The sequence below is a fragment of the Nicotiana sylvestris genome, chromosome 11 (genome assembly GCF_000393655.2).
Source record: "Nicotiana sylvestris chromosome 11, ASM39365v2, whole genome shotgun sequence".
Taxonomy (NCBI): domain Eukaryota; kingdom Viridiplantae; phylum Streptophyta; class Magnoliopsida; order Solanales; family Solanaceae; genus Nicotiana; species Nicotiana sylvestris.
This window is the reverse complement of record NC_091067.1, coordinates 115,561,462-115,613,512: the sequence shown is the minus strand read 5'-3', so window position 1 is coordinate 115,613,512 and position 52,051 is coordinate 115,561,462. Positions and strand designations below refer to the sequence as shown.

General features: G+C 40.4%; 2 protein-coding genes across 2 annotated transcripts; one reads left to right on the top strand and one right to left on the bottom strand.

Moving 5' to 3' along the window:
• The first annotated feature begins 33,817 nt into the window (after positions 1–33,817).
• Positions 33,818–40,349, top strand: LOC104217819 (outer envelope protein 39, chloroplastic). The gene is made up of 11 exons (XM_009768151.2): positions 33,818–33,980; positions 34,306–34,372; positions 34,473–34,508; positions 34,655–34,799; positions 35,320–35,478; positions 35,595–35,665; positions 35,748–35,826; positions 35,941–36,056; positions 37,392–37,539; positions 38,379–38,448; positions 39,772–40,349. The coding sequence occupies exons 1-11, from the start codon at positions 33,947–33,949 to the stop codon at positions 39,927–39,929; spliced, it is 1,083 nt and encodes a 360-aa protein (XP_009766453.1). The 5' UTR covers positions 33,818–33,946; the 3' UTR covers positions 39,930–40,349.
• A 430-nt stretch (positions 40,350–40,779) lies between these two features.
• Positions 40,780–47,653, bottom strand: LOC104217818 (uncharacterized). The gene is made up of 4 exons (XM_009768150.2): positions 47,006–47,653; positions 45,759–46,689; positions 42,208–42,771; positions 40,780–41,591 (listed from the first exon to the last, which is right to left on the bottom strand). The coding sequence occupies exons 1-4, from the start codon at positions 47,405–47,407 to the stop codon at positions 40,990–40,992; spliced, it is 2,499 nt and encodes an 832-aa protein (XP_009766452.1). The 5' UTR covers positions 47,408–47,653; the 3' UTR covers positions 40,780–40,989.
• Positions 47,654–52,051: the final 4,398 nt, after the last annotated feature.

The window sequence follows — 52,051 nt, the reverse complement described above, 5'->3', positions numbered from 1 at the left end:
AGTAATGTTCGCTTCCACATCTGCATCATTCTATAAATAACTCCAGCAATAAAAGTAATTTTTGTGTGTCTAATACCTCCTTAACTACAAAGAACTTCCTTGATCTCTTGTGGTATAACAAATTTGGACATGTACCTTTTGTCAAAATAAAATAAATTTCTTCTATATCTATTACTTTTGCACCTAAACAACAACCTTTCTTTTACCCTATTTGTCCAAGGGCAAGACAAACCAAATTTCATTTCCCAGAAAGAACAACATTAACCACTAAGATCTTTGAGGTGTTACACATTAACCTATGTGGTCCCTATCATGTTACAACACATGACAAATATAAATACTTCATCACACTTGTGGATGATTACAGCAGGTCCATATAGACTCATTTGCTAATCTGTAAAAGTATGCATACTATGAAGGCCTTTTCTGCCACGATAGAGAACCAATTCAACACTAGTATCAAAACTATAAGAACAAACAATGGGCTTGAATACACCAGTTTTGAAGCCACCTCATTTTTTCAATCAAAAGGCATCATACATCAGAAAACATGCTCATATACACCACAACAAAATGGTGTAATGGAAAGAAAACAAAAATATCTGCTAGTAATCGCCAGGGCACTTTTGTATCAATCTAAATTGCCCATACAATATTGGGGACATTGCATCTTGACCTCTACCTATTTGATAAACAGATTACCATCATCATCACTTAAGACTAAATACCCATTTGAACTGTTGTACCTGAAGAAACTAAATTATTCTCATCTTAGAAGCTTTTGAGTGACTATATTTTCCAACTACCCTAAAAACCCACAAGGATAAATTTGAACCAAGATCCACTCCACATGTTTTTGTGGGATATCCCTTTGGGACAAAAGATTATAAGGTACTAAATCTGGTCACAAAGAAAATAAGTGTTTTAAGAGATGTAATATCTATGAGAATGTGTTCCCATTTGCCTTGTCTACTAGTCCTAGTAAATTATTCCCTTTATTTCCTCAAATGAGATCACATCTATTAGATGAGCTCTTCCCTGCCAATGATATAAGAATCACTCCACATTCAGTAACTGAAAATCACCATGAAGTGTCATTAAGAACTTTGTCTAGTAATGAGCAACTGTCTGAATCAGACCCAATCTCACCTCAACCCCTTTCTTTTGATAATAACTCTACATTTTCTCAATCACCTTTGGACAGTCAGATATCAGGAACTTTTCCTATTTCTGATAGTCCAACTATCTCAAATCAAGACCAAAATATTTTAGTTTCAGATTAGAGTAAACTTTCCAGAACTCTAAAAATTCCTACTTACCTTAAAGATTATGAGTACACAATTCTTAAATTGCAACCTGCTCACCATGACCACTCTCCATCTTCCAGTGATAACCAAAGCACATCATCCTTTTCTTTTACTACTTCTACACCCAGACTTCATTACAGTTCCCTTAATGCTTAAGTTCTAACAGTCAGCAATTGATGGAAACTGCCTCACATGAATGTGAACCTAGTTCATATGAGGAAGTTTTTGTGAAGCATGCTTGGCAAGTAATAATGAATCAGGAATTCCACGTATTATATGCAAATAAGACCTAGAATTTAGTTCATCTTCCAGCGGAAAGAAGGCAATAGGGTGTAAGTGAGTGTACAAAATCAAACATAAAGCAGATGGTAGCATAGAAAGGTTTAAGGAAAGATTGGTAGTGAAGAGTTACACACAACAGGTTGGGATAGATTATACATAGACCTTCTCACCAGTAGTAAAGATGACTACTGTGAGAGCTTTGATTGCAATAACAGTCAAGAAAGGATGAAAAGTTTTATAATTGGATGTCAATAATGTATTCTTCCATGGAGATCTCCATGAAGAGGTGTACATGGAGGTGCCACCAGGGCTAGTTGTAGAGAGGCCAGGCTTGGTGTGCAAATTAAACAAGTCCTTGTATGGACTCAAACAAGCAAGTAGATAGTGGTATGAGAAACTAACTGAAGCATTATGTTCTGGGGGGGATACACTCATTCAATGCTTGACTACTCCTTGTTTTATAAGAAAGCTGAAGGATCAGTAGTGTTTGTGGCTGTATATGTAGATGATGTTCTTGTCACATGTACTCACTTACAAGATATTGAGTCCCTAAAAGACTTTCTGCACAATACATTCAAGAAAAAAGATCTGGGGAGGCTTCACTACTTCCTAGGCTTAGAGGTCCAATACACAGACAAAAGAGTGTTGATTTCAAAGAAGTTCACTGTGGATCTTTTGAAAGAATTTGGTTGTATAGATTGTCATCCTATAACTTCTCCTCTGGATTCATCTGTGAAGCTGAAAGCTAATGAAGGAGCCTTGCTAACAGACCCTTCCTACTATAGGAAGTTGATTAGGAAGCTCAACTTCCTCACCAACACTAGGTTGGACATTTCTTATAGTGTACAACATCTCAGTCAATTCATGCAAAGTCCCAGGGAGCCATATTTGAAGGCTGCATATCATGTTCTAAGGTACTTGAAAAGTGTCATGACCCAAACCCGGACCCTGTCGTGATGGCACCTCTCGTGAAGACAAGGCCAGGCGACACTTTCCCTTTTTCAATTATTAATAGTTAAGCATTAAGAAATATTTGAAACAGGATAAAATAATCAAAAGTAGCAGATAATGTCATAAATATGTGGAAGAACAACTCAACACAGCCCGATACCGGGGTGTTACTAGTCATGGACATCTATAAGTCCTACTACAAATTTGATAAGTCTATAAACTCTTACAATTGTCTGATCAGAAATAAAAATGATAAAGAGGGAGAAACACAGGTCTGCGGATGTCAAACAGCTACCTCGTAAACTCCGAATGTCCGCCAGGAGCTCTCAACTCGCACTGGCAGGATCAACAACGCTTGAATCTTCACATAGGGGTACAGAGAGTAAAGTAAGTACTCCAACTCAGTGAGTAACAAATGTAAATAAAGACTGAAAGTAAGAAATCACGTAAGGCACAAAGCATTCTATAATGAATCAGAAAAATTATTTAAAATCAGTAAATCAGTAAAAGATAGGTAAAATTCTTTAAGTAAAATATAGTTTCATGAAAAGCCTTTTTCAATGATTAAGCAGGTAATTGACAGTCAATTATGAAAAGTAAACACATAAAGGCTCGCCCCTCGGGCCTAGTATCAATAAATTCGCCTCTCGGGCAACATCTCAGAATAGTACCAGCCCCTCGGGCAGTAACATAGAACAATACCAGCCCCTCGGGCTCATTCTCATATCTGATGGGTACCTGCGCTCACTGGGGGTGTACAGACTCCTAGAGGGGCCCCTTACGGCCCAAGCGCAATATCAAGCCACGTCGTGGCACCATTACTAGGCCCTCGGCCTCATATCAATCAAGCCACCTTGTGGCGTACATATTTGAGGCGGTTGGCCTCATAATCATTATCAAATGTTTTCTCACAATATAGGCCCTCAGCCTTACTCAGTCAAAATCCTCACAAGGCACTCGGACAATAGTAAAAGATGATTATCAGCCCAAAAATGTCATTTAAAAGATCATGTAAGTGTAAAAACAGAGTAAACATAGTTGAGTACGAAAACCGTAAAATATAACATGACTGAGTTCAAGTATAAAGTCAAAACAGTGAGGAAATACCAATAACAATCCCTGAAGGGTTCAAATAGTTGGCCCAAGACCCAAATATGACATTCAGCCCAAATAATGATGATAACAGATAGATTTCAGTCAAATACGCGGTAAAATCATCAATCGGGATGGACCAAGTCACAATCCCCAATAGTGCACGACCCCACGCTCGTCATCAAGCGTATGTCTCACCTCAATATAGCACTACGATGTGAAATTAGGGGTTTCAAACCCTCATAACATCATTTACAATCATTACTCACCTCGAACCAGTCAAATCTCTAGCTCGTGATGCCTTTGCCCCTCGAATCGGCCTCCACTCGCGTCGAATCTATCCAAAATCAGAACGAGGATGTCAAAATATGCTAAGGAAACGAAGCCCAAGCGAAAATAATCAAAATATGACACAAATCCCGAAATTACCAAAACCCGACCCTCGGGCCCACATCTTGAAATTCAATAATTTTTACATCAATAGATTCCTTATCTCTCCACGAGTTCATACATATCTAAAGTTCAGAAATCCGACCCCAAATGGTCCTTCAAATCCTCAATTAAAGGCCTAAGTTCCCAAGCCCTAGTTTCCCCAATTTTCACCCTTAATTTCCATGATTTCTAGCTCTAGTCTAAGAAATTATAACATAGGAACGAGTTTTAGGTCCAAATTTCTTACCTCAATGAAGTTCCCTTGAAATCCCTCTTTCAATTCGTCCAAAAAGCTCCAAAGCCGAGATAAAAATGGTGAAATAGCTCAAAATTCGCGAAGGCCACAATTTGTACTTTCTGCCCAGAACTTTCCGTATCTGCGGCTATATTTCTGCTTTTGCGGTACCGCATATGCGGTTCTTCTTCCGCTTCTGTGGAAATCACTTAATGGACCATACCCGTTTCTGCGATCAATCTTTTGCACCTGTGCCTCCACAGGTGCGGTCTATCAATCGCATCTGTGGTCACTGCCTTTCCAGACATTTCCGCTTCTGTGATCCTTTGTCCGCTTCTGTGGCGCCGCACATGCGGTCCCCAATCCGCAGGTGCGAAAATACCATAAGCAGCAACTTCAGCAGTTGCAACATGGTCCAAACTTCTCTGTTAACCATCCAAAATCACCCCGAGGCCCCTGGGACCTCAACCAAAAGCACAAACATATCCTAATACCTTATTTGAACTTGTACCAATCTTCAAAACACCTCAAACAACATCAAATCAACCAAAACACATCGGATTCAAGCCAAATTTTCTAAAATCTTTCGAATTCTGCTTTTGATAAAAAAACCAACCAAACCACGTCCGAATGACTTGAAATTTTGCACACACATCCCAAATGACACAGTGGAACTACTGACCCCTATATCAAAATCTCCCCTACCAACCGAAAATCATCAAAATATCAACTTCGCCAATTCAAGCCTAAATCTACTACGAACCTCCAAAATTCATTCCGATCACACTCCTAAGTCACAAATCACCTTCCGAAGCTAACCAAACCATTAGAACTCACATCCGAGCCCTCAAACACATAAGTCAACATTCGGTTGACTTTTTCAACTTAAACTCACTCTAAAGAGACTAAGTGTCTCAAACTTTACCAAATCCTTTCCGAACTCAATCCAACCAACCCGATAGCACATAACATGGACAAACAAAGCATAACGAAGCATAAATAGGAAAAATGGAGCGGTAACTCAGGAGACGACTGGCCATGTCGTCACAAAAAGTGACCAACCTTGGGAATTTTTCTTACTAATAATGCAGACTACACAATCAAAGCTTTTTGCAATTCGATTAGGCAGCCTGTCCCCATTTAGAAAACCAGTTAGTGGATATATTGTACTACTTGGGGATAACCCTATTAGTTGGAAATCAAAGAAACTATCCATTATCTCTTTATCTTCTACAGAAGCTGAGTAGAGGTCAGTTAGGATGGTTGTTAGAGAGCTTGTTTGGCTTGCTAGGCTTCTCAATGAACTAAATGTTCCTCTATCCTTGCCTATTCTTATATTTTGTGACAGCCAAGCTACCCTACACATATCAAGGAATTCTATGTTTCACGAGTGTATGAAATACGTTGAAGTGGACGACCACTTTTTACAAGACCAATTGTAGGAAGGATTGATTTCTCTACACCATATTTCCACTAATAACCAGTTAGCCGACATTTTTACCAATTCCTTGACAAGGATCAAGCATTCCACACTCCTTGGCAAGTTGGCAGTGATCCCTTTACCTCCAACTTGGGGGGGGGGGGGGTGAGATAGCTTATTGTATTTATTCTTCCATTCATTCCTTGTAAAATAGTTAGTGAATGTAGTTAGTGGAATAGTTAGTGAGCTGTCATTAGTTAGTTGGTTAGTCTAGTTATTAGTACATGTTGTATAAGTAGGAAGACTTATAAGTAGGAACTCACATCCGAGCCATCTAACACATAAGTCAACATCCGGTTGACTTTTCCAACTTAAACTCACTCTAAAGAGACTAAGTGTCTCAAACCTTACCAAATCCTTTCCGAACTCGATCCGACCAACCCGATACCACATAACACGGATAAACAAAGCATTACGGAGAAGAAATAGGGAAAACAGAGCGGTAACTCAGAAGACGACTGGTCGGGTCGTCACATCCTCCCCAACTTAAACAAACGTTCATCCGCGAACGAATCAAGAAACATATCTGAAGCCTCAAATAGGTAAGGATATCGGCTTCACATCTCCCGCTCGGTCTCTTAGGTAGCCTCCTCCACGGGCCGACCTCTCCACTACACTTTCATTGAAGCTATATCCTTTGACCTCAACTTTCAAACCTAACGACCCAAAATAGCTACTGGCTCCACATCATAAGTCAAATCATCATCCAACTGAACAGTGTTGAAATCCAGAACATGAGACAGATCCCCAATATACTTTCGGAGCATAGAAACATGAAATACCGGATGCACACTCGATAAGCTTGGTGGCAAAGCAAGCTCATAAGCCACCTCCCCAATCCTCCGAAGCACCTCAAAAGGCACAATGAACCGAGGACTCAATTTCCCTTTCTTCCCAAATCTCATAACACCCTTCATGGGCGAAACCTTCAACAGAACCTTCTCGCCAACCATGTAGGACACATCTTGAACCTTTCTATCAGCATAACTCTTTTGTCTCGACTGTGCTGTACGAAGCCTCTCCTGAATTACCTTCACCTTTTCTAAGGCATCCTGCACCAAGTCTGTCCCCAATAGCCTAGCCTCACCGGGCTCGAACCAACCAACTAGAGATCTACACCGCCTCCCATACAAAGCCTCATATGGAGATATCTGAATACTCGACTGGTAGCTGTTGTTATAAGCAAACTCTACAATCGGTAGAAACTGATCCCATGACCCTCCAAAATCAATGACACAAGCACGCAACATGTCCTCCAATATCTGAATAGTTCGCTCGGACTGCCCGTCCATCTGAGGGTGAAAAGTTGTGCTCAACTCAACCTGAGTACCCAACTCTCGCTGCACAGACCTCCAAAACTGCGATGTAAACTCAGTGCCCCTATCTAAAATGATGGAAACTGGGACACCATGCAAACGAACAATCTCCCGGATATAAATCTTTGCCAATCGCTCTGAATAGGCAGTACACACAGGAATGAAGTGCGCGGACTTGGTCAGCCAATCCACAATCACCCAAATAGCATCGAACTTCCTCAAAGTCCGTGGAAGTCCAACTACAAAGTCCATAGTGATCCTCTCCCACTCTTGAATATCTATCTGCTGTAGCAAGCCACCCAGTCTCTGATGCTCATATTTCACCTGCTGACAATTGAGACACCGAGCTACAAATCCCACAATATATTTCTTCATTCTCTGCCACCAATAGTGCTGCCTCAAATCCTGATACATCTTCGTGGCACCCGGATGAATGGAATACCACGAGCTATTGGCCTTCTCCAGAATCAACTCCTAAAGCCCATCCACATTGGGCACACAAATCCGCCCCTGCATCCTCAACACCCCATCATCACCAATGGTCATATCTCTGGCATCATCATGCTGAACTCTGTCCTTAAGGACAAGCAAATACAAATCATCATACTGGCGCTCTCTGATGTGACCATATAAGGAAGACCGAGAAATCACACAAGCCAATACCCGACTAGGCTCTGAAATATCCAACCTCATGAACCGATTAGCCAAGACCTAAATATAAAATGCAAGAGGTCTCTCCCTAACTGGAATATATGCCAAACTCCCCATACTCGCTGCCTTTCGGCTTAAAGCATCATCCACCAATTGGCCTTTCCCGGATGGTACAATATAGTGATATCATAATCCTTAAGCAACTCTAACCATATCCGCTGCCTCAAATTGAGATCCTTATGTTTAAACAAGTGCTGGAGGCTACGATGATCAGTAAACACCTCACAAGACACACCATACAAGTAATGCCTTCAAATCTTCAATGCGTGAACTATGTCAGCCAACTCCAAATCATGAACGGGGTAGTTCTTCTCATGGGGCTTCAACTGAAGCATAAGAAATAACTCTACCCTTCTGTATCAATACACAACCAATCCCAACTCTTGAAGCATCATAATACACGGTATATGAACATGAAGCTGATGGCAAAACCAATACTAAAGTTGCGGTCAAGGCTGTCTTGAACTTCTGAAAGCTCTCTTCACACTCTCTGACCATACAAATGAAGCACCCTTCTGAGTCAATTTGGTCAAGGGCGATGCGATAGATGAGAATCCCTGAACAAAACGGCGACAATAGCCCGCCAAACCAAGAAAGCTGCGAATCTCTATGGCTGAGGACGATATGGGCCAACTCTGAACCGCCTCTATCTTCTTCGTATCAGCCTAAATACCCTCGCTGGACACCACGTGCCCCAAGAAAGCCACTGAACTGAGCCAAAACTCACACTTGGAGAATTTTGCATAAAGCTTCTCCTCTCTCAATCTCTGCAACACAACTCTCAAATGCTCCGCGTGCTCCTCCTGACTACGCGAATATACCAGAATATCATCAATATAGACTATGACAAATGAGTCAAGATTAAGGTTGGAACATACTGTTCATCAAATGTATAAACGCTGCTAGGGCATTGGTTAGCCTAAAAGACATCACCAAGAACTCATAATGACCATATCGAGTCCTGAAAGCTGTCTTAAGAATATCCGAGTCCCTGATCTTCAACTGGTGATAACCTGAACGGAGATCAATCTTGGAGAACACTCTCGCTCCCTGAAGCTGGTCGAATAAATCACTAATTCAAGGCAAATGATACTTGTTCTTAATTGTTACTTTGTTCAATTGCCTGTAATCAATGCACATTCTCATAGTGCCATCCTTCTTCTTCACAAATAGAACTAGCACACCCCAAGGTGACACACTTGGCCGAATGAACCCTTCATCAAGGAGTTCTTGAAGCTACTCCTTTAATTCCTTCAACTCCGCTGGTGCCATATGATATGGCGGAATAGAAATGGGCTGAGTGCCTGGCACCAAGTCAGTACCAAAATCAATATCCCTATCTGATGGCATCCCGACAAGTTTGCGAGAAACACATCAGGAAAATACCTCACAACTGGAACAGAATCAATACTGAGAGTCTCAGCACCGACCTCCCTCACGAATGCTAGATACGAAAGACAACTCTTCGCAACCATACGCTAGGCTTTTAAGAATGAGATCACTCTACTGGGAACATAATCAGTCACGCCTCATCACTCGATCCGCGGCACACCCGGTATAGCCAACCTGACTGTCTTAGCATGAGAGTCCAGAATAGCACGACATGGAGATAGCCAATCCATGCCCAAAATGACATCGAAATCCATCATACATAATAATAAAAGATCCACACGGGTCTCCAAACCCCCAATAGTCACCACACACGATCAGTACACACGGTCTACAACAACAATATTGGCCACCGGGGTAGATACATGAACAGGTAAAGCAAGAAACTCACGGGGCGTACCCAAATAATGAGAAAAGTATGATAACACATAAGAAAAGGTGGAACCATGATCAAATAATACAGAGGCATCTCTATGGAAGACTGAAACAATACCTGTAATAACAACATCTGAAGCAATAGCATCAGGTCTGCTTGGAAATGCATAGAAACGGGCCTAACAGTCACCTGATCGACCTCCCCCTCTGGGGAGACCCCTAGCTAACTGACCTCCACCCCTAGATGGATGGGTGGGTGGTGGTGAAGTAACTGGCGCTGAAGCTGATGACTGACTCCTCTGCTAAGATGAACTTGCAAGACGATGAGGGCATTGCCTCCACATATGACCCATCTCACCAGACAAATAACAACTCTCAGGTGCTGGAGAAGGGGACTGAAGGGAACCTCTCGCACCGGAGTGACTAGCAGATGCACTCGGCATAGAAGAGCCCTGGACTGATGGAGCACATGATGAACTCTGAGCTAGAAGGGTACTAAGTGATGATTGGCCCTGATGAGAACTGCGAGAAGCATGACCCGATGATGCCCCACGATAACCTTGGCGAGCTGGTGATAAGTAGGGATTTTAACGAGTTTCATGCTCCTTCTTGCTTATGCTTTGATTATAAATCGTTACAAAATAGTCCGAAAGGTTCATAAGTTATGCTTGATTGTAGGTTTGATCGAAAAAGTGACGAAATGTCAAAGATCGGCTCAAAAAGAGTGAAACCTGCTGAAGTATCAAAGGCAAAGTAAACTGAGGGCAAACAAGCTTAGTGCGGACCGCACAAAATGGAATGCGACCGCACTAGGTGATTCAGAGAGATGGCAAGATCAGGCTTAGAGCAACGCGGCCGCAGTCCACACTGCGCGGCCCGTGGTGAAGGTTCCGCGACCGCACTGCCTTTTTGTGCAATCCGCGAAAGAGAGATTCAGAGAGATGACAAAAACTAGGCTTAGGCAATGCGGCCGCATTACACATTGTGCGGCCCGCAGTGAAGGTTCTACGGCCGCACTACATTTTTGTGTGATCCGCGGAAGAGATATTCAGAGAGAGGCAAAATGCCAATGCGGTTCGCGGTCATGGTTGTGTGGACCGCGACAACTGCCTCCGCGGCCGCGGTCCATTCTGCGCGGTCCGCGGAGCCCAAGTCAGAGAGCCCAGAATCGAAGTCCAAGAGCCTAGCGTGGCCGCGATCCATTTTATGCGGCCCGCGCTGACCCCGTAGGGGTATATTTGTCCAGTTTTTCTATCCTAGTATAAATAGAATATTTTACCATTTTTAGGTCATGAGATATATCCAGAACTTAGCTGCACTCGTGGGAACTTGGTCTGTAGCCATTTCTTGCCATTTTAGCTTCAAATTAACGATAGATTCTTGTATCTTAATTTAGCATTTAATTAATATGTCTTGTTCTTCATTTATTTTTCTATTTTCTCTTTCAAACATGAGTAGCTAAACACATTAGCTGGGGTTGTGGCTCAACCCTAGTGTGGGTAATTGATGGGTGTTGTCATCTATTGTTAGATTGACTATGGGTGTTTGTTATTTGGATCAATTTTATGATTTAATCTATGAATTGGTGGTTGCAAACACTGATTTGTGCTAAGTTGACTTGGCTCTTCTTGAGAAAGAGAGCCTAAGTCTCCAAAATTGGCCCAACAAGGAATTGGGATAGACTCAAGAGAATTGATAGTCCTAATTAAAGGGTTAAACCTTGAGAGAGTAATTACCCAACTTGAACCCTAGTTACTTGAGCTAATTTACCTACCCATTTGGTCTCGAGAGAGTCAATTGGGCAAAATCACTCTCTTTATCGAGAGGTGTGAGAGTGGGTAAAATTGTGCAACGGTTATAGCATAAGCCCCAAGTATGTCAATCGAACCTTAGTAACATCTACCCATCAATTAGCCACCTAGGTAATGTCACGACCCTAGTTCCCTTCTTCCCATTAGATACAACTTAGCAATTATCTTGTAGCATAATCTAGTTTCAATTAATAGTTTGATAATAATAGTTTATAATCTAAAACCCAAAAATGTATGGAAGTGACATTTGGAACAAATACACACTTCTAGCCTAGATAGATACTCGAGTCCATTCCTAGCTCCCTGTGGAAATCGATCCCGACCCTCATATCGGGTAAAAGCTATTGCGACCCTCTCTTCCTACCTTTTAGTAGTGTGGAGTTAGAAGCGATCACTTTTTGTGTCATTACTCAGGTACCAACATGGATTTAAACAACGCTAATGATCCTCTTGGAAACGTGATAGCGGGGGAGGAGGTAGATGATCTTGAGCAAGATGAGGTTCCTCTTGCACCTAAAGGTCAACGGAGAGGCCGGAATGCCAATGCTAATCCAAATGACAATATTCCAGACCCTCCCCCGGTTCCTCCAAGAGTGGCTCCCAGAGTATTACCGAACCAGGGCTATGCAAGTGCTATTGTCCCACCCCAAATCCGAGCAGGCAACTTTCCGATAACCAATGTGATGTTGACCTTACTTGAGCAGCGTGGGTACTTCACGGGCACTGCAAATCAAAATGCCTACAAACATCTCAAGGGGTTCATAGATACATGATGGGGGAGCAAACAGATGAATGTGTCCGAGGATGCGTTGAGATTGAGACTTTTCCCGTTCTCACATCGGGGAAAGGCATTGGATTGGCTCGAGAGACTCCCCAACTATTCCATCACAACTTGGGATGAGTTGGCGGATAAGTTTATTGCCAAATTCTTTTCTCCTAGTCATATGGCGGAGCTTCGAGATGAAATATTAGCCTTCAAGCAAGAGCCAATGGAATCTTTGCATGAGTTTTGGGAGCGGTATAGAACGATGGTGAAGGAGTGCCCAAATAATGATATGACCAAGGCCATGATCCAACAAACCTTCTACCGGGTCATAAATACTACAAATCAATGCATTGTTAACCAATTGGACAGGGGCAATTTTATGAAACTTTCTTATGAGGAGGCATGTGATGTACTTGATGAAATGGCAGACACTTCTTCAGCATGGCAGAGTAGAGCAAATGTGCCTCAAGGTGACCATACGGTTATCTATTTGCACAAGAAATTACATGATCACGGGCAAGCGATAGCTAAGTTTACCACCATGATGAATCAATTGGCTAAGGCGCAGTTGCAACAAGTTTAGAATCCTCGCCAAGTGAATGCCATGGAGGGTGTTAGTATGCTTGTCAACAAGAGAAGGCAAATGAGGCAACAAAATCAAGGAAATTCTGAGCAATTTGCTTATGAATATGATGGGTGTAAAAATGATGGTTATGATGACCAAAGTGAAGAGATACAATATGTCAACAACTATCAAGGCAATAGAGGAAACTCTTCAAACCAACAATGGTGACCCCAAGGAAATTGGGGCAATCAACAACAAGTGGTGGCAATTGGAACAACAACCAAAACAACAATTGGGGTAATCAGAACAATAATCAAGGCAACTGGAATGGAAATAACAACAATTGGGGCAACAACAACAATCAAGGCGGGTGGAACAATAATGGAAACCAAGGCAACATGGGGCAAGGCTTTCAAAGGCCCCCAATGTACCAACAACCGAACAATCCACCCCTTTCTCTTCTCAGGGTCCTAGTTCTTCTCATAATGATATGGGTAGAATTGAAATGATGTTCGAGCAGATGATGAATAGGAATGCAGATTCGGATGCACAGTTAGCTTCTCACAATACCTCTATCCGAAACTTGGAGGTACAATTAGGCCAAATCTCTCAGTCATTGAATACTCGCCCGAAGGGTGCTCTACCAAGTGATACGGTAGTGAACCCGAAGGGTGGAAATAACAATCATGTGATGGGGGTTACAACAAGAAGTGGGAGAGGCGGTGATGTGAATGCCTCAAAGCAAAAGCAAGTTGTAGATGAAGATGTTGAGTTGCGGGATGATAATGTACCTTTGATTGTTGAAGATGTGGTTGAAGAGAATGTGAACAATGATGTGAGGATTGATATTGGTGAGGCCGAGGTAGAAACCCATGATGCCGTGAACCCGTCTAGGGAATACGTGATTGACATGCCCGAGCCGGTGGTGCCAATAGCCAAGGATCCTCTGCCAAGGCCACCTCCACCTTATCCTCAGAGGCTCGCGAAGCAGAAGAATGATAATCAGTTTAAAAAGTTCATTGATATGATGAAGAGCTTATCTATTAATGTGCCATTGGTGGAGGCACTTGAACAAATGTCGGGCTATGCAAAATTCATGAAAGACTTGGTCACAAAGAAGCGTTCTATGGACTACGAAACTATAAAAATGACTCACCAAGTTAGTACTATAGTGCATTCAATGGCCCCGAAGCTTGAAGATCCCGGTGTCTTCACCATTCCTTGCACCATTAGAAGTGCGGATTTTGCCAAAGCTCTTTGTGACTTGGGAGCTAGTATCAATTTGATGCCCTGCTTGGTTTTAAAAACTTTGGGTATTGGGCAACCTAGGCCAACTTCAATGAGACTTCAAATGGCAGATCGATCGATGAAGCGACCTTTGGGCATTATTGATGATGTGCATGTCCAGGTGGACAAATTCATATTGCCGACCGACTTTGTAATTTCAGATTATGAGGTAGACTATGAGGTTGCTATTATCTTGGGTAGACCTTTCCTTGCAACGGGGAAGGCATTGGTTGATGTTGAAGCGGGTGAGCTCACTTTCCGAGTGGGAGATAAAAAGGTCGTTTTCCACGTTTGTAAATCTATGAAGCAGCCAATAGCACCGAGGTGTGCTCATTTGTAGACCTTGTTGTAAGCACGTGATTTTTGCCCTATATGAGAATTACTCCCAAAAAATTCAAAATAAAATGATTTTCCTTGGTGTGCAATTTTGAGAATTTTTGTGATATTTTTGGATAATTATTTGTATTTGTCTGTGCATGTTTATTTGTTAAATTAATAAAAAAATACAAAAATATGTCACATTTTGCATGTAGGATTTTATTCTACAATTGTTAGTAATTAAGTTTGTTTTACAAAAATTGAAAATTACAAAAATAGGCATCTTTTGCATTTTTAGCATTTAATGTCCAAATGTACAATTTTATGCTTAATTATTACTTAATTGTGCGTTAATTGTTATTGGGAGTTAATTTGCGCTCTCATAACTTAATAATAATTTAAGGATTTTTAGAATTTAGTTTTAGGAAAGTAAAAGAAAAGAGAGCAAAAATACAAAGAAAAATCGGATTGGGCCACTTCTTCAATTGTAAACCACAAGCCCAAAAATGCCCAACCTTCCCCTACGACCCCGTCCATTTCAAATCAGGTCGACCCAGTCCATAACCCAAATACCCAACACCCCCCTATCTTACATTTTACAAAACAAAAAAAACCTAAAAAACCTAAAGAGATCCGCCCCCCTCTTTTCTCTCCATCTTCTCCAAGCTTCCTCACGCCCCATCCATGGCTGCCCTTGCATCATCTTCTTCGACACAAACACACACACACACAGCTCCAAACCAAAGCCAAGCAGGCTGCTTTCTTCTTCGTCGTCGAGCTCGAGCTCGAGCTCCCATGGCTGCCTTCCTCGACGAACAGCACCCTAGCACCTTGCCTTTTTCTTGGTCGTCTTCTCCACCACGTCCAGTCATGGACGACCTCAAATAGCCCCAAGTAGCCATGAACGAGCAGCCATGACGAGCAGAAATGTCTCCCAGCATCTCCACCATCGTCGTCGCGTCCAAACGACCCTCGTCGCTACTGCTTCCTCATCGTCGCTACTGCTTCCTCGTCGTCGCTGCTGTCTGCGTCCAGCTACGACGAGCAGCCATGACTGCTCCAGAAGTGTTGCTGCTTCTGCTCCGTCGAGCTCCACCAGCAGTGTCACCATTGCATCACGACTGCCATGGCCTAGCTGCTCCCGTTTCTGCTTCTTGTTGCTTCCGCTATGTCCAACCATGGCCATCTCGTCGAACATTGTTGCTTTCTTTTTCGACTTCTCCATCACAGTAGCTCGTCGCTACTTCACTTTGGTCGGGGTTCATCAAAACAGTCCATACCTAGTTTGAGTTCGTCGTTGGTTAGTCGTTGTTCGTCGTTTCGATCCGGTTAGTGGATTTTGAGTTTCACTTTTGCCCGTGTTTTGTTTTTGATATTCTCAAATCTAAAATCTCCCATGTTTGATTTTTGTTTTGTTCGTGTTCATTGTTTTGTTAATTTTTCAGTTTGTTCATGTGAAATTGTTAGTTTAATGTTGTTAGATTCAAATTGAAGTTTAATTAATTATTTCTTCAGTTTGTTTCATGTGTTGTTATGTATTTTTTCAGAAATTGTTAACGTTGTTTAAATCGTTTGAATCCGTCATGTTTTGTTATTTAAAATAGATTTTAATGCATGTTTATTCTTTGTTTGAAGTTCATCGAGTAATTTAATTTGAGTTTGTTTTGGTTTTTGATTTGTTGATTTCCCCTGAATCATGTATTATGTTGTTAATATTGTTGTTTCCTTGGTCATCCATTTTTGGTCTGAGTTAACCAGGATTGGTTCCCAATATGGTTAATTTATTTCCATTAATTTGAAGTTGTATGATTCATCTGTGTTCATATGATTTGTTGTTGAATTTATTTAGAAATTGGTCATATTGGCTATATTTTGGTTGAGATTGATTAGGTGAATTGGTTATAGCTGATGGGGTAGCTTGGTAAATTGCAGTACGTTCAGGGGTAAATTGGTAATTGCAATAAGGTCGGAGGGGTAGTTTTGGAATTGAACATTTGAACAATTATTTAATATAATGGGGGACAAGACATAAATTAGTGGGGGAATAATGTAATGTTAAGCATGGGGGACAAGATGTAATGGGGTGAGGTTGATATAATTGTTTAATATAGTGGGGGACAAGACATAATGTAGTGGGGGGAATATTGTAATTGTTTATGTTAGGCATGGGGGACAAGATGTAATGGGTTGGGTTGATATAATTGTTTAATATAATGGGGGACAAGACACAAAATAGTGGGGAATAATTCATTTGTTTAAGAAAGTGGGAAACAAAGCATGCTTTGAGGGGAATATTTGGGGTTGGGGATTCAAGACTAGGGTCTTGTTATAAATAGAGTCATTTGACACATTCTTAAAGGACTTGAACATTAAAAGAAAGACTAAGACTTGAGAGAAAAAACTTAGACTGAACTTGAAAGATTTTTGAGTATTAATTTGAGAGAGGAAGACATTCCGAAAATCCCAAGAGTGTTAGAGAGTTAAAAAAAAGAAAACAAAAACAAAGGGGGAAGCGAGTTTAGTCTCGGGTTTAATACACGCGTGGTTCGTTGCTGTTTAGTTTGCTTACAAACTTTTGAGTTTATTTTATTGAGTTGTTCGGTTTTTCCTCAAAGTTTTCTGGGCTTTGAATCTGATTCGAATTTGTTGCTGTTGGGTTGCTGTGTATTTACACTACTGCTGCTTCTACTAATCTTCATCTTCTTCCCATGCTTTCCCAAATACCAGGTACACAAACTGATACACTGGTTCATCTTGTAAGCCATTAGAGGCATGAATGCAAACAAATGAGAAAGATTTGAAGTTGTAATTTAATGTAGTCTTTTCCTTCTTTTACTGTCTGTATGTAGAATGTTCTATGCGTTGCCATGAAAACTCCTTAAACAACTCACTTTTGAAACTTAACCATAATAACTCGAAAGTATGTAAATAAAGTAGGACCTTATCTTCATTTATTTTAGAAAACAAAAAAATAGAAAATGTAGTCATGCTAAGATTATCCTTTTAAAAAAAAATAATGAGACGAGCCTCGCCAAATAAAAATGCAAATTGCGGGGCCCTCAATAATTGATCATAATAAATACTTAGAATTTGGGATGGACTGTTTAGTGAATTTCACTGCCTTCCCCAAAGATAATAACGCGTTAGACTCTTTAGGCGCGACTTAATTAAATTACATTCTTAAATTCGGGTGCGCATTTATGTGACCCAAATTCAAATCTCAACGGAGTCGAAATGTGTTAACAACTATGGGTGCATTGATTGTGACGTGGTTCGAGATGCAATTTTCACGACGTTGCAATTCTATAAAAAATAAATGATAATAATAAAAGCGGTTTAAACTTAATAAAAGCATATAAGTCATAACATGTATTTAAATCAGATATTTAGCCATTATAACAATTTAAGCGACCGTGATAATAATATAAGTCATTATTGCAGACTTCATTTGGAAAGTCGAAAATTTCCTCGATTTGGGATTCAAGATAAACCGGTGATTTGGGACACCAAAAGCCAAACCTTTCCCAAGTGGCGACTCTGAATTAAATAAATAATCTCATTTCGAATATTGTCACTTAAATTGGAAAAACTCCCCTCGCGCATTTTACCCTTCGGTGCGGGCGCGCAAAAAGGAGGTGCGACACTTGTCACAACAGTGATTGTGGATGATACCAGTGCTATGATCAACGTTGAAGATCCTCTTGAAGACGTGCTCTTGAACATGGATGTTAATGATGATGCTAGTAGAGTGGAGTGCGTGAATGCCCTACATGGGATGGGCTCTTATTCTTACGAGCCGAGGAAGCTATCTTTGGATCTTGAAAACCGGAAAACTCCACCAACAAAACTATCAATTGAGGAGCCACCAGTGTTAGAGTTGAAGCCACTTCCTCCACACCTCAGGTATGAATTCTTGGGTTTAAATTCTACTTTACCAGTTATTCTTTCTTCTTGCCTTACTAACATGCAGGTTGAGGCCACATTGGCGGTGCTTCAAAAGCGAAAAAGGGAAATTGGATGGACTATAGCTGACATTCGGGGAATAAGCCCCGCATTTTGCATGCACAAAATCATCTTGGAGGAGGATCCAAAGACTTCCTTGGAGCATCAAAGAAGATTAAATGAGACGATGCAAGAAGTGGTGAAGAAAGAGATTATCAAGTGGTTAGATGCCGGTGTGGTTTACCCTATTTCTGACAGTTCTTGGACTTCTCCGGTGCAATATGTGCCGAAGAAGGGTGGTATGACTGTGGTGACCAATGACAACAATGAACTTATTCTTACTCGTACGGTCACCGGGTGGAGAGTATGTATGGATTACCGAAAGCTAAACAAGGTGACCCGAAAATACCATTTCTCATTGCCATTCCTTGACCAAATGCTAGATCATCTTGCGGGGCGTGCTTTCTATTATTTTTTGGATGGTTACTTGGGGTACAATCAAATTTGAATTGCCCCCGGAGGACCAAGAGAAGACAACTTTTACATGTCCTTATGGCACATTCGCTTTCTCTCGAATGCCGTTCGGATTGTGTAATGCTCTAGTGACCTTCCAACGTTGCATGATGACTATTTTCACCGACATGGTGGAAGATATCTTGGAGGTTTTCATGGATGATTTCAGCGTGGTTGGGGATTCTCTTGATGAGTGTCTGAAAATTTTTGATAGAGTATTGGCCAGGTGTAAAGACACCAACCTTATTCTCAATTGGGAAAAGTGTCATTTGATGGTAGAAGAGGGTATAGTGTTGGGTCACAAAATCTCAAAGCTAGGAATTGAAGTAGATAAAGCCAAGATAGAGTTGATTTCGAGGCTTCCTCCCCCTACTTTTGTCAAATGAGTGAGGAGTTTCCTTGGCACGCGGGTTTTTATAGGAGGTTCATAAAAGATTTTTCTAAAGTGGTACACCCTTTGTGCAAGTTGCTAGAGAAAGATGTGAAGTTCTTGTTCGATGAAAGTTATATGCAAGCATTCGAGCTTCTAAAGCTCAAGTTGACTTCTACCCCCATCATTACCACACCTAATTGGAGCTTGCCTTTCGAGCTCATGTGTGATGCTAGTGATGTTGCGGTCGGGGATATTTTGGGCCAAAGGATCAACAAGATGTTTCATCCGGTGTACTACGCAAGCAAGACCATGAATGAGGCTTAAAGGAACTACACAGTCACCGAAAAAGAATTGTTGGCTATTGTATTTGCTATGGAAAAATTCTGACCCTACCTTATGGGGGCCAAAGTTATAGTGTACACCGATCATGCCGCCCTTAGGTATTTGATAACCAAGAAAGACTCCAAGGCGATATTGATGAGATGGGTGTTACTTCTTCAAGAGTTTGATCTAGAAATTGTTGACCGGAAAGGTAGTGAGAATCAAGTGGCAGACCACTTGTCCCGTTTGGAGGAGGAGGGGAGGCCTTGTGACAGCCTTGAGATCAATGATTCATTTTCCGACGAACAACTCCTTGCGTTGTCAATGAAGGATATGCCATGGTTTGACGATGTTTCCAATTACCTTGTGACCGGAATAATCCCGTGTGAGCTATCTTCTAACCAAAGGAAGAAGCTCAAGCGGGATAGTTTGTATTTCTATTGGCATGAGCCATACTTGTTCAAGATTTGGACGGATGGTATGATTCGTAGATGTGTCCCGGAGGAAGAACAATTGAGTATCTTAGAGGCTTGCCATTCTTCACCCTATGGTGGCCATCATGGTAGGGTGAGGACCGCCTCGAAAGTTCTTAGTTGTGGATTTTATTGGACCACCTTGTTCAAAGATGCGGGCAATTTGGTGAAGAGGTGTGATGAGTGCCAAAGAGCGGGCAGAATTTCAAAAAGAGATGAGATGTCTCTCAATACGATTCTAGAAGTGGATATCTTTGATGTTTGGGGCATCGATTTCATAGGTCCTTTTGTTAGCTCTTGTGGGAATACCTATATTCTCGTGGCGGTTGATTATGTCTCAAAATGGGTTGAAGCCGTGGCTTTGCCTAATAATGAAGCCCAAAGTGTTGTTGCGTTTCTTAAAAAGAGCATCTTCACAAGGTTTGGCACTCCTCGTGCGATTATTAGTGATGGGGGTCTCACTTTTGCAACAAGGCTTTCGACACGTTGCTTTCCAAGTATGGTGTCAATCATAAGGTTTCTACACCCTATCATCCTCAAGCTAGTGGTCAAGTGGAAGTCTCCAACAGAGAAATTAAGAGCATCTTGTCAAAAACTGTCAATGCTAATAGGACCGCTTGGTCGAAAAAATTGGATGATGCTCTATGGGCTTATCGGACGACTTACAAAACTCTGATTGGTATGTCTTCGTATCGGTTGGTGTTTGGAAAAGCTTGTCATCTTCCGGTCGAGTTAGAGCACAAGGCCATGTGGGCTTTGAGGAAGTTGAATTTGGAATGGGATGTTGTGGCAAATCTTCGTGTTGAACAACTCAATAAGCTCAATGAGTTTAGATTCCATGGCTACTCAAGTTCATCCTTGTATAAGGACAAAATGAAGTACCTTCATGACAAATATGCTCGGGGTAAGGAGTTCAAGGTTGGAGATATGGTGCTCTTGTTCAATTCCCGGTTACGTCTGTTTCCGGGTAAGATCAAGTCAAAGTGGAGTGGGCCATTTGAAGTTGTGTTTGTGACCCCATTTGGTGCTCTTGATCTAAGGAACAAAAATGGTGAAGTTTTCAGAGTTAATGGGCACCGGGTCAAGCATTATCTTGGAAAGTTTGATGACAGCCACATGGTGGCACTTCTTCATCTAAAGTGATGTGCTGGTAACATGCGTCGTGTCGCGACGTTAAATCAGACGCTTCTTGGGAGGCAACCCATGTCTTTTTCTTTTTGTTTTCTTTGATTTTCTTTGTAGTGTAGGAATAATTTTTGAGCTAATTGGTTGTGAGATGTTGCAGGGATTGTGTTGATACAGTGCAAAATATTTTGGAAAAATTGAACAGTCTCTAAATTCGCTAGTGCGGCTGCATTACACTTTGTGCGGTCCACACTGGTGAAGACCAAGTGAGGTACTCTTTGAAGTTTGTCACCACAGCCGCATCCCATTTAGTGCGGACCGCGGTGGACCTCCGTGGCCACGGTCTGTTTTGTGCAGACCGTTGAGGTTGCCTTCTCAAGCTTCTCCTGAACAAATCCAGCGCGGTCAGTGGTCCGTTTTTGTGGCCGCACTGGTAGGTGAGGTTGGGTCCCACGTGCTTTTCTATAAATAGACCTCAGAGGTCATCGGTTACCCTTTTCGAAAAATCGATTCTCAGAGACATAATAATCACTGTTCATCTTCCCTCTTCTTCGTACTAGCATGTCTGCATTGTGTTTCTTCACTTCTTCTCAATATCTGGTAATAATTCAACCACTTCTTGTTATTTTAATTATTTAATTTCATTTAATGTCATTTTCTATTAACTGTGTAGGCTTCTTTCCCCCCGTAATTCTTCAATTTTGATGTTAGTTTAGTTTAACAGTTAAGTTTTGCATGCTTGAGGAGTATTATTAACTAGGTAAATTGAGTAGGGACAAAGTTAGGTGAAAATTTGAACAAAAATGCAAGACCAAGAACCCTAACTCAGTGCCTTGACCAAGCACCCACCGCGGACCGCGATCGTTTTTGTGCGGTCCGCGGTGCTTTGACGCGATCCGCGGTACCACTTTGTGCGGACCGCGGTGAGGATTTTTCAGGAGTTGACCTCTAGCCCAGCGCGGCTGCATTGCATTCTGTGAGGTCTGTGCTGGCCCAACGCGACCGCGATGCTATTTTGTACGGGCCGCGGTGGTTGGATTTAGATAGGTGGTGTTATAGACCTTACCTCAGTGCAGACCGCGGTTGCCTTTATGCAGTCCGCGGTGCCCCTAGTGCGGCCACACTCCTTTTTGTGTGGGCTGCGGTGCACTATTTTGCAACATGTTATGCAGCTTGTGGCTTCTGTTCTGCAATTCATTTTCCACAACTGATTCACTGCCTGTGCTGATACTAACAAAACTAGATGTTTGTGCTTGCAGATAATGGTTAAACAACAAGGCAAAGGCTCGAAACAACCCAGCCGAGGTGATTCTTCCCGATGAGGGAAGCAAAGGATGGTAAAACTTACTCCCCAGGCTAGAAAAACATAAAGGACATGAGGAAAGCAATCAAAGCGGCTGACAGAGCCATTGACAACTCGGGGAGTGAGTACGAGCCCTCCCGGGAGATCTCTTCAGATTCAGTCCCATTATACATCCCACATCCGGAGAGATCCATACATAGAGACACTTCTCCCTCTTCCCCCGATGCTCAAGCTTCAATCAACATTTCTTCTGGGTCATCTGAGGGCTCAGCGACAGGTAGTGGAGATGAATACTCTACCTCTCCCACAACATCAATATCTGGAGAGGGTGCTAGGGGTGATGAAAGAGATGGGGAGCTACCTGGGGGTGGAGTGCCTCAGGTTGGGGGTATTGACTGGACGAGAAATCCCGCTGTTTGGGAAGATAGATTCGTCAGCCAGGTGGCATTCCACAAGTTTAGGGAATGGTGGCCGACACGAAAGTTGATTCTTGAAAGGAGCTTCATTGACAAAGACCTTCTACCCCTACAACCCAATATACATGGACAATTCGAGCTCGAGTGGGTTGGGAGCACTTCAAAGATAATTGTGTGAAGGCGAATGAGGTCATGGTCAAGGAATTTTATAGCAATGTGGCCCACATCTTGAAGGGCACTAAAGTGACCAAAGTGCGAAACCGAAATGTGGTATTTACCGGGAAGGCACTAAATGAATACCTGGGGTTCAATGAAGAAGATGAGTCCTTTACAATGAGAAGTTGGCAATGGGCGAGGAGGTTCGTCCATGGTTAGCTTCATACCTGGCAATCCCGGGTACGGTTACAGAGTGGTTGCAAGCAAGGGCCAAAATACTTCGGAGAACCTTTAACTTTGAGGCTAGAGGGTGGTTGACTTTTGTGTGCAGTCGGCTCGACCCCACTACCCATGATCAGACTATTCTACTTGCCCGGGCTGTTCTTGTTGCATCTATTATGGCAAGATACCCTATCAACGTGGGCAATGTGATGTCCCGCGTCATTTTTGTAGTGGGGGTTGAGCATGACCGAGACTACCCTTTTCCTAGAACCCTCACTATGTATTTTCGGGACCTGGAGGTGAAGAAGACACCTTTTGACATTAAGGTCAAACCTGTGGCTCCGTTTTCGTGGTATAGTTTGAAGGGGTCAGACAACCCCAAGGACAAGAATTACAAGCCTCCTGCTTTTATCCCAACTGGCCAGTCTAAAAAGCCGATTGCGGTAGAGCCCTCCACTGAGCTTTCCTCCACAGTTGCTGATATGCCTCCCGGACCTTCCACTACTGCTGGTCCCTCTACTTCAGTTGGCCCAGGATTCCATCTTCCCGGGCACATCTTATCACACCCCACCAGCTGAGCCAGACACTTCATAGCTTAAACAACTGGATGACGACTGCTTCGTCCAAGTTGTCTATATTGACTTCTACCATTGCGGCTCAGTCGGTACCACAACCAATGTAGGTGCCCCAGTCTATCGAGGATTCACTTAAGAAGATTCTTGCCAACTAGCAGAAGATCCTTGATTCTCAGGCTGCCTTGGCTAAGGCAGTGGATTCACATGGCAAGGCCCTGAAGGACCTTGCCAGAGAGTACAAGAAGCTGCGAAAAACATGGGCTTCCAAGGAGTCTGTGAAGGAGCTTAGAGCGGATGTGGACTGACTGAAGGCAGACCAGTTGCCTTTAGATTTGCTATTTGAGGATCCAGCTCCAGCAGTAGAGCCACAACAGGAGCAGACATAGAGGCTTCCTAATAAGAAGAGGAAGCTCCCCAGTGCAGATGAGGCGATCATCCAGTTGGCGGACCCATCAGAGGCTTCCTCCAGTCAGCCACAGGATGTTCCTGATATTCAACCCGTCCAGGTCCAGGCCCCAGTCCCAGTAGCTGAGGAGCAGGAGATTGGGAACCAGTCTGAGGTACCCGCGCAAACTGAGGACCCGGGGACCACTGATGATCCCATACAGATGAACACAGCTTAGGGAGTTCCCATATCTTTTCCGCATATATTTTTTGGTGCTTATTTGTTTAGTTGGCATTGGGGACAATGCCAGCTTTTATTTGAGGGGGTGCTCCCTACATTTTTGGATGACTGTATATATTGTTAAATTTTATGTCTTTTTGATTTTCATCTTTGGTCTATATATAATTTTACGTTTCGTTACTTTTATCGCACTTTTTATCTTTCATTTGGTATGTATATAAAGTTACATTATTGTATATATTCATACCCCATTGTATATTCAAATCCACTATTGTACATATTCATTCTATTTTCCATTTTCGTAAAAAAAATTCGTTTTTAGCTTCTTAGATAGGCTCGTAGCTTTTTGTTTCATTTTTGGTGCTTCAATAAGCCTTTGGTTTTCTTAAATTCCACGGTTCTTTCCAAAGGCGGAATATTGTGTGAACCGGGTGGCTCTTCCTGATGATGGATGGCGTGACAACCTTCTTAAGGGTTTGAGTCCGTTTTTGTTTTTATTTTTGGTAGTTTATAGTTAAGGGTACCTCAAGCAAAGCTTCACTTGGGTCTAACACATTTGCCTTTGATCCCATGATCAAATACAAGTTGTTGTGTTTAGGATGGTGAAAGTCGTAACCTTGAGACTCTTGTGTTGACCAAACAATCATTATGTGGTCTTTCGAGACTATTGTGGGCTCAATCGTGTCTTAGGTTGTTGTGGGCCCCCGACTCTATGTCTTTAGCAATCCTTGAGCTTGTGTGGTGAGAAATTGAAATGTGAGTCCAAGTTCCGAGCCAATGGTCTAGAACTTTCCCTGAATGTCTGTTGAGGCGAAATCTTGAGTGAAATTAGGCTTGAGAAGTGATTATAGGCTCTCCTTAATCCAAATGATAGTTGAACAACTCCATAGCCCACCAATGATATAATCCCTAGTTAACATTTTTTAGCCTTAAACCTTTTTCTTTCAAGAACCAATACTATAAGCTTATATCCGTTCTAAAATATACCCTCTTTTGGCACTCGATCTTCCCTTGAGCAATGATAAAAGTCTAAGTTTGGGGGAGGGGGGGAGAGGCGAGAGAGGGAACAAATTGGTAAAAGGTACTAAAGCAAAGAAAAGGAAGGCAATGAAAAAAAAAGAAAAAAACAAAAAGAAAGCCCAATGTGAAAAAGAATAAAAAGGGATTCAAGAAAAAAACAAAAGAGAAAAAGGTGTGGAAAAAGTTGAAAAAGGAGAAATGCTTTGAAGTGCAAGAAAAAGAGTGACATTACGTCTCTCTAACCCCTTAAAAAGAAGTGAGATGCTCAATGAGTCAAGAGAATTGTTCCAAATGAATCAAAAGAAGTGCTTAAAGAAAGATGGAACCCATTTAGACCAAACTTTTCCTACCCTGAACCAAAAGCCTTCACATTGACTCCTCAAAAGCCTTATATGATCTTGAATTGAAGGACGCTTACATTAGTGGATACTTACATGAGGGGCAAACATATGGTACTTAGAGCCGGACTTGTGACCTTTCCTTGAGAGAGATGAGTGAATTCCCATTAACCTCGGTTTGTGTGCTAATACTCTAAAAGGTGAGGTTTGCTTATGGAGAGTTGAGGATGTGTGAGTTTGGGTTCCACAATGACCAAAGTAATTGAGAGAGTTCTTCTATGTAACGAGTCAACTCTTGATGCTCTTGTGTCACACTTGATCCATAGTTTTTCAAAGTTTAAATGTTGTTAATGATTCATTCGTATTGAGGGCAATTGTTAGTCCCAATTGATGCTTGTTGAGGTTACTTTAAGATAGTTGAAAATACTTGGATTTTCCCTTAAGGGGTGGGTTTTATTTTGTTTGCTTAAGGACAAGCAAAGGCTTAAGTTTGGGGGAGTTGATAAGTAGGGATTTTAACGGGTTTCATGCTCCTTCTTGCCTATGCTTTGATTATAAATCATTACAAATAGTCCCAAAAGGCTCATAAGTTGTGCTTGATTGCAGGTTTGATCGACAAAGTGACAAAATGTCAAAGATCGGCTCAAAAGGAGTGAAACCTGCTCAAGTATCAAAGGCAAAGTAAACTGAGGGCAAATAAGCCTAGTGCGGACCGCACAAAATGGAATGCGCCCGCACTAGGTGATTCAGAGAGATGGCAAGATCAAGCTTAGAGCAACGCGACCGCAGTCCATACTGCGCGGCTCGCGGTGGAGGTTCCGCGGACGCACTGCCTTTTTGTGCGGTCTGCGAAAGAGAGATTTAGAGAGATGACAAAAACTAGGCTTAGGCAACACGGCCTCATTACACATAGTGTGGCCCGCGGTGAAGGTTCCGTGGTTGCACTATCTTTTTGTGCGGTCCGCGGAAGAGATATTCAGAGAGAGGCAAAATGCCAATGCGGTCTGCGGTCATGGTTGTGCGGACCGCGACAGCTGCCTCCGCGTCCGCGGTCCATTCTTCGCGGTCCGTGGAGCCCAAGTCAGAGAGCCCAGAATCGAAGTCCAAGAGCCTAGCGCGACTGCAGTTCATTTTATGCGGCCCACGCTGACCCCACAGGAGTATTTTTGTCTAGTTTTTCCAGCCTAGTATAAATAGAACATTTTACCAATTTTAGGTCATGAGATATATCCAGAACTTAGCTGCGCTCGTGGGAACTTGATCTGTAGCCATTTCTTGGCATCTTAGCTTCAAATTAATGATAGATTCTTGTATCTTAATTTAGCATTTAATTAATATGTCTTGTTCTTCATCTATTTTCTCTTTCAACCATGAGTAGCTAAACCCATTAGCTAGGGTTGTGGCTCAACCCTAGTGTGGGTAATTGATGGGTGTTGCCATATATTGTTAGATTGATTATGAGTGTTTGTTATTTGGGTCAATTTTATGATTTAATCTATGAATTGGTAGTTGCAAACACTGATTTGTGCTAAGTTAACTTAGCTCTTCTTGAGAAAGAGAGCCTAAGTCTCCAAAATTGACCCAATAAGTAATTGGGATGGACTCAAGAGAATTGATAGTCCTAATTAAAGGGTTAAACATCGAGAAAGTAATTACCCAACTTGAACCCTAGTTGCTTGAGCTAATTTGCCTACCCATTTGGTCTCGAGAGAGTCAATTTGGCAAAATCACTCTCTTTACCGAGAGGTGTGAGAGTGGGTAAAATTGTGCAACGGTTATAACATAAGCCCCAAGTATGTCAATCCAACCTTAGTAACATCTACCCGTCAATTAGCCACCTAGGTAACGTCACGACCCTAGTGCCCTTCTTCCCATTAGATACAACTTAGTAATTATCTCGTAGCATAATCTAGTTTCAATTAATAGTTTGATAATAGTAGTTTATAATCTAAAACCCAAAAATGTTTGGAAGTGACATTTGGAACAAATGCACACTTCTAGCCTAGATAGATACTCGACTCCATTCATAGCTCCCTGTGGAAAGTTATTGTGACCCTCTCTTCCTACTTTTTAGTAGTGTGGAGTTGGAAGCGATCAGCTTGCAAAACATGCCTGAATGGACGGCCTCTGCCGTGCTGAAACTGACCTCTCGAAGGAGTACCACTGTAACTACCAGATCCTCGAGGCCTCTTGGCCTCCCTCTCCTCGCGCTCCTAGCGATGAACAGACTCAATCTCACAGGCAATATCCACAACCTCCTCGAAAGTAGCACCAATCACCCTTTCCCTGGTCATGAGAATACGAAGTTGATAAGTGAGGCTATCAACAAACCTCCTAATCCTCTCTCTATCTGTAGGAACTATCCAAATAGCATGATGAGCTAACTCGGAGAACCTCATCTCGTACTGTGTCATCGTCATCTCTCCCTGACGCAACCACTCAAACTCCCTACACAGCTCCTTTCTGCGGGACTGCAACACATACTTCTATAGAAAGAGAACGGAGAACTGCTGCCAGGTAAGGGGTGCTGCACCAATAGGCCTATGCCTCTCAAAAGCCTCTCGCTAAGTAAAGGCAGCTCCCGAAAATTGATAAGTAGTGAAAGCGACCCCGCTGGTCTCCAGAATACCTGCTGTACGAAGCATCCTCTAGCACTTATCTAAGAAACCTTGGGCATCCTCACCCTCTGCACCACTGAAGGTCGGAGGCTGCAGTCTACCAAACCTACGCTGCTCATCCTCTAGCATAGCAGGAACTACATAGTCCTGAGCAGCTGCAACCGGCTGGTCTGGGTGTGCCCCCGGCATCTGAAGTCCCTACATGACCTGCTCAGATGTGCGAGTGGCGGGAGTCTGATTGCCTCCCCCGGCCTAAGAAGTAGTTGCGGTTGTAGTGGCTGAAATCGCTTGAGCTAAGCTTTTGCAAACCGATACGATCTGATCCAAGGCCTCCTATAGACCCGGAATCACAATGGGCACAACTGGTGTCTGAGCTGGTGCTGCTGGGGCGGCCATAACTGGGACCTAATCCTGAACTGGGGCAGCTGGTGGATCTGCAGGTGCTGCCCTAGCTGCTCTTCCTCTACCACAACCATGGTTGTGTCCTCGGCCTTTGGTGGCCACAGCCGGTGGTACTGGTGGTCGTCTATCCTGACCAGTAGCGCGTGTCTTCACCATCTGGGAGAGAATAGAACAACAGAAGTTTAGTACTCGGATCAACAAATTCGCACGATAAGAATTTCAAGAATATGAAGTTTTTCCTAAAGGTTCTGCAGCCTCTCAAGGATAAATATAGACGTCTCTGTACCGATCCGCGAGGCTCTACTAAACCTGCTCATGACTCGTGAGACCTATGTAACCTAGGCTCTAATACCAACTTGTCACGACCCAAACCCGGACCCGGTCGTGATGGCGCCTCTCGTGAAGACAAGGCCAGCCGACACTTCTTTTTTTCCAATTATTAACAGTTAAGCATTAAGAAACAATCGAAATAGGATAAAATAATCTAAAGTAGCAGATAATGTCATAAATACACAGAAGAACAACCCAACACAGCCCGATACCGGGGTGTCACTAGTCATGAGCATCTATAAATCCTACTACAATCCGATAAGTCTATAAACAATTACAATTGTCTCATCAAAAATAGAAATGATAAAGAGGGAGAAACACGGGTTTGCGGACGTCAAACAGCTACCTCGTGAACTCCGAATGTCCATCGGGAGCTCTCAACTTGCAATGGCAAGATCAACAACGCCTAAATCCGCACACAAGGGTGGAGGGAGTAAAGTGAGTACTCCAACTCAGTGAGTAACAAATGTAAATAAAGACTGAAAGTAAGAAATCACGTAAGGCACAAAACATTCTATAATGAAGCAGATAAACCATTTAAAATCAGTATATCAGTGAAAGATAGGTAAAATTCTATAAGTCAAATGTAGTTTCATGAAAAACCTTTTTCAATGATTAAGCAGGTAATTGATAGTCAATTATGAAAAGTAAACACATAAAGGCTCACCCCTCGGGACAATATCAACAAATCTGCCCCTCAAGCAATATCTCAGAACAGTACCAGCCCCTCGGGCAGTCACATAGAACAATACCAGCCCCTCGGGCTTAATCTCACATCACAATGGGTACCCGCTCACTGGGGTGTACAGACTCCTAGAGGGGGCCCTTATGGCCCAAGCGCAATATTAAGCCACCTCGTGGCATCATCACTAGGCCCTCAGCCTCATATCAATCAAGCCACCTCGTGGCGTACATATCTCAAGCCCTCGACCTCATAATCAGTATCAAATGTTTGCTCACAACATAGGCCCTCGGCCTTACTTAGTCAAAATCCTCATAAGGCACTCGGTAATAGTAAAACATGATTCTCAACCCAAAAATATCATTTAAAAAATCATGTAAGTGTTAAAATAGAGTAAACATGACTGAGTACGAAAACAGTGAAATATAACATGACTAAGTTCAAGTATAAAGTCAAAACAGTGAGGAAATACCAATAACAATCCCCGAAGGGTTCAAATAGTTGGCACAAAGCCCAAATATGGCATTCAGTCCAAATAATAATAATAACAAATAAATTTCAGTCAAATACGCGGTAAAATCATCAATTGGGACGGACCAAGTCATAATACCCAATAGTGCACGACCCCATGCTCATCATCAAGCGTGTGCCTCACCTCAATATAGCAATACGATGTGGAATCCGGGGTTTTAAACCCTCAGAACATCATTTACGATCATTACTCACCTCGAACCAGTCAAATTTCTAACTCGCGACGCCTTTGCCCCTCGAATCGACCTCCACTCGCGTCGAATCTATCCAAAATCAAAACAAGGACATCAAAATATGCTAAGGAAACGAAGCCCAAGCAAAAATAATTAAAATACGACACAAAACCCGACCCCCCGAGACCACATCTCGAAATTCAATAATTTTTACATCATAGATTTCTTATCTCTCCACGAGTTCATACATATCAAAAGTTCAGAAATCGGACCCTAAATGGTCCTTCAAATCTTCAATTAAAGACCTAAGTTCCCAAGCCCTAGTTTCCCCAATTTTCACCCTTAATTTCCATGATTTCTAGCTCTAGTCCGAGAAATTATAGCATAGGAACGAGTTTTAGGTCCAAATTCCTTACCTCAATGAAGTTCCCTTGAAATCCCTCTTTCAATTCGTCCAAAAGCTCCAAAGTCGAGATAAAAATGGTTAAATAGCTCAAAATTCGCAAAGGCCACAATTTATACTTTCTGCCCAGAACTTTTCGCATCTACGGCTATATTTCTGCTTCTGTGGTACCGCATATGCGGTTCTTCTTCCGCTTATGCGGAAATCACTTAATGAACCAAACCCGCTTTTGCGATTAATCTTCCGCACCTGCGCCTCCGTAGGTGTGGTCCATCAACCGCATCTGCGGTCACTGCCTTTCCAGGCATTTCCGCTTCTGCGATCCTTTGTCCGCTTCTGTGCCGCCTCACCTGCGGTCCCCAATCCACAGGTGCGGAAATATCAGAAGCAACAACTTCAGCAGTTGCAATAAGGTCCAAACTTCTCCGTTAACCATCCAAAATCACCCTGAGGCCCACGTGACCTCAACCAAAAGCACAAACATATCCTAATACCTTATTCGAACTTGTACCAATCTTCAAAACACCTCAAACAATATCAAATCACCCAAAACACATCGGATTCAAGCCAAATTTTCTAAAATCTTCTGAATTACGCTTTTGATAAAAAACCCAACCAAACCATGTCCGAGTGACCTGAAATTTTGCACACACATCCCAAATGACACAACGAAACTATTGCAACTCTCAGAATTCCATTCCGACCCCTATATCAAAATCTCGCCTACCAACCGGAAATCGCCAAAATATCAACTTCGCCAATTCAAGCCTAAATCTACTACGAACCTCCAAAATTTATTCCGATATCCCGAAGCTAACCAAACCATTGGAACTCACATCCATGCCCTCTAACACCTAAGTCAATATCCGGTTGACTTTTCCAACTTAAACTCACTCTAAAAAGACTAAGTGTCTCAAACCTTACCAAATCCTTTCCGAACTCGATCCGACCAATCCGATACCACATAACATAGATAAACAAAGCATAACAAAGCAGAAATAGGGAAAATGGAGCGGTAACTCAGGAGACGACTGGCCGTGTCGTCACAAAAAGTGACCAACCTTAGGAATTTTTCTTATTAATAATGCAGACTACACAATCAAAGCTTTTTACGATTCGATTGGGCAGCTTGTCCCCAATTGAGAAAACCGTTAGTGGATATATTGTACTACTTGGGGATAACCCAGGAAATCAAAGAAGTAGTCCACTATCTCTTTATCTTCTACAGAAGCTGAGTAGAGGTCAGCTAGGATGGTTGTTAGAGAGCTTGTTTGGCTTGCCAGGCTTCTCAATAAACTAATTGTTCCTCTATCCTTGCCTATTCCTATATTTTGTGACAGCCAAACTACCCTACACATAGCAAGGAATTCTATTTTTCACGAGCGTATGAAATGTGTTGAAGTGGACGACCACCTTTTACAAGACCAGTTGCAGAAAGGATTGATTTCTCTACACAATATTTCCACTAATAACCAGTTAGCCGACATTTTTACCAATTCCTTGACAAGGATCAAGCATTCCACACTCCTTGGCAAGTTGGCAGTGATCCCCTCACCTCCAACTTGGGGGGGGGGGGTTGAGATAGCTCATTGTATTTATTCTTCCATTCATTCCTTGTAAAATAGTTAGTGAATGTAGTTAGTGGAATAGTTAGTGAGTTGTCATTAGTTAGTTGATTAGTCTAGTTATTAGTACATGTTGTATAAGTAGGAACACTTGTTACATTTTTCGTTTTTTGAGTTGATTAAATGAAGAGTTCAGCTTCTTTCTAGAAACTTCAGATCTGCTATTTTCCCTTTTTGTACATTCTCCGATTCCTTCACTGGAGCTCCTATTGAGCTCGTGTTTCTTTCATTGTTTCTACAATTTCACATTGTACTGTAACTCATGTATATTTTTAGTGAAATTGCAATTACAAGATTTGATTCTCCACTAATTCAATGAGCCAAACCTTTGAGAAGTATTTATCTATGATAATATGAGTACACAATACCCTCCCCCCCCACCACCACCACCAAAAGAAAAAAGGAAAAAAAGAAGTTCCATTACCACTTAGAGCCCGTTTGGACATACAAAATTTTTCCTTTTTTTTCAATTTTTTTTTTGAAAATAATGTTTGGTTATCCTATTCTTACCAATTTTTCCCTTTTCACTTGAAAATCCTTTTTCAATTGAAAATGGGAATTTTCTAATTTTTAGTTTTACAAATTTATCCTATAGTTTTAAAAATTAGAAATGACCCATAAGTTTTTCATCTTTGTCAGATACATCTTTGGCGTCTGATGGTGGAACATCAGTCCTAGTTGATACTTGAACTCTGCCTACTGAAAGTTTGATTATATGGTAACGAGAAATATGTGGCTATGCCTGCTTTTGTACCTTCTCTGTGTGTTAGTAGAATTAGAAAATGTGATATTGATTTTGCATCTTCTGTGTATTGCAGTAAAGCAGAATATGATAACAGTTAAAATAGCATTTTGATTGTTTATTTCAAGTAGGATAATCAAATTGGGGTGATTTTGATAATTTTTACAAGTTGTGAGGTATAAATCACGTTTCATAATTTTGAAAAAAAAAAAAGACATCCTACTTAATCTTCTGATTTTATAACCAAACACAACTTTATCTTCAATTCAAATTTTAGTAAAATTCCAAATTTGAAAAAAAAAAAATTGGAATTCATGTTCAGACGCCTACTTAGTCTTCTGATTTTGTTGTAATTCATATTTTAAAATATACTAGTATACAGTGTTATTTTATTTATCATGAAGAATTTAAAAAGATATAGGGTGTCGCAACTTGAAATTGGATAGGCCGAACTGCAGACCACGTGCAGAGAGGGAGGGAAGGGCAGAGTGGCGTAAGCCAATCCAGAAAGCAAGAGATAACTTGCGAACTCCCCGATTCCTATTTCCCCTCTTCTTCTCTTTTCTTTATATAAATATATCATAATTATATTTTCTAGTAGTACGAGAAACTGAATACAAAAAATATAGAGCCACTCAACTCAACTCAATACAACAAGACTTACTCACTAGCTGTTTCAATCGGATTTGAATGGTGGGAAACTCAAGTCACTAATGGACTAATGGGTGCTCAGAAAAGCATTCATGCTGGCAAAGGTAGAGTTCTCTTCTCTCTCATTTCCCAAATAAGACTCAATATTTATTAGTGTCTCATAACTCTCTGAAATTTGTGTTTTCTGAAGCGTTTTTTTTTTGTGGGAGGGGGGTACCTCTAGTTTTGGCTTGTGCTTTATGATTGCAAAGGTTGAAATTTTCTTTTTAACTTACATTTCTCTCACAAAAGATTGAATTATTTTGAATTGTGCTATACTGTGTTTTTGGTTGTCCATATTGGGTGCTGATAGTTCTTTTTTGTGCTTTATATTATAAAGATTTGATTTTTGTATATCTTTCTTGAATTCGAGTTGGTCTTTTCTTGCAGCTAAAATAGATGTCAATGTAGATTTTACCCATAAATTATGTGCTGCTTTGATGCTCCAACCTTTCAGGTTATTACATATTAAACAGTTCTTCGCAATTGGTTTTGCTTTCATCAGTTCTTCACTCTTTGTTTCTTTCTAATATTGCTGTTCTATCTCTGTCAAACAGGAATTCCGGCAGCCCCCTTGAATTAGTAATTGGCAGGTAATATTGTTCTGAAACATTAAGCTTCTTTTTATTTTGGTTATAAATTTTTGGTGGGGGTTTTAAGGATGGAGGGTTTATGTTTAAGCAGTGTTTTATTTCTGGTCATGCTTTGATTGACAATCCTTTTCTTTTTATTCTGCCAGTCTTTGCATAAAACACCCAAATTTATTTGGCAAGAGCGAGAAGCTAGATGTTTTGTGGGATAAAGGACTCTATGATTCCAATATCTTAATAACATATCGGAAGCCAAGACCAGAATGGCTTCCTCAACAGTCTTTCATCATTCAGGTTTGCTATACTCTTTTGTCCAGGCTAGTTATTATCATTTTGCAAATAAATAATTTCTCTTGTTTCATTTGTTTATTACTACATATTATTTGTCGTTTGGAACGGAGGTGCAATTGTAGTAGTTGTTGTATTATGTATTATTTTTTTAATCAAAGAAGAATAGACTGAATTTTTGAATTCTGAAATAATCTGGTCCTTGAAGGGGCTGCGAAATTCAGTTGCTTGGAATTCAAATTAAATACGTGGGTGTAAGTATGTTAAAATGAGCTATTATCCCACCCAATGTTCTTAGAATATAATTACCAATGTTGAATCAGTTATAAAAGAGCACAGTATTGACGTGAAAATAATAACTCTTCTGTGTAACTGATCTGCCTCGGAGGCACGTTTGTTTGAAATTAGAACCAGTTTAACCGATTTTTAGTATCAGCTCGAGAGCAGGCTTTAAAACAACTTGTTTGTTTTGTATGGAGAATCTGACGCATTATGGACTTTAATCCGAACTACACTTGTTGTCCAGCATTCCATTTCTCCCGAGATTGGGGTCCATGGCTTACCAGTTGACAACTTCTCTCGCTCTGGAAGTGGTGGAGTTAACTTATGTCGCTTCTCTGCTGGCTTAGATTTGAGCGAGCCTGCAAGTTCCAACTGGAGCAGCAAGACAAGTGTAAAATTTGAGGTAATTGCGACTCTTAGCACTTAATGGAGCTCTATAGACACGTTATTTTAATTACAAGTTTAATGCACTAATCTTTGTGTTGTTTGATGAAAACATAAATGTTATTTGTCATGCAGCATATTAGTCCTGTAAGCGATGAGGGTCGCTCAATAAACAGAGATCTTCATGGGTTTCCAGTGACTTGCAGGTATCTTAAGCTATTACTGATTCTTAACTTCATTTAATTCAGTTCTGACTCAGCGTATATTGTATAAATGCATGTTTTCCAGTGGTGGCTATCATGATAGTATGGTAGTAGTTAAACAAGAGTCTCGATATGCAAAAGCAAATGATCGTAGTTTTACTCAAGTAAGTCACTTTCTATACACAATGGTGCAAATATTCTCAATTTATATTCGATTTTGATATTACAGTGCATGCAATGTTCTATATGCTTTCTAAAACATGTGCCCGCTTGTCCAGTTTAGCCTACAAATAGAACAAGGGATTCCTATTCTTTCCAAGTGGCTGATCTTCAACCGATTCAAGTTTGCTGCATCAAGGGGACTAAAGCTTGGGCCAGCTTTTCTCTTGACAAGGTGAGCAACATTTTTATCTAGGACAATTGAAGATTATCAATTTTGCACCAGTTGGTTTCAAAACCAAGGTTAACCAGTACGATTTATACTAGTCGAACAAAGGTATAATAATGAAGTTCCTGATAAAGGATATACAAATGAAGTAAAGATAAATAAGCATCCAACTGCCACGAGAACGACATATATAAGATAGGGAAAGTTAGCATTCAGTGTTTTCAAGTGTCTGATGATTTATTGGTAAGTTACTTAGGAATGGACAAATATTAACGTGAGAAGCTCAAGAGGAAACATGTAGGAAGGAATGAACTAATGATCAACGCATCAGGAAAACATGGTAAGGAAGTCAAAGGCAAAAGATGTTTGAAATACGACTTGAGCGTTGGAGAAATCAAGATCTATGTGTATTATAGAAACACATAAACACATGCGAACTGGAGTTGGAACTAATAGAAAATATTGAGCTTTTAACTCTACTTTCCTTTTCGAACTAATAAAATATTGAGTTTTAAACTCGACTTTGCCTCTTCAAATTCAATGTAAAGCAGTACTTTAAGAACTGGGACTTCTGCTTTTATTTATTTGTTTGTTCTTGATAAATATATCTTCATTAGTCAGATTTACGAAATATCTTTAATTGTTTATGTAGATTTATTACTAGTCTTTTTTCTTCCGCTTGGTGATATTACAAGTATTTAATTCTCAGAGAGAAAAGCTCTCTCTTCTTCCTAGAATTATGGAACTACAGAAACTAAGGAAGACATTGATCCTCCTGTGAACAGCCATCTCCGACTAGTTTGCGTTTCGATGAAGCTGCAGAAATCTATTAACCCAGTAATGGTCTATGCCAAAGTAAAAAGTAGAGCAGAATAAACTTTGTTGTCAAATGACTCCAGCCTGATCCTATAGAGAAGGAGCGGCTGGCCAGTGCTGTCTTTAGACAGCATATGTCACCACAAGCAAGTGGTAATGAAGCCATTTTTTCAGTATCAGGAGTAGAAATTGATTTTATTGAATACATGCTTTATTGGGCATATGTGCCAGTGAAGTGCAATTGAAACAATTGGGCAATTGGGTTCACGTGACTGAAAAGGAACCAAGGTATATAAGTTACGATTGTAGTCCGATTGCCCACACACTTATGGCCATATAGTGTATGGGTCTTTTCAACAAGTTGGGAGATTTTCCGGAGTATTCATTCATGTTGATATTAGTCTTGCAGAATGTATCTCTAAAAAGTTTTAAGCCTTGCTGTTAAACAATGTTTGTATCCTATATAGTTTTCCTTTTAGAATGCATCTTTCCATATCCCAAAGTCATACCTTTTTCTCTTGACAGCCTCACAGGTGGTTCTATCGTGGGGGATATAGCTCCTTATCAAGCTTTTGCAATTGGTGGGCTTGGCAGTGTCCGAGGGTATGGTGAAGGAGCTGTTGGTTGTGCTAGATCTTGTCTGGTTGCTAACAATGAACTGACGTTTCCTTTGGTATGTTTTTATTTGTAAATTACTGAATCTTTGCTCGTAAGGGACAGTCATTTGGCTGCACATTTTGCAAAAAATATGTTCTATTATCATTCTAGTCTTCTAACTTCCTTAATGATGCAAAAAGATGGAGGAAATCTTGCTAATTGCAAATGACATTCAGGAAAAAAAGAGAGGAGTAACTGTGCCGTACAGACTTCACAAATGGATTTGCTTATTTTGGTTGTGTTAAAAATCTATTGCACTTAGTATGAAACAGGTGTTAAGGGGAACAGATGTCTTTTTATTGGCAATGATGTCTTCTCTTAATTGAAGAATTTGATATTGAAGGAATGTCCTGTCATTAAGTAAGAAAATTCTATTGTAAGATAAATCATCAAATGACAGCGCTTTAGAGTCAAAAGAACCTTTTTTTCTAATTTGAAGAAAATAATTTTATTGACAAGATTAGTTGTAAGAATTGGCTGTTCAAGATTAGTTGCAAGAAATGATAGTTTTTGTAACAGTTAAAAGGTTAGCCTTGTCCCACTAAATGAAATTTCCTAGCTTAAAGTTCCAGTATCAAACTCTTCTACTAAGACCGAGAAATTTATTTTCCTTTTTTGAGAATGATAATAAACATAAGTTAAACTAAGACTGAGAAAGGATTGTTACTAAGCTATTAAGAAATCTGCTCTTTTAACCGTTTCTTGCTATTGTCTCCTCTTATCTGCACTTGCATTGCCTATGAAATTAGTCTGCACTAGTCTCGTATACTGCCCTCATTAAATCCTCTCTGCATCCATTTGGACCTATTAAATTTTATATTGTGTGGAGTCTCACACACAGTGCTTTGTATCCAGAACCCGATGCTTGATGGTGCAGTCTTCTTGGATTGTGGATCTGATTTGGGCTCAGGTCGTCATGTGCCTGGTTAGTGACTTAGTAATTCTTACATTATGCAAAAGGTTTGCTTTATGTTACCGACTACTGTTGAAATTTAGAAACATGTGTGAGAATTTTAGAAAAATCTTCCCGTCGATTACTCCTTTTGGAAATGTTTGAGAATGTCTGTTTGCTTAGTTGTATAGTCTCTCTGTGTTTTCTTATGTTGCTTGAGTTAGGTATTTTTTTTGTTTGTTTTTTTTCGGGGGGGGGGGGGGGGGGTCTTTTCAATCTTAGTAGAAGTTTTAGCCGATGGGCTGCCAATAAATATGAAAACTCCAAATAATTGGTATGGGAAATTATTTTTTCTATTATTTTTCTGTGAAGGGGAGCCGTGGAGCAACATATAAGTTGTCTCTGTGTAACCTATATGTCAGTGGTTTGAGCCATGGAATCAACCACTAATGTTTGCATCAGAATAGGCTGCCTACTCACACCCTCTTGGGGTGAGACCCTTCCTTGGACTCTGCGCAAATGCGGGATGCTTTTTGCTCCAGGCTCCCCCCCTCTTCATTATTTTAAATTATAATTTTCTGTGTCTTTTGCGTCGCTTCTTTTTAACTTCTTTGTCTCATGCTCTTCATCTGCCTTACTTCTATTGGGCCAGTATTGAGTATATTCCTTGTTGTAAATGTTTCAACCTTTTGTTTCCAATGAAGCTGTTAATGGTTTAGTTTATGACATAAGCAGTTTAAGCTTAATGATGTTCTGGTTATGCTTAACTACTGCTTTCGAGATCTAAGTCCACGCTTTAGGTTTCACTTTGAAAATGTAGATCCACATATACTCTCATAAGATATTTATCAGAAGTGCATGAAGACAATCCTCATCAACAAGACGATGAGAATATCTGCTGAAAAATGTATTGGAGTAACACTAGTTTGTTTTGCCAAAATCATTTCTGAGGGATGTGGAGCTTGTTAATTCAGTTGATTTTAGCCATAAAAAAAGAGGTAAGAGTCCTTCAGTGTCTCCTAGCAAGATAGTAAAAGCAAATGCTTTCGAAAAGGAGAAGTTCAATAATATAGGATGTGTAATCTTAAAATCCCTGCCTGCTCTAGCTAAGCTTTATAGGTTAACTAAAAACATGCATGTTCGGATCTCTCTTAAGTGCTGCAAGTCTACAACCTAGTTGTAACTACTTCCTTTACCTCATCAATGTGATGATGAGATTGCGTGGTTTGTTTATCATGTGCAAGAACCTCTCAGAAGTTACGCCAATAGATAAATGTAAACATAATGAACATGCTTTCGGCTCACTTTGTCATTCGTCTGTCTCAACATATTTTCTCTAACACTTGAGCATTTCAGGGAATCCCGCTCTTAGGCATGGCAAACCAGGAATTGGAGTTGGTCTTGGATATGGTCTTAGATTCAAGTCTCAGTTGGGACATTTCCAGGTGGACTATGCAGTCAATGCATTTCAACAACGGACTGTGTACTTTGGCTTCAGTAACCTCCCCTCTTGAGAGTTCACCACAGCACTTGCAAAAGTAGCAAAATTTATGATCAGTGTTTCATCTGTAGAGAAAATTTCTGAGGATACCTCTAAGGGATCGGATTTTGGGCTCTGAGTAGTAGCCTGTCCCTTATTAGAAACAAAGGCTGCTCTCTTGCAGAGACAACACTGAAGATTTTTCTCATTGAGCAAATTGGTGCAGAGAAGTGGTTCCATTTTCACCCTACCGCTTCAAAGATCAGATAGAAAATTGTAAATTCTTTACCGCGACCATCAGGAAGTGAGTCTTCATGTCAAAGTTAGTAATCTGCTATAAGACAATGTAGACGTTCAGTTTCCTTTTTTTCTTTTACAAATATAGAATTTGTTAGCTGATTTCATTCTTGAATTGGAATTACATATTATGTGAATGTGATTTACTGGTTTCGCACAGTGTTGAGTCTTTAGTCAAATCTGTCAACAGATAATATTCCTCGTTGATTGAAAAAAGAGCTAGTTCTCATACAAAGAAAATACAAGTTAATCCCTGTACATATAAAATAGACGTCCAGTAAGTGCATAGAAGAAGACTACCCGTAAGGTTGCACATGTGACCAATAATCCAAGCTTAAATACAGTAACAAATATTGTTGTAAGCAAATTTGAAGCTTCATTATTACATCAAATGAAGATAATCAAAATAAAGTACGCCACCTAACAAGAAATTGCCTCTGTCCGTGGTGCAACAAGCGATACCACTCGTTCAAATCTTGTAGTTTAACTCTACTAAAACACTAATCCCAATTTTTTTACATGTCACTGGAATCTTTAGGTTCAAAGGGGAATTTTTGGTTCAAAGTGGAATTTTTGGCAAGGATGAATACAAGAAATAGAAGGTAGTAGCATTCCAACTACAAACTATCACATGTTTAAATCAAGATAAGACATTGCTAAAGTAGGAGAATGTTAACTCCTACCATACATGACGTTGAACGTCTCAAGTAATTCATCCTCAAGTTAAAAAATGGTTAAGTCGAATCTAGGAAAGTAAAATGACGAACAATTTGAAACCAAGGAAGCATTCAGGTTGATCAGATGACAGTACTAGTACTTGCAGAAACGTCGATGGACCTATCATCCTCGTCTCGTATAGTACTAATCATCAGAGCAACTTGGTTTATACTAGGCCTAGCCTCAGGAGAATGGTTCACACATTTTACAGCAACTTGTAACAAATTAACCATCCTCTCTTCACTAGCACCTTCTTGTATCAATGTTCTATCAAACACTTCAACTGTCCATTCTTCTCTTAACACAGAAACAACCCAACTTGCAAGGTTTAGTCCATTGTTTTGCACTTTCCCTGTTAGCAACTCCAACATAATTACCCCAAATGCATAAATGTCTGCTTTAAACAATGCTTCTGCATTTTCGTCGGTTATAGGGAAGACATTGGAACTGCTGGGAAATTGAGCCTGGTTTTGTATGGTACTAATGCCAGCACTGCTCATTAGACCATATTCAGTAATGCATGGTTCCATGTTCTTGTTCAACAAAATGTTTGATGATTTTAAGTTTCCATGAGGAATTCTGTCATGTTGAAGCTCCTGATGCATGAAAGCTAAAGCATCGGCTACACCTGCAGCTATAGAAAGTCTGCTGCTCCAGTGAAATGTTTGGCCTGTCTGGAAACCTGATAAGCATATATACACAGTGTTGAAGATATAATTAAGTAAATAAAAGTTTGTTTCTTCTAACAGCTTAAGTTATCAGATAATCACGTCACACAATTCAATATGATATTAGAGCATATCAGTCTCAATCGCCCACTATCAAAAGAATTTCCCGAATCAGGCCATCTTATAGTTTAACTGATAAGATGGTCCGCTCAATTCAATGGTTAATTCATGTCTGATCACTAAACTTTGTCCACTACAATAAAGTTATAAAACTAGTTTTTATTGCATTGAAGTAACATTATGCAAAATAACAGTAAAGCCGCCTAGTGGGTAGGTTTTGTCGTTATAGTGGTTTAAAGTTGACTGCTGTTGTAGTGGATAACGTTTTTAGTTACTTAATGAGACAAAAAATAGTTTTATGACATTGTAGTTATAATGGACAAGTTTAGTGGCTTTGTTGTTATAATGGGTAAGGTTCAATTGACGTGATAAACTAAAGCTTTGTGACTTTACTGTTATAATGGATAAAATTTCAGTGACTGTATGTGAAATTCTTACACAATTTCATGCACATAAGAACGGAGTGAATTGTATGTATTTACTTGTGAAAAGTAACTGAATGAAACTTACCGTGTAGATGTTGAAGAAGACTACCATTATTTTGGTACTCATAGACAAGAAGCTTCTCTTGTCTAGAAGAATAAAAGGCAACAGCAGGCAACACATTTGGATGCCTGATTTGGTCAAGTTTCTGCATTCTCTTCTTGAACTCACTACCAGATATTGACCAATCCTTTATCCTCTTCACAGCCAAAGTCATCTTAGGATTATCACACATCACTTTATACACACTACCATGTTTCCCTCTTCCAAGCAACTCAGCTGGAGCCTTCAGCAAATTCTCAAATTTTAATCCATTATTCATCTCTGGACTTGTAAGAACCACGAGTGACTGTGAAATCGCGGTGTTGCTTTCATCAGAAGAAACTGCAGCTGATGAGAAACCTGAATTGCTCGCGCCTTTCTTAGATTGATCCATTGATGTAATAGTAATCCTGTCACTACCATGATCAAATGCAGCCACCTTTTTCATCGTCTCGAGACTCAACTCCTTTTTCTTCTGCTTCTGTTTCCTTTTTCTGTAGATGCATAAAAGGATAACAACAACCAGAGCCAGGCCAATTAGAATATAACCTGAAAACATGAGAATTTCATCTCTTGTCAAGTTTCTCTTTGGCTTGTCATGATCATCTGAGTCTGCCTCTTCGGGCAACAATGAGCATGTTGTTGCCAACGGGGTGCCACACAACAGAGGATTGTCCATGTAGCTACTAACAGGGAAACGATCACCCTCAGGCGGGATAAATCCACTGAAATTGTTGAATGAGACATTAAATGCAACAAAATTGGAGAAATCAAATTCAGGTATCTCCCCTGATAGCTGGTTATTTTGAGCCTCGAGTTCCATCAAACCGGATATCCTGGATATATCAGGCAGAACACCTGATAATCCATTGTTGGATATATCGAGCTTTTTCAAGTTATTCAATCTTGAAAATGATTGTGAAAGGCTACCCGAGAACCGGTTTCCACCTAGGAAAAGGTGTGTTAGGTGTTTGCACTTGTCTATGCTATCCATGTTTTTTTCCTGAAGTAAGTCATTTTTTAGACTGAGGTAAAAAAGGGTGTCCGCAATTGACTCCACGTTACAAATTGTGTTGGCATCAAAAGTTCCATAGAAATTGTAATCATCAAGAATTATTCTCTCCACAGAAAGTGTCTTTGCATTACATGTAACACCAAGCCAATTGTCCTCACAAGGATCTGATGTTGAGTTCCAGCCTGAATTAGTTCCAAGAATTAATGTACTATTATTGTTAGAAACCTCTGCAATAAACTTGAGTAATGCATCTTTAGCCAATGTTTCATCTTCATCACATTTGGTTGTGTCAAGGATAAGAAAGAATGATATGAAGAGCAAAGCAAAAGTGAGGATTTGGTTCATTTTTGCATGATACTAGCAAAACGTGGGAAAATAGGAAGATATACTGCAGATTTCACAGTTGAGCAGTGAAAAACAAATTATGATGAGTTATGCAGATATAATTGTGGATATTCTCAATGTTTGAAGTAGTCATTAATCAACTAATAGTAGTGCCATTTGGCGGAAAACACAATGAAATTTGTATAAACATTGTGGACTGGGTTATACAAAGTCAAGTACAGTATCGGATTCTCACGTCTTATCCGAAGCCGGCCAGCAGCAAACTTACTCTGTAACTTTATCCTCTACTGTCTTTTTTCATTTATGACAGTCGGATAGGTTGGCTTCTTTTATCATTTTCTTTTGCTTGAACCAAACATGCTCAAAAATATATTTTATTTACTTGATTATATCTTCAAAAATGCTGCTACGACTCGATGATTCATGAAAAAAATTCTCATGTAGATCAAAATTAGAATCGATTTAGAAATCTACATTTACGTACAACCTCTTGCATTTCTTCTTGCATTTATTAGTCCAGCCCACCGGGCTGCCCTTTTTAAATCTTTGAATCTGTCACGGCATTGTAAAAGTAATTAATTACGTCAATTTTGCTGGCTTTACTTGTAGAGGACTATCCAACAAGTTAATTAAGACAATAGAGCACCTTTTGTAGACACCCCTTTATAAGGAAGTTACAAAAAAGAACAAGTAAAACATGCTCTAATATATAGTACTATCTAATAGGACACAAAAGGATTGCCAAGATATAGTATGTATAGAATTTTTTCTCATGAAACTAGCATGGATTGTTTGAAAATTTACCAAGTTTTAAATAAGCTAAAGAAAAAGACAGTAGAGGGAGTAATGTTGCTGCCGGCTGGCTACAGATGGATTCAAAATTTACTCATCTGCTGCCATACTGCAGCAGGTCAAATCATCGCCAAGTATCAGTAGATTAAGACTACTTCAATATTGGTATTTCCACATCACAATTTGTTTTCTGGGAAATCTGCATTATATCATACTATACTATTTAGTATTTTCCCCACATTGCTAGTATCATGTAAAAATGAATCAACTTCTCACTTTTCCCTTCCCTTCTTTTCATTCTTGACACAACCAAGTGTTATGAAACAGTGGCTAGAGATGCTTTACTCAAGTTTATTGCAGAGCTTTCTAACAATAACTAGTGTACAATTCTTGGAACTGATTCAGGTTGGAACTCAACATCTGATCCTTGCAAGGACAGATGCCTCGTGTTATATGTGATGCACAGAGACTTTCTCTGGAGCTTTTGACACCAACGCAATCTGTAGTGGGGATTCAGTCGCGGCCACCCTTTTCGTCCTCAGTCTAAAAGATGACCTGCTTCAGGGTGAAAACTTGGACACTATAGACAACTGCAAGCATCTAACACACCTTTTTCTTGGTGGAAACCGGTTCTTGGGTAGCCTTCCAGAATCATTTTCAAGACTGAATAACTTGAAAAGGATTGATATATCCAACAATGAATTATCAGATGTTCTGCCTGATTTAACCGGGACGATTTCTGGTTTAATGGAATTCGAGACTCAAAACAATCAGCTATCAGGGGAGATACCTGAATTTGACCTCAAATTTTGTTAGTTCTAATGTTTCTTTCAACAATTTCAGTGGATTGATTCCACCCGGGGTTGATCAATTCCCTGTTAGTAACTACATGGACAATCCTCTGTTGTGTGGCGCCCCGTTGGCAAACACAACATTCCCATCCTTGCCCGAAGAGTCGGAAATTTCCAGTCAAGACTGAAAATTGTAGCATTAGACATGCTTTTGTCTGCACTGATTACACCACTTTCTGTAGTTGAACATCCAATTTTTCGTATTGGACGTCCACAAAGGCATTACGATGAAAATAGTAAATTAGCACACTCTAGGAAATTTCCAGAAAAACAGCGGAAACGAACATAGGGAAGAAGGATAACAAGGCTACTTTTTTTACTAATATATGCACATATATACCATGCGTCAATATGATATTGACTGAGACCAAAAATTGCAAGAAGCTTACATATTACTACTATCTACAAGAGTCCTAAGACTATAAACAACCCAAAAAACTTCTTGCAATTCAAAAACTTAGAAACTATAAGCTAGGCAAAACATTCATCATCAGTGTAACAAATACTGAGATCATCCAAACAGCTGAACTCACCTAAAAGAGATCCATAGTTATCAATGATTGGTAAGCCGAGTTTCACCGAAAATTTGACTTCACTACCACCTGGAACTTGTACCCATTGTCCCATCCACAAATCTTCATCAACTTGACCTTCTTGCTTCTTCTCCCCTCCACTAGAATCAGTTAGCACATTGCTTTGCAGCTCGGCCTTTGTTGAGCACTGAAAATCGAATTCCTTAAACTGATGATAAGCATGGAAAGCTTCTTCAGCTGTGCCAAGACTAGTCCCCAACAAATTTCTTGTCATACTTATGGAGTGGCTTTGTTCGCAAGAATCAATCCTTTGGCCACTTTGAAATGTTTCGCAATTTACATGGCTTTGCTTGCCATTGACTAATTTCTTTTTCCCATGTTGCTTCGAATGAGTTTGCTTATTAGTACTTTGCGGCTCCTTCGCGCTGACTAGTTTCTGAAACTCGAGTTTCTTAGATTGATAAGCCCGGGAAGCCTCTTCAGCAGTATGAAAAGTCCCCAACCAAATTTTTTTCTTAGTGATGGGGTTTGTAATCTCAGATGTATATTTCCCCCACTTGTTCTTGTGAACCCCAATGATATGTGTTGTTTTGTGTCTTTTTTTTCTACCTACACTAGCAGTATCTAAGGACGACGATGCGCCAACAGGCGATTCGTGCTGAATTTGACCACAATCCTTTGGTTTATTCTCCTTATTTCCCAGCTGGCATAATTTATCAAACTCAGACTTGTAGGAGAAATAAGCTTCTGAAGCCTCTTCAACAGTGTCAAAAGTGCCCAACCATATTCGCTTAAGACTAATGGGGTCTCTAATTACAGCACCATACTTGCCGTTCTTTTGCCTTCGGATTCCATGTAAGCTTATTTTTGCTTTAGTATTGCTTGTTGTTACAGTATTACTATTACACCCATCAGATGATGATCTTGTTCCCTGGAAAAAAAAATTAGCCATTAAACATGGGGTTTCTTTACAAGATTCTACACTAATTATGAGGTTCTTTCTTTTACTAATTTCTCAGATATTGTGCAATGTGAAGGGGCGGATAGAGCTTCGAGGTACCACGTTCATTTGAACCCCGTACTTTTGAGACGCTGAGCATAAATTTATATGTAAAAGTAAATTAAAACTGCAACAAATATAATAGGCTCAATGCTAAGAACCTTAAAATTGAACTCATAAAACAATGTGCAATGTGCATGTTAGAGTTAAAGCCTTTTGATGCATATTTTAAAAGATTCAAACAGACCTGTTTTTCCTGAAAAGGGTCTTTTCTTATCTCCCTAATAAAGGGATTTTTACCATTGGCTTTGCTTCTTTCAGCAGCACTAGTTGTGTTAGTGGAATTTGAGCCCTGGGGTTTGAGCAGTGAAGATGGAATTTTTTGCATGAGCTGGGCAGTGGCAGAAGCAGAGGATTTACTTTTACTAGAGTCTTGATTTGCCTTGACTGGTTCTAGTTGTGCAGCAAATTCAGATTGCTTCGCCAAATAAGCGTTGGAAGCCTCTTGAGCAGTTTTAAAGCTACCCAACCAAACCTTTTTTTTCTTAATAGGATCTTTAATTGCAGCACCATATTTACCACATTTTCTCTTATGAACCCCAGCAAATTTAGTTGCATGCAAATCCATAACTGTACTGTTACTGTCCATGTGATCGTGATTCTGCTCCTTTACCTTGTAATCAAGAATCTCAGCTGACCATCTTCTACTTTCTTGACTTTCACTAACAGATGAAACAGCAGCATTTGAGTCCAAGATTATAACTTGGGTTATCTTATTTTCTGCTTTTTATTACTGGTTTTTTCTTCTTCTGCTTCTTTTTGCTTTTAAACAGTTTTCATGGCTCTGATTATGTTATCGAGACAATGTTCATTTACTATCCATTGAACTGAGGGAAATGGGGTATGCTGGAATTTATGAGAGTACTTTTTAGGGACTGAACTATTCGTACACTGCAGAATAGTACTTGCCTAGTTAGCAAGCCACGTGTTGCTTGCTTTTTTGTTGAGTATTCTACTCCATCTAGTGACGCATGCTGCTTGTCAAGTTCACACTAAGGTACAGTATTAGATGGCTTAAGCAAAGACAGTAACGTGCTACTACTACAAGTCTTCAATATAGAGTCCGGAACCAAAATATGTTTCTTTTAGCAATTTAATAGGTGTAAAACAAAAGATAGATATTTTTATATATAGCGCTCAAATACTGGGTGTTATATATTAATGTTAATTGTGTTGTTAATGTATAGCGTCCAGTATTTGAGCGTTATACATAGAAAACTGACACTAACAGGTATAGCGCCCAAATACTGGACGCTATACATAAAGTTTATATGTATAGCGTCCAGTATTTGGGCGCTATACACCTTTTTCCTGACCCCACCAATAATTCCTGACTTCAATAATTCAAAAGCGTATAGTGCCCACTTTTTGGGCACTATATATATATATATAAAAAAAATCCCGGCTAGCCATTTCCTATATAAAGAGGTTAGGATTGTATAAAAATTCATTCAAAAGGTGTATAGCGTAGAAATTCCCCGGCTAGCCATTTCCATACTCTTGTTGAAACGTTTATTGTTGTTAAATTCTCCAGCATTTTTTCATTATGTCTGAAGAGCGTAGAATAAGAGTTTCATTATGTTGGTTGTGCAGTGAAAATGAGCAAGTTGAACCACCCGTACTCACTCAATTGCCCGAAAATGACGTATTACATCGGGATCTGGCAGATGCACAGAGTGAGGAACAAAACAGTGATGACGATAACAATGTCGATGACTCCGGAGACGAGACACCCTTTCCTCGTGAGGATGGTGATGCGCAGGATGAGGAGGAAGAACCTAATTTGAAGAGAGACCCCCCCTAGACGAAGAGTGTACGAGTCCGAAGTGCCGTTTCATTCAAGGGAGATTCCTTATATTGATAACTTGCCAACCGTGCCGGATGTAGAAGATCTCACAAGGGATTTTAATGAAATCCGGACAGCAATGTGGGATAAGTCTAGACCAACGGTGCTTGCAAAGGCGATGCTTTTTCCTGATAAAGCGCGGGTAAGCAGGGCTTGTAAATGCACAACGTAAAAGAGTGTCGTGAGATGCAGGTATGGGAGTCAAGTCCGATGGTATACAAGGTTGTTTGTCTCAGATGGTTTTGGCCATGTAATTGGATGTTGCGTGCGACCAAGAAGAAGACAGGTATGTGGAAAGTGGGTAAATACATTCTCACCCACACATGGGAAATGGACACATTCAACGGGAATCACTTCAACTTGGATATTGACTTGATTTCTCTTGTACTTATTCCGCACCTTGAAGCGTCCATAAGGTATAAAATCAAAGAGTGCATTACATCAGTCCACCAGGAATATGGCCATACCATTACGAAAAGAAAGGCATTTCTCGGGCGCAAATGAGCGTTTGAAATTGTCTACGGTAATTGGGATAAGCCATTTGCATCTCTACCAAAGTACATGGCCGTACTGCAGCACTTTAACCCCGGGACAGTTGTTGAATGGAAGCTTGAGCAGAGTCTGGGAACACCAGAATACATATTCAATTACGTGTTCTGGGCGTTTAAGCCAGCACTTGATGGTTTTTCGCATTGCCAGCCAGGGGCGGATTTAGGGGGGCGCAAGGGGGTTCACCCGAACCCCCTTTGCCAAAAAATTACACTGTATATATAAGGCAAAATCTGTTTTTTTACCTCTATATATTAAGTTTTGAACCCCCTTAACACAATCCAAAAGTGTAGTTTAGTGGTCAAGGGGGTTCAAAATCTACATAAGGTCATGGGTTCAATTCCCACTAGCTACAAATATTTTTTTTTGAACCCCCTTCGTGGAGATCCTGCATCCGCCATTGTTGCCAGCCCGTAATATCCATAGACGGAACTCATGTCTATGGAAAGTACGATATCAAGCTATTGATAGCCATGGCAGTGGATGCTAATGGTCATATATTTCCTCTAGATTTTGCTGTTTGTGCCAATGAAAGCACAGAGACGTGGACGCTATTTTTGAACCACCTGAAAGAGCACATTGTCAAACAGCGTTCAGGTATTTGTCTAATATCTAATCGACACGGTGGTATATTAAGTTCTATGGAGAACTTGTCTGCATGGCAAGAACCTTATGCATTCCATCGTTACTGTGTGAGGCGCTTTAAGGCCAATTTCCAGAAGGCACATCCCAACAAGGATCTACATAATTTGATGTGGATGGAAGCAACAAACCACCAACAACATAAATTCCGGAGGCATATGGATTCTATCAGGAAAGAAGACGAGGTAGCATATTATTGGTTAATGCGACATCACCCGAAAAAGTGGACTTTGCATGCGGATGGTGGCAGACGATGGAGAATTCTTACTACAAACGTGTCAGAGTCCTTCAACAGGTTATTAAAGTCGGCAAGAGCATTGCCCGTCACAGCCATGGTGCGGATGTCGTTCGAGCAGATGGCGGAGAGGTTTGTTGAACGGTCTGCAGTTGCAACGGAATTGATGGAAAGGGGTGTTGAATTTATGCCAGTGCCGATGCAGAGATTTGAGAAATACAGACGGCGAGCACATTGACATTCATTTTTGCAGTATGATAACGAAAGAGGTGTTTTTGAAGTTTGCGCCGCTATCCATAATAATTGGGGTAATAATGTACATACTATAAATGAATCAGCAAGGTTATGCTCATGTGGGAAATGGTCCATCTACCACATGCCTTGCTCACATGCCATCAAGTATTTTCAACGTGTTGGTTATGCGGAGACCAACTATGTTGATCAACAATATAGTGTTTCCAAGTACCTAAACACATATAGTGGTCAGTTGCAGCCAGTGGGTGTTGAGCATTATTAGCCTCCGGAACCATTTAAAATGGTGTTTAACAAGGCTTATTTGCGTAAAATATAGGTGCAGAAGAGAATGCGTATACGAAACCAAATGGATGTTAGTGATACCGTTTATGCGCGCAAATGTGGTATATGATCGCAAATAGGACACGACCGTCGTAAATGTCCTTCAGCTGTTTGGGTGGCAAAACTAATCAAACTCGTCGTGGGTGTTCTTCTAGTGTACCTAACTACCCATGAGTTGATGTTGTAATAATTAGTTGTTATGTCTATGTTGCAACATTTATAAAATAAAATTATGCTTGTTAATTATGATTTTTACTTTCCCATTTTACCTATTTAAATAATAATTTAATAAAATTATCTGTATATTTAGCGCGGTTAAATATATAATTTTGTGTGTGTTATCTTGTCGAACTGAAAAAGCTAACCAGCTGACATAAAGCTCTTTTGTCAACATCATGATATTTAACATGCAAAATATAGCGCCATTAGATAGTACATTATGTATTTAGCGCGGGTGAACACTACGTTATGTGTGTGTTGTCTTGTCGAACTGAAAAAGCTGACCAGCTGACATAAAATTGTCTTGTCAACATCATGATATTTAACACACAAAATATAGCGCCATTAGATAGTACGTTATGTATTTAGCGCGATTGAACACTACGTTATGTGTGTGTTGTCTTGTAGAACTAAAAAAGCTGACCAACTAACATAAAGTTGTTTTGTCAACATCATGATATTTAACACGCAAAATACAATGTCATTACATAGTACGTTATGTATTTAGCGCGGTTAAACACTACATTATGTGGGTGTTGTCTCGCCTATAAATAACGGGCTCATTGTAGTTATTTTGTGTGCTCAAAATTTACTAAAAGCAAATATTTCATTAAAAGTAAGGTTTTTTTACTAAAAGGAAATATTTCACAAATGGCTCAACCTCTTCGTCCACCAAAGCACAACTGTGGAAAAGCATGTTTGATGCAAAATTGTTGGGACGGTGGTGAAGTTGGACGTCGCTACTGGCACTGTATGAAACTATGAACCAGTTTTACAAGGTTCCCGGCGAACGTATTTGTGATTTTGAGGAATGGGTTGATGAACCATGTTATCATGAATGCTACAGAGAACAACTGCAGTATCTTCATAATGTGTGTTTAAGACAACGGGAACATGAAAAAGAAAGCAATAGAATTATTGCAGACTTGAGGGCGAAACTGAAGGAGGTGGGAGAAGAAAAATGAAAAACACAATGAAATTGTGAAGCACAAAAGGAACGTAAAAAAAATATAAACGGGAACTTGCGGAGGTGAAGGAAAAACTGAAAGAGGTAGAAGAAGAAAAAGAACAACTGGAAGAACGATTTAAGTGGTTGGAGCGGAGAATAAATGGCAACCGAGGCTAAACATTGGCATGTATGTGTTTAGTGTATTTTTCATAATTCA

Bases quoted from the DNA above. Each gene is read 5' to 3' on its own strand.
- LOC104217818 (XM_009768150.2), bottom strand. From the start codon at position 47,407: ATGGACAGTAACAGTACAGTTATGGATTTGCATGCAACTAAATTTGCT. The intron at 46,690-47,005 runs GTCTGTTTGAAT...TTTTTTTTCCAG, and splicing joins ACCCTTTTCAGGAAAAACAG to GGAACAAGATCATCATCTGA. The intron at 42,772-45,758 runs GTGAGTTCAGCT...TCATGTTTTCAG, and splicing joins TAACTATGGATCTCTTTTAG to GTTATATTCTAATTGGCCTG.
- LOC104217819 (XM_009768151.2), top strand. From the start codon at position 33,947: ATGGGTGCTCAGAAAAGCATTCATGCTGGCAAAG. The intron at 33,981-34,305 runs GTAGAGTTCTCT...CTTTTCTTGCAG, and splicing joins AAGCATTCATGCTGGCAAAG to CTAAAATAGATGTCAATGTA. The intron at 34,373-34,472 runs GTTATTACATAT...TCTGTCAAACAG, and splicing joins TTGATGCTCCAACCTTTCAG to GAATTCCGGCAGCCCCCTTG.